This window comes from Spinacia oleracea, chromosome 5, assembly GCF_020520425.1.
Source record: "Spinacia oleracea cultivar Varoflay chromosome 5, BTI_SOV_V1, whole genome shotgun sequence".
Taxonomy (NCBI): Eukaryota; Viridiplantae; Streptophyta; class Magnoliopsida; order Caryophyllales; family Amaranthaceae; genus Spinacia; species Spinacia oleracea.
The window spans coordinates 45,474,184-45,546,272 of record NC_079491.1 but is presented as its reverse complement, the minus strand read 5'-3'; the positions used below and the strand labels follow the sequence as shown (position 1 = coordinate 45,546,272).

The 72,089-nt window shown below is 36.5% G+C and overlaps 1 protein-coding gene and 1 non-coding gene across 2 annotated transcripts; one reads left to right on the top strand and one right to left on the bottom strand.

Annotated features, from left to right (window-relative positions):
• Positions 1-15,278: 15,278 nt before the first annotated feature.
• LOC110804376 (glutathione reductase, chloroplastic-like) lies at positions 15,279-46,942 on the bottom strand. The gene is made up of 16 exons (NM_001426488.1): positions 46,557-46,942; positions 46,355-46,419; positions 43,627-43,696; positions 43,110-43,181; positions 38,068-38,271; positions 36,478-36,551; positions 36,248-36,331; positions 35,731-35,818; positions 35,462-35,543; positions 27,610-27,683; positions 25,056-25,163; positions 24,864-24,928; positions 19,263-19,376; positions 17,684-17,783; positions 17,059-17,112; positions 15,279-15,691 (listed from the first exon to the last, which is right to left on the bottom strand). The coding sequence occupies exons 1-16, from the start codon at positions 46,704-46,706 to the stop codon at positions 15,596-15,598; spliced, it is 1,500 nt and encodes a 499-aa protein (NP_001413417.1). The 5' UTR covers positions 46,707-46,942; the 3' UTR covers positions 15,279-15,595.
• A 14,383-nt stretch (positions 46,943-61,325) lies between these two features.
• Positions 61,326-61,432, top strand: LOC130462168 (small nucleolar RNA R71). The gene has a single exon (XR_008922304.1). It is a non-coding gene; the product is annotated as a small nucleolar RNA R71 (small nucleolar RNA).
• The last annotated feature ends 10,657 nt before the right edge of the window (positions 61,433-72,089 follow it).

Below are 72,089 nucleotides of genomic sequence, written 5' to 3'. Positions count from 1 at the left end.
TGATACTTTTTCAAAAAGGCAACCGGGAAAACTTCCAGGGCAATCTACTTCATCTCAAGATCACACTAGAGAGAGTGCTTGTGCCATAGTTCTTCGGAGTGGTACTACATATGATGCCCCCTTGGTACCTACTGATTTTATAGATATTGAAAAGGGGAGAGATGAGGCTAGAAGGACTAAGGAAAGAGTCAAGGAGAAGGTTATTGATGATTCTCGCCCTTTTGTTCCTCGATTGCCATTTCCACATCGACAATATAAGTCAAAGGGTGATCATCAGTCTGGTGAAGAGGCATATGTCAAAATTAAGACTGTGGATGTAGGGATTGAAACCCCGGGTGCTGAGAATGAAATAGAAAAGAAGGAAAGCGACAAGGAGAAGGTTACTGATTCTCCCCCTTTTGCACCTACACTACCATTTCCTCACCGAATGCAGAAAACAAAGGTTGATCAACAGTTCGGTAAGTTCTTGGCTATGGTCAAGAATCTCGAGGTAACGATTCCTTTCACTGATTTAATATCTCAGATTCCTATGTATGCAAAGTATTTAAAGGAATTAATCACTAAGAAAAGGGATCTTGGTGGTGTAGAGAGAGTGGCTTTAACTGAGGAGTGTAGTGCTATGTTACAAAACAAGTCTCCTCCTAAACTAAAGGACCCCGGTAGTTTCTCCATCCCTTGTCATATAGGTGCTCTATTCATTGATAAGGCCCTATGTGATTTAGGTGCCAGTGTGTCCGTCATTCCCCTCTCTATTTACAAAAAGTTAAATATGGGAGAATTAAAATGTACCACCATTACTCTTCAAATGGCCGACCATTCTATTAAATACCCCTTAGGTGTTTTAGAAGACGTCCCCGTGAGAGTAGGTAAATTCTATATACCCGTAGACTTTGTTGTGCTTGACATAGCAGAGGACAATCAGATTCCAATAATCTTAGGTAGGCCATTCCTTCATACTGCAGGGGCAGTTATTGATGTTAAGAAAGGGAAGCTAACCTTGACTGTAGGGGATGACAAGGTGACCTTTAGCTTGTCTCATGTGATGAAAAGTCCAATGCAAGAAGTGTCTTGTTCAGTGATTGTCTCTAATTCCAAGTTGCCTCATTCTTATTCTAGAAATTTTTCAAATAATGCACTTGGTTTGAAAAGGTTTGCAGGTGATGATGATCCTGGAGATGCAGTTGATGCTAGTCCAACAGTTGGAGCAAGATGTTCGGTGCCCGATGGCACCAAGTTCAAAGCGAACGACCAACATTTGAAGTTATACACTGAAGGAGCGTTTATCGGAAAATTGGAGACGATCTATCTCTCCGATCCACCCATCAACGCTTGATTTATAAGGTTTGGGGTCAAGCTAATGACTTAAAACGAGCGCTTATCGGGAGGCAACCCAATTTCTAACTCTTTTTCTTTTCAATTTTTTCATTTATTTCTATTCTTAATCTAATTTATTTTATTTATTTGGTTATTTTATTGGGAAAAAAAAAATTAGAAACAACAAAAGAACAAAAATATTTTATTTTGATTTCACTTGAATTCGTATTTTTATTTTATTTTTAGATTAGTTTTTCGTTCATCGTATTTATTCATTGTTTTTGCGTGTTCTAACCTTTACTAACGATCCTTATGTTTTATTTTAGTGGTGCTTGATTTTTTTTAAAGATGTGTAGGTGCAAGATCGAGTTAATTCCGGAAATTTTAATGCATCGACAAGCCGCAAGTGGATCAACAATCTCGCGGCAACCAGCTACACTATGCGCTGCACCCATGCTAGCGGGCCCAGCGAGCGCTCCCTCGATACAACGAGGGATCTCTCGCCATTCATGACTGCCCAGCGCTCGCCCAGCGAGCCCGCTTGTCTGTTTTACCCAAATCGCCTCGTTCTCTGCCTTGCCCGCTGGCGAACCAGCGACGCCGCTGGATTTCCCGCCTCCCTCTTGATTCAAAAAATACAAACGAAACCCATCTCCTCTCTTTCACAAACCCACGAGAAAACCCTGCCACCAGCCCGCGTCCCTCTCTCTCTCACCACCGTACCTTCTGACCGCCGTCGCACCATCACCTCACCGGCGTTCCGCCGGCATTGCATCACCAACGCACCACCGGCGTCTGCGCACCAGCTGCCCCTGTCCGCTCTCTTTCACCACCCACGCAAGAAACCTTCGAACTTCCCTCTCTCTCTCGCACCACCCTACGGCCGGCCATCACCCTACCGGCGTTACGCCTGCGCCGAGCCGCTGCTTGCAACCCGCCCAGCCTACATAACCCGTCGTACCTCCCTCCCTCGTGTGCGGTTCTCCTTGAAGCACGAAACAGCAACCAACTCCCTTCGCGAATCACCTTCTTTCCAGCCACACCAGACCACCACCGTCGGCCGCCTGCAATTCGGTGGTCGGCGCGCCGCACCACAAGCCCACATCCGCCACCTTCCCTCCCCCTGCAACCCCCAAATCTCCCACCTTCACCATCGTTTTGTACATGAATTACAAACCCTAATTTTTAAAATCAATTTGGGGGTTTTTGTTTTATTTTGGGCATTGGCAAATTGTAGTATTGGTGCTCGTTTGCGGAATTCATTGCATTTGCAACCAAATTTTGGTCTTTGTGGTGCACAAAAGATATTAAAATTTCAAAATTTCTAAAGTTTATTCACTCGAATCATATTTTGAAAAGAAAATTGGAATTTTAATGACAATATTGGTTGTTGAATTCAAATGGTTGTCGTTGTTGTGCATATTATATGAATTATTTATCGATATTGGTTAACGTTTGTTGATTGTTGAGTTCAAATTGGTAGCATTGGGAACTTATTGATTATTGCATGAACTATTCGTTGGGATTGATCGTTGAATCTTGAAGTATGCACCGTCTTGGTTGATTGGAGTATTTTAACTTGCGGTTGTTGTATCATGAAAACAACTAAACCAACTAGCTTTCACCCAAATCCACCACATCTATGGAGATTGGCTCTTTGCGTCGTCAGTTTGAAGCTTCTGGCCACACCGCTTCTACTGTCGACAGTCCTACCGAGTCCTACTCGGCCGACGAGGCTCATCACGAGTGAGCACTTTCCATCTCTCTCCCTTGCTTGAGTTATATTGTTGCTTTTTTCACAGTGAGGGCACTGTGTTTTGTTTAACTTGGGGGAGGGATATCTATCTTTATTGCTTTCTTGTATAGTTTTATTGCTTTTTTAGGTGTTGTACGCTTTGTACCATCCATTAGGGGTGGGAGTTTACGTGCAACGAAAAAAAATGTACTGCTTTCCTAGTGTTATTGTTCAATTTAGTTGCATTTTTTGCATTCATATGTCTTTATACCCTGCATTGTGCAATTGACTTTCAAACTATGTTCGGGCTTTATTTGACTCTCTTGAGCTTCTTTTGAACTTAGTTATGATTCTGAAATTCAGTCGGTCATGCTATACATTGATAACTGCTTGGCATTGTGTGAACCAATTGAATGGTATGCGGTAAGATGTTGGTCTCGTGTCAAGAATAGCTAGCCAATTATCTTGTAGGTCACCTTACTATGTGTTTGTGTGATTGATGTGACTTGTTATCGTATGATTTTGGCTTGAGATTCATTAGTAGTTTAGTTGCAACTCATGCATGCCGCGTATGACAGAGGCCATTCTCTTAGGAAGCCTTCAGACGAACTTAGAAACATCAGTTCCTGCCTTTCATACCCATGTTGTAGCCTTGTCCGTTTATTGTTTTAACTCCACAAAATTGAGCCCTATTAGCCCCGTTGGTTACTTATCCCGAGTCTAGCTTGGGGGAGCTTCGGTGTTCGTAATGGTTTCATTGATGTTGATTGATTGGCACACTAAGCCAATAGTTCGTGGTTCGAGGCTATGTTTGGATTTGTGGTTCGGAAATGGTGTATATTATTGTTGGCACCCAAGCTTGTAACAGTTAGCATTAGATTTATTTATGTACTTTCGATTTCATTATCTAGTTTCATTTTCATACCAGACGTCAAAAAAAAAAAAAACAAAAAAAAAAAAAAACAAAAAAGAAGAAAGAAAAAAAAAAAAAAAAATATGTTTTTCGTTTTTGTATGTAATTTGAAAGCAAGGAAAGGGGAATGAAGAAAGATCATTGACATTATATTATGTTTTCCCTTGGTTGTAACTTGGTTGATTGTTCGGGTTTCATGGTTCGATGGAGTTGGATTTGCGGCATTATCACGCCGACGCATATAGTTCACATTTGCTCCCCAAGTTGGACCTTACTCTCACTTTTTCCTAAATTATACCCTACCCTTCCTTTTCACCTAGCCCCATTACAAGCTTATTATAAAGACCTCTTGATCGGCATGTTTGTTTTGTGATTGAATGAAAATCGTTTCTTGCTATTGTCATCTTACCCTATGTTGCATCATATATTTATATTCTACAAGGTATGCGGCGACGACTAGCTTGATTGAGAATAGTTTGTGGCTAAGCTTGGTTGTTTCGATTGTGGATCACGATGCTTTGTGGTTCTATTTGTATCTGAGCTAGATTTCCGTCTCAATAACTCTGTTTGATTGTTTGCTCGAGAGTTAGGTTGGTCTTACCATGGTTTTATGAAAGTCAAGTGCGTCTTGCTTCTCTATCTTTGGTTTAGTGTTGCTTGGGGACAAGCAACAGTCTAGCTTGGGGGAATTTGATGAGTCATATTTGTATAGGGTATTTTAGGCGCATTTAGGTTGCATTATTAGGCATTTGTATCATTTTAGTTGCATTTAGGATCACATTTGCATAAGTTATCGTTGTCGTACTCTATTACGCCCCGTTTGTGTTTTCTTAATGTTTCAGGTGATTTTACGGTCATTTGGATGCTTTCGGAGTGTTATGAGTTGATTTGGATGATGAACGGATGGAATGTTGACTCGAGGATCATTGCATATCTCTAGGGATAATTTTGAGTCAATAACGAAGCTAAACGCTATTTTTCTAAGCATCAAAACGGACAAGCGTTCACTCTTTTGATGATATCTCAAGTTCTACATGTCGGAATGAGGCGATTTTTATTGGCCTAGAAAGTAGACTTCAAGAGCTTTCCAACGACAGGTCACACGTCCTTATAGGCATTGTAGAACAAGAGTTATGACATAAACAAGATGGCTCGACTATCCGATTCGCCCGAATCCCAAAACGATGGCCCAATCTTCCCCTTGGGCGCGAAAACCAGCGACCCACCAGCGGGCCCGCTGGTTTCTCCGCCCAACTACTTCCACACGCGGGTTCATGCTTTCATCTTGGTGATCGTCCAATTAAATCATAGCCTATGTAATTGTTATTTTCCTTTTTTGTTTAGAATTTAGGAAACACTAAAATACCTCAAGGGAATTAATGTATTCCCTTATGCTTTAATTTCTTTTCACGTTTTCAAAATCCCTGAGAACGCTTTTCACGTGAGTTTTGTTTTTCTTCCCTTTTCCATTGTTGAACCCTAGCTTTCAATTTTCAATTCATCAATCTAGAGGTAATTCAATAATTTCTTTTGCTTTTATTCTTTCTTATTATTTTCGTTTCTTAGATTAATTCGTCCTTTGATTATGAATCTCGTTTTCATTACGAATTTCATGCTTGTTAATTCAATTATGAGCGAGTAGTTATATTCTAGGGCTAAGTTAGGGAAGCCATGTTTATACCATGATTGTTATGCAATAAAGTTTGCTAATCTATAGATTATTGCTTGAGTAATTCCAATTGATTTGTTCTTAATCGTTGATTCATGTTATCGGCCAATTTCATGGATTAATTATCTAGCTAATAGGAATTAGAATCGAAAGATCGTGTTTTTAGAGGCTTAGTGCAATTGGCAATTCTGATTATGTTAGCGACCGTACTGCATATGTTGAATTGAAAGTGTTAAGACCCGACCGTAGGTTTAGCATGTACTTTAATTACTCGGCTTAGTTTATTCATTTCCGAATTGATTTGTGTTCTTGGATTGGTATAAGCATGGTGAACCGAACAGACGCCCTAGACCTTTAATTCATCGATAAATTCTCATTTACATTATTGCTTTAGTTTCTTTAGTTTATAAATCAAAATCAACTTTCGTTTACTGAAATAGTTTATTTAATTGGACAAAAACTAATAGAACTTGTCTCCCTGTGGAATCGACCCGTATTTGCTAAGTATCTGCTAACAACAGACACCGTGCACTTGCGGTATCACTTTTTAATCTATCACCTGCACGCATTGAAATTCCCACTGATAATAAGGCCATTGAAAACGAGTCTATGGCACGACGAAAACGTGGAAGACCATTTGGTTCAAAAGATTCTAAGCCAAGAAAAGTAAAGAGGCCTGATGGAGTAACAAATGAAATCAATATTGATCCTCCAAAAGAAGGTCATGAAAGACCAGATGAAGAGGAAAATAAAGATAAAGATGATCCTCCTAAAGAGGAGGAAGAAAATCATAAAGAAGTCGACAACGATGAAATTTCAATTAACTATGTTTCAACCAAGAAACATTATAACCGTAAAAATGTTATCGTTGATCAAATATTTGCTTACTCCATTGCAATTGATTTGATATCTGATAATGATGACCCTGAACCAAAAATAGTGGATGAATGTCGTCGCAGACATGATTGGCCAAAATGGAAAGAGGCAATTCAGGCAGAACTGAAATCCCTTGAAAAACGAGAAGTTTTTGGGAAAATATCCACTACACCAAAGGGTGTAAAACCTGTCGGACACAAATGGGTATTTGTGAGAAAAAGAAATGAGAACAGTAAGGTCACAAGATACAAGGCAAGGCTAGTTGCCCAAGGTTTTTCTCAAATACCAGGGATCGATTATGAGGAGACATATTCTCCAGTAGTTGATGCAACTACACTAAGATTTCTGGTAAGCTTGACAGTTTCGAAAGAACTGCAAATGCGATTAATGGACGTTGTGACCGCATATTTGTATGGGTCACTTGATGCAGAAATTTATATGAAAGTCCCTGAAGGACTAAAATTACCAGAAAACCACAAGCCTACAGAAATGCTTTCCATAAAGCTGAAAAGGTCACTTTATGGACTAAAACAATCTGGAAGGATGTGGTACAATCGTCTTAGTGAATACCTTGTGAAAGAAGGATTCAAAAACAACCAAATCAGTCCCTGCGTTTTCATTAAGCGATCCCAGTCAGGATTCGCTATCATTGCAGTATATGTGGATGATTTAAATATCATTGGAACTCCAAGAGAACTTGAACAAACTGCAAACTACTTGATGAAAGAATTTGAGATGAAAGATCTTGGAAAAACCAAATTTTGTCTTGGACTCCAAATTGAGCACTTGAAAGAGGGAATTTTTGTCCATCAATCAAATTACACAGAAAGGGTATTAAAACGCTTTTACATGGATAAATCACATCCAATGAATTCCCCTATGATCGTCCGATCCTTGAATATGAAAGATGATCCATTCAGACCTCGAGATGAAAATGAAGAAATTCTTGGTTCTGAAGTACCATATCTAGGTGCAATTGGCGCTTTAATGTATTTAGCTAACAATACTAGACCCGATATTGCCTTTTCTGTGAACTTGTTAGCCAGGTATAGCAATTCTCCAACAAAGAGACATTGGAATGGAATAAGGAATTTATTCCGTTATCTACGAGGAAAACCGGATCTTGGTCTACTCTATCAGCCAAGAAAGGATGCTACTCTTATTGGATATGCAGATGCCGGATACTTATCAGATCCACAAAAGGCCAAATCACAAACTGGGTATTTGTTCACTTATGGAGGTACTGCAATATCTTGGAAATCAAAGAAACAAACATTGACCGCTACATCATCAAACCATGCGGAATTGATTGCTCTTTATGAAGCTGGACGAGAATGTGTATGGCTCAGGTCAATGATCAGCAATATCCAAGAAGGATGTGGAATGAACTCAATCACGGAAAATCCTACCATCATCTACGAAGACAATACTGCATGCATCGCACAAGTAACTGAAGGGTACATCAAAGGTGATCGAACAAAACATATATCTCCAAAATTGTTCTTCACACACGACCTCCAGAAAGAAGGAACGATAAGCGTCCAACAGATTCAATCGTGCGACAATCTTGCAGATTTGTTTACCAAATCTCTTCCTTCAAAGAGGTTTGAACAGTTGGTACACAAACTTGGAACGCGTCGTCTTCGTGAGCTATACTAAATAGAGGGGGAGTACTATATGCACTGCACTCTTTTTCCCTTCGATCAGGTTTTTATCCCATTGGATTTTTCCTGACAAGGTTTTTAATGAGGCAGCATACAAAATCAATAATCACAAAACTTGTACTTCTTTTTCCTTAGCCATGGTCCTTATCCCAATGAGTTTTTACCAAGCATGTCTTTTGAGACAACTAGTACGTAGTTAAGGATGGACATTCAAGGGGGAGTGTTAAGAGTCAAGTATGGAAAATGTGAATGTCCAATTGTCCACAATGCATTAAATGTATAGCAATATTTTCTACCACCCTACTATACCTATCTAGTAGTAGGCTTGACAAAGAATAGTAATTTTACTACTATAAATAGGGTGGTAAATTGCTTGTATAGAACACAACTCATACGAGTAATACATTAGTTCTTCTTCTATCTGTTGTTAAAACTTTCAGTTTCTTCCTATTACCTTATATATATATATATATATATATATATATATATATATATATATATATATATATATATATATATATATATATATATATATATATATATATATATATATATATATATATATATATATATATACATGTTGCTCTCCAACTCAACTAGGTCAGTAAAACTAATACCAGTAGTAATTTGTTAATCAATCCCAAAGTATTGACATTAGTACAATACACTAATCCTTATTTTAGCCAAAATTCATTCTGTCTTGAACTAAGCTAACTAATCTACGTAAACTATAATATCAATAATAAGCCAAATAAAATCTCTAACAATTTTTTTTTGATGACGCACGTAGAGTTTAGCAACAACCAGGCCAACAACTCTAAAAATGTTGGATTACTATACACGCATACATATAAAGAAAACACAACAAATCAAATTGGTAAAACATGATTTCATATAATAATTACTCGAAGTACAATCAAACAGCAGTAGGAAAACAAACCGACTATACACGAGTTATTTGAAGAGCTTAGTGCGCGTGATTACAACTAATAATATACACGGACAATTAGAAGGGACTAAGTGTGATTACAATTAGCGGGTACAAATAACTCGAATAGGCTAAGTGCGCGTGATTAATTACCTTCCAATAATAATGAATAATTAGCACCAACGAATATTGTTAGTTGTTCGCCATTGGTCTTCGATCAGGAGTAATAGTCCGATGGGCACAAAAGTAGAATATGGGATTTTGTTTTCAAAGTGAAAAGGCATGAGCTTGCTTCTTTAATTCATGAGCGGTGGAGTTTTGATAAAGAACTTTTATGAAGAAATGGACTAACGAGATGAATCAGTAAAATTAACGGCAAAACAAAATTAAAGAATAAGAAAATATAATTAGGGCTGCCGCAATTAAATAGGGTTTAAGTAGTACTTAGTTGTTCACAATAAGAATCCTACTAGGTTTAAAATTGTTATTTTAACTTTCCGAAAATATTAAAGAGACTAATTAAATACGGAAAATAATTTAATAATACTTATAACTTCATTTTCGATATAAATATATTTTACGAAATCATAAAATATTGGGGTATCACATAGCAAGGGAAGTCAGGATCGAATCCACAGACTTATGTTGGTGGTTATAGTTTCCCCGTGGTTGATATTGTTGTTGTGGTGGTGGAGGATGTTGAATCTGATGTGGATTCTGAACATTGGTACTCCTAAAGGATAAAAGGGGGTTCTTTTTTGTATCCCTCATTATAGGAATTGGAGTACGGGTTGTTCTGCGTGTAGGCCTGAAATGCATTACATTGCTCGATGGAGCTTTTACACTCCTGTGCATAATGGCCAGACACCCCACTACTATCAAAGACATTCACAGTTGGGGCATTCATTGCAGCTACACTAACAGGTTGAGCAGATTGAGATGATGTAGCTTGCAAATTATCGAACTTATAATGTAAGGCAGTCATTTGAGCAGTAAGTTGTTCAATAGAATTTATCTCATGCTTACCACCTTTTTTGGGTAGGCCCCTAGGATTCCCATACTAGGCATTGTGGATGGCCATCTCCTCAATCACTTCATTAGATCTAGACACAAGAAGTTTCATGAGCGAAGGATTGAATGAAAAGCTTGAACTTTGAATTGAATGATTGAAGAGTGTTTGAAAAAAATTTAGAGAGAATAAAACTAAGTACTAAACTCAAATATGCTAAATAATAAGATGTTTACAAATAATTAGGGCCTAGTATTTCTAGTCTTGCCCAAAAACTTAATCAAAAGCGGATCATTAAAGCTAAAACGTGCGTCTAGGTTGTCGTCGCCCGATCGGGCAAAGGGACCGCCCGATCGGGTGAACAGCTCGATAGAAATTCAACAGCAGCAAGCAATAGCGCAGGCAACCGATGGGCGACGGGCGCCTAATCGTGCTCGTATAGAAACAATTCCTCCCCCAACAGGCGAATGGCGTCTGATCGGGCGTGTGTAGAAAGAGTAAATGCATCTTTTCTCCGCCCGATGGACCTCCCATCACCCGTAGCTCGCCGTGCGACCTTCAATATGTGCCTTGGGACGCCCTTCTTCCTTCCAATCACCGAGTCTAAATCTAAGGGCTCAAATATAGGCATCGTAGGCCGCCTTAGAGTTGACAGATGACCATCCCGAACATGCTTGAGATCGTGTAGTGGCCCATAATATCATGAAACAAGTCAAAAAAGGCTAATTTCTCATCAAACAACCTGAAAATTCGGAGTACGCTACACAACGCATATTAGTACTAAAAACGGCTCCTAAGAGCTCATTTAAGATAGAAATGTTCTAAGGGACAGGGGTAAAAACATTATAGAATATGCATATATTAAATATAATGAACCAAGTTTGAACGATTCAATCAAAGATTCAAGCAGCGCAAGATCGCCAAAAGAGCTATGCAGACTTGATACGTAGGGACGAAGAATTCCAAGTGGGTGAAAAAGTGTTGCTCAAAGTTTTGCCAATGAAGGGTGTGATGAGGTTTAGCAAGAAAGGAAAGCTAAGCCCAAAGTACATAGGTCCCTACGAGATCTTAGAAAGAATAGGAAAGGTAGCCTATAGAGTAGCCTTACCAATGGATTTGTATAGAGTTTAGCGTAAGGAGTGCTTACCATACAGATATGCAACGTTCCAAAGTAGGCTTAGGCTCTTCGAATATGGCTACGACCTTCCACATATGGAGGAAAATATGGAAGGCTGAGGTACCACAAAAGGTTAAACATGTAGTATGGTCGGGTGCTAGGGAGGGTTTACCATCCATAGAATTTCTTGCAAGGAGAGGTATGGAGGTGGACCGCATATGTTCTCGGTGTGGCGAAGAGGAAGAATCAACTATGCACTTGAGTGTGCCTTGTAAAGAGAGTCAATTGATGTGGCGCCTTTCCCCTTGAGAATGGAGAGGCGTGACTGGAAGACCTTGACCTTCATGGAGTGGGGTAGACGCCTACATTTGTCCCTAGGCCCGAAGCAGTGTGTTCGATGATGAAACCAAACACTACTTGACTAAGCTTTCCTAAGCATGCGACGAACAACCCGTGACTAACTGACAATCTCGAAACCATATTTTCCTTTTTAGAAACTGCTATTTATAGCAATTTCTATGCTTGCTGCCCAGAATGGTAACCGTACAAGATAAATATTCAAGTGATTAAGTTGCACTACAATTGATCCTTGGATAAAGAATAGGAGTTGCATCCCAACCAGTATTCTTAAGAGATAAAACCGTGAGTGAGATTCGGATAAAATCGGATAAGTCTGGAAAAGTGGAAGTAAAACACCAGCACTTGAAATTTCTAGCGCTAGTCACACATGCGCCACGATATTTCCAGCGCACCAATTTCAGCGCCATAATTTTCTGGCGCTACCATTTGGTTCTCACCCTATCACGCAAAGATAAAGTTTTTATCCAGCTGTTAAAATACATATTTGGCGCTTCCTTGCTGAGCGCTAGAAAATAACAGCGCTCCCGATCAGAGCGCTACAAATTTCTAGCGATGCAGGTTGATTTACAGAAAACACTCATTTCTTCGAACTTATCTTATTCTGGCCTGTTACACTACAAGTAGGGCCTCTGAAATCCGGAAAAGGACACAATCCCAACCTAAAACCCTAAGCTTGAGTGTTGACCGAAGCTTTTCTTTGTCCCGCATTCTCATCCGTCTGCCGTATTAACACACTGTTAAGCAGACGATGCTGGCACGATCGCCCAGTTTAGTCCAAACGTTGCCGAAGTTCTGACCCAATCTCTAGCCTAAACACACGAAACTCTGGAAGAATCCCGCCCCGCAGTCAGTCAGTTACCGGAAAGTTCGAAAGTTAAAAGGCTAGCAAAGTCAAGTGGTAGGTGTTCCTGAGAGCCGCAGTATAGCCTACGCTATAGTGTAACCTGAAATCTACATTTTAACAGCTTTCATCATCATATAAATATGCTCACTTAATCTGTTTATTTAATCACGCCTAATAAGATAATCTCTGGACAAATCTAATTATTGCTAAGCTCCTTAAATCAATCTAAATCATCATTTTGACGACTGTTTAGTAAATATATGTGCATTAAAGTCAACTCAGATTAGTAATGTAGCATAACGCATGTCCCTTTCGTCGTCGCATTGAACTAGTAAGGACCGCGACTAGTAAAAAGAGGCTAACGCCCACTTTAGTTCCTATTTAGTTAATATGATTGCCACATCCAGAGGGGAAAGTCGTGCGGGACGTATTCTTTAAAAGTCAGTCGTGTTTTTCGACCCCCGTCACAAGTGGCTGGAAAAGATGTCAAAGTATTGTAATGATGAACAAAGTTGGAATGTAGTAATGATGGTAGTATGGCAGATTTGGTGTATGCGCAACTCATGGGTCTTCGATAAAAAGAAGGTCGATCCTATGTTAAATTAGCAATCACAAGAACCATGAAGTTGCTAGGAGAGTATGAAGCAGCGAATAAACGTGAATGTGGCTAAAATATAGCAAATTCCAGTGAGGAGTTGAGGTGGAAACAACCTTCTGTTGGGCAATATAAATCAAACACATATGCAGCCTTGACTAAGGATGGAAAGATTGGTATGGGTATGGGTATGGGTATGGGTATGGGTATGGACCGTATGGTTGTACGTGATGCTGTTGGAGACGTGGTTATGTTTGTTGGACTATCATCTGCAAGATCAAGCACGGCTCTGGAAGCTGAAGCTAAGGCCATACACTTTGGTCTAAAGTACGCATTTGATGCAGGTTATAGGAACACAAAAGGTCTTGCATGCACAAGGTGTAAAATAAATTTACTGTACACCAACATAACTTTTATTCAGTTTTCCCTAACTTTTACCCACTATTCTCTAACTTTTATATTATTATAAAGAAAATAAATAGATAAACATCTTAAAGTGTTAAATGATTAATTTTATACATTATTAGTGATTTTGAAGAAATATTTTTTATTAAAATGAAAAATTTTATCACTAAAAGATAGATAACTTTTACATATATAAGGGTAACTTTAAGCATTTTACGTCAATTTTACCTTCGATGTACAATTACACCCCATGTAAATAAGAATATGTATAGCCAGATCGAGGTGGAGTCCGATTGTCTACATTTGATCGAGTTGATGCTGTCCAAAAGGAAGGAAAGGTCGTATGCCCAACTGATGGTTCACTACAAAAAATTGTATCTTTTACGACAACCTAATAACGACGGGTAAAAATCCCGTCGCAAAAGGGCTTTTGCGACGGAGATAACAACCCAACAAAGACGGGAACAACCGTCGTAAATATCTTTTACGACGGGTTAACGACGGGATTTTCCATTAACGACGGCCCCCTTTTATGACGGGTTCGCGATGGAAAATCCCGTCGTTAATCAACAATTATTGACCTTTAGCGACGGGATTTCCCGTCGTTAATAATACAATTTTTCGTAGTGGTTGTTGATATTCTCAAACTTGCTAGCTCTTTTGACTTTTATTGTTTTGGTTTTAATAGTATCTAGAAAGTGTAATATGGTGGCACACTCTTTGGCCAAGCGCGCTCTCTCTTTTTAAGGAGTGAGGGTGTGGATGGAGGATTGTCCTATAAATGTTGCTCCCTTTGTCCTTGCGGATAAGTTGGGTGTAGTAGAAATATAATGAAGCTAGCTTTCTCGTCAAAAAATAAATAAAATGATTAGGGTTTTCAATTAATTATTATGGTTGATTGATTAGCATAATTAGACATTAATTTTAATTATGATAATTAATTATAAATTTAAGAATATTTATGAACTTAAAATTATCGATTTTTAATGGTTTTAAGCATGAAATTAATTCATTTTCACGCTAGGATTGTAAGTAATTAATTAGGATTATTATTTACGTTAAAAACGATCAATTTCTAATTAATTAAAGTAATTTCAATTCTAAATATGTTGCTGGAAATTTAATGAGCATGGTGATTAATTAAGAATATTTATTTTATGATTGGAGGATGTTTCTAATTAAGTTCAATTGAATCACAAAATGGTCCCACTACTTAGGTACTCAAGGTACGTACAAGTTTAGGGCAACCAAATTATTCATGTGAATACATGTTATGTTTATGATGTTGTGATTCATGTTTACTTGGGTTATTTATTCATCTTTGATTATGTAAATAAAGATGTTAATATAATTTATCTAAGGTTTATGCGCATGCAAAGAGTTTATGCTTTGTACGTAGGTTAATCATGTTGAGAAGTTTATTTATGCTAAATACGTAATGTCTAGCATTCAACGAGCTTAAGTTATCCATGCCTTGTTGCATAATCCCATGTACCTTTGGTCATGTAGGGGACACAAGTAGAATTAGGTAAGGAAAAGAAAATAATTAGGATTTATTCATGCCCAGTACATAACCCTCATATTAACAGGCATGTTATAGACTCACATGCAGATTCATATTGAGAAGGAACAAAGTAGTAATTAATCGATAGTTGTGTTTTGAAAAAAGTTATGCTTGTCATCCTGAGGATACATGTATTATGGCCAGTTACATACTGTCACAAAATAAATGCATATCTTTACCCAAGTATTATGGCCGTAACATAATGTCATAAAACACATGCATATTATCAATAGTTCCTCACCCTTGTGCAAACATGGTACGTAGTATAAAGAGAACATAAAACATAATACTACGTAGTACGGGGTATGTTTTAAAGAAAAACATCAATAGTATGTACAAGCCTACTGTATTTATTGGGCAGTATCTATGATTCCTATGAGATTAGGTAGCTCTCCTGTGTAATTGCATATTTCCCAAGATGACAAAATTTCCAAACATAATCCTTAGGTCGAACAGAAAAAATAGCGAGTAAAAAAGGTTTGCAAAGGTTGACCTACCAGGCGTCACAGTATACAATATACAATATACAATATAGGTTTTCTCAATGGTCTATTTATTCGTATAACACTCTTGAGATATGGTCGTGAGTATATAATTCAAGCTCAAAGATTGGTCTTGGGCTTGCCAGCACCAGGGACACGTCTTGATGGTTCCCTCATTGTCACAAACTCTTCGGCTGCAGAAGGATGTATTCCCACCTGAGAAACATAACCATTGATGAACTTGTTAGGTAGGATAAATAGCATAGAATTGAAGGTGAATAGAAGCACATCTTTTTATATTTTGCACGAATATTTTGGAGATAGTAAATTAAATGAATCATGCACATCCACACAACCAATTTGCAGCAAAGAGAATGGGAACACTTGAGTCATTAGGATTTAGGACTAAGAACATCTTAATTAACGTAACATATGTGATCCTTGACTGGGGCTAAGTAGAATTCCACCTTTCTAAATTTTGCACTAACTTGCTATTTATCCTCCATTTCTTCTAAAATAAATAAATAAAAGTCCATTTCAAAGTAAAATGGGGTTGCTCCTCCAGCAACACTGGGATAAAGTTGAGCCAAAAAGATTGGGCCAGAAATAAAAGAAAGAATTCCAAAACAGCGACCTCTTCAAAACATCACTGCACCCAAGCTAAGCTGCAGCAACTATAGAATCGAACAATGGATGGGAAAACAGTCTCTATCAAACTGAGCCAAGTTCTAACATTCATCTGATTCTGTAATAATAATAGCTATAGTTACATCAGGAGAAACTTATGACAGGCTATTGCCCTTTTCTGCTGCTTGTAACATTATTCTGAATTTTTCTTTCTTAATTCTGCAGGTGTTGTTTCTTGTGTGTATCGCTTTCACATCTGATTAGATGCCTTTTCCATGAAAATCTTCGACTTAGCCATCGTGCACTCAATGAGAGTAAATCTAAGGGAGGAGAGATTTTCTAACAGGGCGGATTCCAAGAATTCTTAATTAACTAGTTGTGAATAGCCAGATACTATGAGTATGGACCAAAAACTGTCCCAGAATTTTTGTTTTTTTCAGTTCTTTATTTAAAAACAATGTGGACCCTTTTCTGTTTATGTGACTATAAAAAGAGAAGTTATAATAAGATGTCTTAACCTGCTCCCTTCCATGATTTATCTTTCACTAAATTTCAAGAAAAAAATCATATCAATAAGTTTCTATTCTTTCGTTTTGGATTGTTTCTTTTCCGGTTGAAATGGTATGGATCCATGTTTTCTGCCTCTACTAAATTTGAAAACCAAAGTACCCTAGAAATTGGAACCACAGTTTGAGATAGATTGGTTAACATAGAACCATTAACTAAGAAAGGGAGAATCAAAATGGATCATCCCCATCCAACAATAATTTGTAAAAAGAGAATTGGAAACTTGAGTCACTAGAACAAATCTGTATCCAGGAAAGTTGAATACAATAACCAGGAGTTATAAGGGCGTCAAGGACATCAACAAGCAAGTTCACATTGGGTGAGAATACACAATATTACAATTTTCAGCAGTAAACTCTAACCCCATGTAGAAAGAAATGAAGTCTTACCGTACTATCAAATTGTGCCTTTGTTGCTCCAAATTTCAGTGCTATAGCAATTCCCTGTACAGAAAATTGAACAAACCAGCAATTTAATATCTGCGATAATGTTGTTGCTTAAATGAATTGTGATGAGCACAGACTGTAATAGTATGACATCAAGAGGGACATTACAACAGTCAATGAACCACTCATCAAGGAATTAAGTTGTCTGTCACAGAACCATCAAATGGTAACGGGTTTCAGAGTTTCTGTTTAGAAAAACATTGCTACATAACACAATGATAAAAGTTCTCTCTTCGCAGCATCATAATTTATGTAATAGCAAAATGCCACATTAGATTGTTTTTTTGGTTTCCTGTTACATGTCTTTTTTGGTCAGAACTGCCCCTTCCGCTTGAAGGGAGTGGAAAAGGGCTACAAATAGAAGGGAGGAAATTCATAAATTGCAGCAGAAAAGTAGCAGTAACACAAGAAGTGAAGAGCCCATAGTGAGGACATTCATGTTGGGTAATTGTATATCGAATTGGGTAATTATATACAAATGGGCTTTGTACACAATAATATATAATGTACACCAGGTGCACAACTGCACAATATGTTTTGCGTTCCACAACATACAGCATATGTTTACCTGCATAATTTCAGCTGCATCTGGGCCACACATGGATGCTCCAAGCACTTTATCTGTCTCAGCATCAACAACAAGCTTCATAATAGTCTTTTCTTGTCGTCTGTAATCATGGAATATTGAAATATTAGGCATTTTATTTTATTTTAAATATCACAAAGCTGTAAGCCTGTAATTGTCACATATATACTCTCTCACCCTTTTGCTCTCCATGGCTGCATTTTTTATACAGTATCCAAAGCAGATTTTACTCGCATTCGTAATGATAAGGAAAAGGTTCACAACTTGAAAAACTACATTGAACCGAATCTAACAAGATCCCACAAGATTATGATATCCCTTATATTTTTAAATTGCATTTGGAAATTACAAAAAGTTGACATCTTGAAAATACTACATTGAACCGAATCTAACAAGATCCAACAAGATCATAGTATTTGTTATATATATATATATTGAAGTCAAATCCCCAAAAATTATGAAAAGTTGGTATCTTAAAACAACACAATGAACCAACCTAACAAAATCCCACAAGATTATATTTATCTTATATATTGGTGATAATATTTAACAATATGGTCATGGTTTGGCCTTGCAAGACCATTGCATCAAAAAAAGAACAAACATATGAACAGCGGGACTGTATAGCAACATAGCTAATGATGACAGATTACCAGCTAATATATAACGCCATCCATGGAACAGAGAATATGCGATAAAATACGATAAATTAACAAAGTACCCTGCCCAATTCATAAGACTAAATAAAGACACTAATGCAACTTGCTAATCACTTTGACGGTTATTTCTACATTAACGTAGATATCATGACAACGAAGGTTGTCCAGTAAAATAAGGCAGCCTCACTAACCAGCGTGTGCTTAAAATAGTGCATTAGATGAAATGTGTACACAAGAAAAGTGTTTAAATAGATCCTTTTTCCTTCCAATGCTTGATAATATGTGAGATCTAAAGAATTTTTTGCTTCTACACATGACTTGCTTTCTGTTCTTTTTATTAACACATGTTTATCAGATTCGAACATGCCAGGCTGGAAATCTAACAGTAAAAGTTAGAAATTAGGCTACACACACAAGAACCAAACGGTATTTCATTTATTCTAAAATCTACCGTGGCAAGAACGAAAAAAGATACTACATAACAGACATACATGTCAACACATAATTAAAACGTGCAACCAATCAATATCATACTCCCTCCTGAATAAGTGCAACACTTGCAAAAGCACCAAGTTTTAAGCAATTGAATAAAGTTGGGTATTTTAATGTGCAAGTGGGTAAAGTGGTAGTGGGGTAACTGGGAGGGGAGACAAATAATAAAAAGAATAGGAAGTGGGGTAAGTGGAAAGAGAGAAAACATAATAGAGGAAGTTGCCAATAATAGAAGAGTCGCACTTATTCAGATACAGTCATTTAAGGCAAGCGCTGCACTTGTTCAGAAACGTAGGGGGTAATACAGAAGCATGAGAAGGGCACATAACTCGCAGAAATAATAATGTTCAGATATTAAATCAAAAACTTTAGGCCACGGAGAGAGACAGAGAGGGAGAAGCTCTAGATACCCAGAAATAGTATTTTTCATTGGGTTGAATGATGACGTGAAGACCAAAATATCACCACTTGCTTGCTCTATAGCTTGTTCTTCACTTAGGCCCACCACGGCTAGAGGAGGTATGCTGCATGGAAATCCAAATGAGTAATCAGATTATGCAATTAACCAAGGCAAACACAGATGGCATACTAAGCCACAATCATAAGTAGAATTAGAATAAACATGAAGAAAACAAATGAAAATTTTCTACCATCTACAATCATCTCATTAGTGCAAGTTTTTTCTTTCCTTTTGTAACAAGGCAAGAGAGTTCTTTTCATTTTTCAATAATATAAATAGTAAAAGTATACACCACATTTTTATGGAGAAATTTCATCATATGTAACAAAATGTATCATAAAACAAGAATTGAAGTATAACCATTGAGGAGATAACGTTATCTATCAGAAACTCAATACATCAAATAGTGTATCATAAACCATTGAGAAACTCCCATTGAGTGGCTCCATACAACAAACAATAAAACCATAGCCTTATTCATTAATTCCCAGAGGATGGGGTCGGCTGCATGAACCACGGGTCATATCTCTCGTGCTAATCAACAAAGATCTTCTTCCTCCATTTTCACTTCTATCCAGGCAAACCCATTTTACTCATGTCATTCTTAACTCCCTCTATCCAATCCATCTTTGACCTCCCTGGACTATTTTTGAAAAATCTCCATTTTCACAACTCGCAGCCTTTTTACCCTTCACCTTCCTTATTAAAGGTGCATCATGTGCTCGACCTCTCACATGATCAATCCAACGTGGCCAACTCTCCCTTATTCCGCCAGCAATATCTGCAATTCCAACTTTCCTTCGAATATCTACATTTCTAAGTTTATCCCTCCTTGAGTAGCTCCATAATATTAAAAAGACCATTCTATGTCTATCTCACACGTAAAACAACCTAGAAGAATACTTTATCATTTGGTTCTATCCATAAAAGTACCTATAGAGCATAGATAAAAAATGCGGTATCGGTCACGGTCGCGGAGTCTCGGTCGCGAAAATGATGCGTTAGTCGCGGACCGTGTCGCGGTTGTAGCGTAGGAATTTGAAATTTGAAATAGAAGCCCCATGTCAGCCCCACTCACTACCTACCCTAGTCACCTCCCCTAAAACGTACACATGACCTAAAATGAATTCCTTTGTCTACCTTCTCTTTTCTCTCTTGTTTTAGATTTGAAAATGGAGTTCTCTACTATATTTCAGTGGAGTTTCTCCATTTCTTTCCTTTTTCCCTTTCTTTTTGTCGAAAGCATGGGGAATTCGGCTGAAAACCGAGACGTTTAACGCGGACAAGATTCGTTCGAATCGGTTGAACCGGCCGAGATCTCGCCGTTTTTAAAAACACCTTTACAACTCGGGATATCTCGTATCGCCAGCCTCCAAAACCTTGTTAACTCGGGCGATACGAGTTAACTCGGGCTAGTTTTTACACCATAGAGTGGCTAATTAAGCATGGTCACCTTGAAAGAGAATATTTCACTAATTCCTCCCAATTCCCACATGTATCTACCACATAGCTGGCGAAATGACACCCAAGATCCCAAACAAAGGGTTCAAAAGATGTGCACTCAAACAGATGCAAGAAAGAGGGGAAGCTTGTCCTAGAACTCCATTAGAAAAAGTACATAAACATGGGGTAAAACACATTTTCTAGGGTGCTAAAAGAAGATTGCCATTAATATAAAGTCAAAAACTCTAGCCAAACCTGTTATACTAGCGAAAGCTTGAACCTTTTAAGGACTAAATTTCAAATTGCGCATCATGTGCGGTAGACTTGCTTGCTAATCTCAGAGTGACTCAACTCTCCAGGACTGAACTCTTGGAAGATCCACCTTTAAAACTTAGCAGAATTATAGATGAAGACATTAGGAGTGTGGCTTTGCCACGCACGTATCATTCGTCTATGTGTTTGCATTGTTGTTTGGTGGGTGATTCTAGAAGGTTACGGATTGATTCCAAATGAGCAAAAAAACAATTGAGCAAAAAATAAATCAAATGAGCAAAAATAAAGTCAAATGAGCAAAAAATTTAAATGAGCAAAAAGAAAAAATTAAATGAGAAAAAAAAAATTTAATGAACAAATTTGCACTTTACCGTACACGTGAATGGTCCAAATTTCTTTCTCATTCTTGTCATTATAACAATATAACTTATAAGGATCTTCTCATTTGATCGTAAATCCATATATATATATGTATACATAATTTGCTCTTTATTGTACAAGTGAATGGTCTAAATCTCATTCTTCTCATTGTAAGGATCTTCTCACTTGATATATATAATCTGCTCTTTACCGTACAAGTGAGTGGTTCCAATCTCATTCTTCTCATTATAAAAATCTTCTCATTTGATCGTAAATCTATATATATATGGCCACTGTTCTATTGAATAAAAGAGAGGAAACCGCACAGCGGCACAGCTAAGGCAGCGACGGGTAAGCGAAGATTGTTTTGTTTGATCCTACTTTATGTGTCGACTAAAGCCACCCTTCGAAAATAATACACGATGTTAAATGGGGGGAGAGCACTAACGAACAAGTAAAAGATAAATTATCGGGATGAGTGACGTGCCAGCGCTCAAGATTTTTTGCCACCCTAAATGTTGAAGTAGATCGTAGCTTGAGAGGGAGGAGAGCAGTAAAGACTAGCACATATATAGTATATATAGATTAGGCTCAAATGAGAAGGGGGGTTTAAAAGGAGAAGAATGAGAAAGAATCCCGGTCGTTGAGTCTTATGAGATCAGACGGTCAACAATAATTTACATCTAATAAACAACGCGTGCTGAATTCATTTCATCAATGGCACTTTAGTAATTTATTAGTAAATCGTCTCCAACTCTCTCATTTATGTCCAGTTGTACAGTAGTTGTCACTCCCACGTGGTTGAACTAGGCCGCGCCAAAAGGCTTCACATTTTTTCTCTCTCCTCTATTTATCCAATGTTAACCTGATTCTACTGATTCAAATTTGATGTTGATCGAAATTCAAAACCCATTTCTTCTTCCTCTGATTTAATTCTATTTTTCTATGGATTGTATAGATGGGTGAGGAGATGAATATTAATCAAACAAAAACAAAAACATCAGACACTAGCACATGATCAGTAATTAGTTCCATTGATTTCAATATAATGCACCTCCCTCATCCTCCTCCTTTTCTCTCTCCTCCACGCAACCACCCACCATACCACCATCGTATTCTCACTGCTATAACCAAATTAATCAAGCATAATATTCCCCCCAAAAAAAAAAGTACTCGTTTTTTCAAATGAGCAAAAAACGTTACTCGTTTTTTCAAACAAGCAAAAAACGTTACTCATTTGTTCAAATGAGCAAAACAAAAATACTCATTTGTCCAAATGAGCGGAAAAAAAATACTCATTTGTCCAAATGAGAAAAAAAAAATTGAACATAATGTTGATAAAAAAAAAACAAATTGGGCGAATGAATTGAAACCAACCAAGCATAATAAATTAGTTCTCTGTTTTACTTCTTCCAAACTTCAAATAACAACCATAAATTAATCACTAGAATAATATTTACGCATGCTATAAACTTCAATTTTGCAGATACAAGGTTCTTCTTCAAGCTTAGTTGAAAATGGAGGAGAGAGAAAGAATGGGTGAGGTACTGATGTTTATTTGGAAGGAATATGGATGAGAGAGTAAAGGAGCGTGGGGTTTTGTTAGGGGTTTTTTTTTTTTTTGTTGGTAAAAATTATTTGGGCGGTTCATCTTACGGTGATTGCTATGAACAAGTGCCTATACTATTATTCTCAGTATCACATATATTATCTTAGCTGTAAATATTAATTAGGCCCCAGCTGGCCCCCACTTATTATAATACTATTGGGTGAAGCAATACCCCTAAAATAGTAAATAGAATAAAATGTTAAATATATCAAGCTCTACTAGTTCATTTAAGTGAACCCAACAAACTAGCCCTACCAACCTCTCTCCTCCCCAAAAACTTTACTTTCCTTCCTATCTTCCCGCATTACTTCAGATGAAATACCGGTGGCGCTTAAAAAAATTCAGCTAATACAAGCAATTATATTTGGGATGTTCCAATTTTGGGAAGGTAACATTTAACATGGGTCGATTTTCGCGTGGAACAAGTCAAACGGGGTGAACAATCTCTTTTAAACAAAACACCGATATAAAACAACATATCTCGTATCGGTAGCCTCCAAATCCGGTACAATCCGGCCCATACGAATTGACTTGGCCGAGATTATACACCTTGGTTACACCCAGATAAAATATTAACTTTAAAACAGAAAAAGGTGGAGTTTACATTACCTCTCGCGGAAAGAGACGAAAAAATATGGAGAAATTTGGGGTTTTCTCTCCCCTCTTTCAGTATAGTAAATTCTAACTTTTAGGGAGCCATTAAAATCACGTGGTTTTTGCCTTTTCTTTTTTTAAAAAAATTATTACTTGTCAGCAATTGAAGCCTTACACCATTAGGCGCTGCGCCTTGAGCCTTGGGAAAAAGACAAATTAGGCACGCGTCTTTTGTAGGGTGCCTTGGCCTGTCATGCTAGGTACGCCATAAACAAAGAGTAGGCTTGCACGCATCTTTTGTAGGGTGCTTGAGCCTGTCATGCTAGGCACGTCTTAAAACAAAGACTAGGCTTTACGACTCCATTATTAATTCTACCCTAATTTGACAAATTTACGAAATTATCCCTTTTCCCACCCAATAATAAGACAAAAATTCATGTTTGTACTAACATTAGGTCAGGTGAAGTGTAAATGTCGAAAAATTGCCAAAGCCATTATTGAAAAAGAACGAAGCATCATTACTGATAGGATTTATTTTTAATTCATAAACTGAAAAGTTGAATTTATTTTTGCTCAGTTATTATCATGTCAACTCACAAATAACAACATTATTGATAGGATTGTTTTTTAGGGGACGTCGAGAAATAAAGATAATATATATGATACTGAGAATAATAGTATAGGCACTTATTCATGGTCTACCACTCTTCCTTAAAGAGAAGCTGATGTTCAAGTGAATAAAATATTCCTCATGTGCAGAAGAAAACCATATGTACTAACGTAAATTACAAACCAAGTATTCTTAAGATTAACCAATGAATGGGCAGGGAGCCAGAAAATAAAGTTTTGACATTTGGAAATGATAACTAGAGGGACAGATACCTTGGAATAATATTAAAAAATCTGACTGAAACCAAATAAAGCTAATATTACAGAAACAAGTTCCTACACAAAACTACACAAAGTTATATACTCCCTCCGTTCCACAATGATGTTCCAATTTCTTTTTTCACATTTGCCAACGCACGTTTTGTATCGTATTTATCTATAGTTACACAATATTAAAAATTATAATTTTTTGATATTCTTAAAGTGTTCATGGAGACGAATCAAACAAGATCCCACATGAATATGTTATTTCTTATATATTGTAAATAATATAGAAGATTCTCTTCTATTATGAATAGTGTCAAAAACCTCAATTGGAACATCATTGTGGAACGGGGGGAGTAGTATACTGCATAGTGCATAGACTATCAAAATAAAGGATACCTGAAGACGGCACATGCTATATTGCTGTAATCCGGTTTGCTATTCTGGCCCCCAAATACAGTTTTCTGGAAGCAAGAAACAGCTTATCAATACTTAGAAATTTAGAAAATTTAATACGAAGTATTTTATTTTCCATGGAGAAATAGAGTCAATTGGGAGCAGCATATGCTACTAATTAACAATAAACCATACAGCGAAACAAGTTCCTTCCATCAAAGCCACAGGAGTAAGGTTCATTCGATTAGTAACATCACCAATAGCCCATATGCTAGGTACACTCGTTCTTGAATACTCGTCAACCTACAATATGAGAAGTATTATTTAGCAATATGAATATCATAGCAAAGTCATGGATAAAGTTCATTTAAACTTAAATCAATTGAAAGATCTGAAATAATAATAAATTACATGATTAGGGTTCCAGGGGTTTCTCAGTTGTTTAACCAGCTACAACTTATCATATCATAATGGTTAAGGTCGCATAATCTGCGAAAATTATTGAAGTGCATCCAACTAAAACAAAATTTTGATTTGGCAACGTATAACAGGAACGGTATTGGTTATAACCTAAATACGGCTCCTTCACCAAACATATACTTCCCATCTCTATAAACGACCAGTTTGACAACCCTAGTCCTCTCTCTATCCAACACCAACAAACAACTACCAACACTACTTTGAGTTTGTCTCTAATCTCGAACATACTTTGCCATTTCCCTTCCCCTCAGTGGAAATTTTCTTCTTTGATCACCAAAACCCTTACTAATAAGATTCCATAAATGTTGAGGCTCATGTTCGGTTTCAACCAAATACACGACTCATGCCTCAAAATATATGTTTCTGTAGCTTTTAGCGAAAGAGTCTTGTATTTACGTTTGCCTTTTTGCCAACAACTCTCACCTAGAAAAGTGGTATTCATGTTTGACTCTCTTAGTAGAGATCCTTTAGACTAAACTTAATGAGATTTTGAGTTTCATGAATTCATGCCCCAAATCTTAATTCTCGGGCTATTGAGTAGATAAAAGGCATAGAAAAGTGAAAACCAATAGGCAGAAAAAAGGAGAAGTTGACTGAGAAGAGGGATGAGCCACATAACATAGAGAGGAATCAGGAAGCTGAAAAGGGTTAAAACCCTGACTTTTCTATGACGATCAACAATCAATAACACAAATAGGGTAAAAGAAGAACAATTAAAAAAATAAATGAATCAGAGATTGATGAGAGATAAAGACCAAGAGACTAAAAAATGGTATATATCTTTTGGAATTGTGGTTGATGGAAGGAGGGAGGGGATGTGATGGTGGAGGTGATTATGGTATTAAGGGGGGGGGGGGGGGGGGGGGGGGGGGGGAGTGGACGAAGGGTGAAAATGTGAGTAGAGTGGAAGCTGGCGTAAACGTTACGGACAGAAGAGAGAAGCAGACCAATCAGTTGAGTTCTTCTATTGCGATTTTTTTCGTTTTGAAGGGAAGGGTATTTGAAGGTATTCTAATACTCCACATATGCAGATATGCACTTGCCCAAAAAAATAACGGAAATAACAGAATGGTATGGGCTAAAACAAAATTAGAAGGAATAAAATCAAAATAGTTAAAGCATGGAATGGTTATTAAAAGCTTGGAATGTTACTTATTCAAGACATCCAAATTCCAAATGATTGGGAAGAAGATATGGTCTCAAGAACTTTTGATTGATGGAAAATTAATAGAATGGTATTGTGTGAAAAAAAAGAAGGAATAATATAAAAAAATTAAATCAAGGAATGGTTATTAAAAGCATGGGAATGTTACTTTTTCACGACTTCCAAATGATTGGGAAGAAGTTTCGGTCTCGAGCATTTTGGAATGTTTCTCAGCTGAAGATATTGTTCTTCTCCTTTGACGGGTGTGAAACAGAATATCCCAATTCCCAACTGATGATATTACTTAAGAAAGAAACTTTCACATAGCAAGCCATTGTACTTTGTGCTTTACGGAAGAATCTACGTTAAGTCATCTTTTACTGTTTTCTCCTTGGTTTCTTTCCATTTAGAACTAATCATTACCCTTGTTAGTGATGAGCTGGGTTTGGCTTTATTTGTGATGAGCTGAGTTCAGCCTTGTTTTGAGACAGATGTTCTTATAACCTTGGGAAAGAGGGACGCAGAAAAGATGGCTTGCTGAAGAGTGGAAGAAATTTTTGTTGGCAATCTGGGGTGCACTTGAAAGCAAGAAACCAACAAGAAATTTAGGGTATTAGTTTCCCTTGTCAAGGTTTCATGTTATTTTGTAGACTAAAATCATCTTTCAGACTTGAGCTATAGTTGACGTTTCTTGACTTTGCACATTATGTGCTTCATGATAGCTTGAGGTCATTTGCTTCTTTTCCCTTAGCCTTCCCTTCGCATAAGGGTTAAGACCCCTTTGAAGTCGTTCTAATAAAATTCTATAATACTTGTCAAAAACTGTATGCACAATTTCTTTCTTGAATATGGCATCTCTCTCCATGATATGCTAAAGCTCTTCTAAAAGAAATAGCGCTCCAACTGGTTTTTCGCAGTATTAGAAGATACGATCCACGCTGTTATTCTTGTAAAATTGTTCGAAAGTCACTAGAAAAACAAAACATTGTAGGTCTAGTTCAGAATTTAAGGATAAACAAGTTCTACCGGCCTAATGGATTCCAAAAATCATTAGTAGACTACAAGTTAACATTCACAGAGTATAAATCTTGTTAATGTTGCGGGCAAGTAGAAGCAAAGCAATACCTTGACAGCTCCTGTTCGGTCAAGTTCTACACCTAAAGCTTCCAGATTCAGCCTTTTTGTGTTAGGAGAACGCCCTGCACAACGAAACATGAAATAACTAAGATAAGACATCATTAGCTGATCGGAATGCTGAAATCTATCTAGCAGCATCAATATGATCAAAGGAAATATGTTTTTCGAAAGAATCATGCACTTATGTGTGAAAACAAATGAAATTCCTAATCCTTAGGATAAGACTAGAACAAAGCATTGTCGATGCAACTGCCAAATTTGCAATTGCCATCATATCAGGAGTTCAGAACCGACAAAAACTATTAGCAAGGTCATTTTCTTTTCAACTTATTACTGTTACATTGAACTTCAAATTTTTCTACGGGGAACACCATTTAATTTTATTAAAAAAAAAATCAGATATTACAAGACGTTGAATTTTAAGCAGAACCATCTCAATACACACCCTTTCAACCCCATAATTGATACTACCCTTTGCAAGGGAATGCGCTACTCTATTCCCTCCCTCCTAAAAAAAGAGAAATTACATGAAACAAACTGAGGCCAGACGTAGGATGTCCCTACGTTTTATAAGAAAAAATAATATATTAATCAACCAAGTAAAAGTTTACAGCAACCATGAGACGAATTACAGATAAATACAGTTCCTTTGAATCTTCCCAATTGAATAATCCTAAAAACGACCTGCTGCCTTGGCCCAGCTATAAAATTCACTTTGTCCCACAAATCACATGGGATAAAAAGCACCAGAACGTGCTTTCCAACTATATATTTCACAAGATCGGCATCACAGCATTTCACCACATCTTCTACTCCTTAGACTTCCCAACCTCACATCCTGAATTTGCAACTAATATATCAATGACACTCACAAGAACAAACCCAAGCGTCATTTTGCAACTGAAAGAGCCTGCTCCAAAGAAAAGAAGCCACCTTACAGTGAAGGAAAAGATGCGAGAAGAGTCACTTTTGCCCGGGGAAACATGCATAGGTCTTTCGAAATTGCCACTCTGTCCTCTTCTGAAGTATATCATACATATTAATCCTCCAAAGCCCACATATGAAATTAGCGAATGGAAAGGTTCTATACTGGGGGGGTTTAGTCAAGCAAGTAAGGATAATGATAAATATTGGCTTGCAAGTTGCAACCCCAAAACAACAATGTTCACTTTTAACCTCAAAACAACAATGTTTACTATCACTAGCTTCCAACCCCAAAACAAGAATATTCTCTTTCGCAGTGACAAATATTCAAAGGTTTCTAGAAAGTTGGTTTGTGATTTTTAGAAAAGGTAGATAAAAATATTGATAATGACAAATACTGACAGGTTTTCCAGGTGTAGGGTTTATAAAAAAAAATTAAAAATAATGATAATGATAATAGTTAGAATAAAAATATTAATAATAGCAATATTAATAAAATACCACCCTTAGTTTTCAAAAGCGCGCCTAGGCACAAGACGCGGCTATCGGGCTATGCGCGGATGATGGGGCGTTACCTTCCAGGCGCGAAGGCCTACAAAAGGCGTCCGCGCCTCTACACTTTTTATTGTTATGTGTACTTAGCTGACGTGTAATATTATTTTAAATAAAATAAATAACTTAAATTAAAAAAAAAAAAAAAAAACACCATGTGATGCCAACAGGCAGATTTCTTTGTTACTAGAGAAGCGAGAAACCCCATTCATATCCCCAATCCAATTCAAAGAACCCTAGCTTCGAAGAGCAGAGAGGAAACCTCCATCTTGCGTCGGACGTCGGTAGCTGGATCTGAAGCCCCCTCGCCAGTCACCAGTTATGTTCTTTCTTCTTCTCTTCTAGGATGCTCGGACTCGGGTACGGGTGTCCGACTCGGGTACGGGTCCAAGGGTCGGACCTGAACTTTTCTAAAATCAAGGACTCGGGGACACGTTTTAGAAGTGTCCAAATTTCAGATACGGACTCGGGAAAACGGCAAGCATTTAAATATTTATATTAATGACCGTATAAATATAATAAATGGAAGTATTTTTAGTGATTATAAAAAACAAATTAAAAGTAAATATTTTGAAACTGGAAACTACGGAGTAGTAAATTAAAAAAAATCATTGTCATCTCTTTTCAAAAAATAAGAGAGTGTGTTCAGAAGTCAAAAAGAATATCAAAAGTTAATAAAAAAATAAAAATTTACCAAAAAGGAATACTGACAGTTGTACAGTACTAGTTACCACACATGTTTACCCTTTCTTTTTACGGGACCAGTGGATCACTACTGTTCACTTATCCCATGTTAGTATAGACAGTTGTTCCTCACCTGTCCCACACCTACTTTTACTTATTTTTTAAAAAAAATAAGAAAACCTAAAGTTGTTTTTTTTTTCACAAAGAACTTATCGACTTCCATGGAGGTTGCTTCCATGGAGTCTGTCTGCAGCATCCAAAAGCATCAAATCCGGCCGGAGAATATTCCTAGTGAGCTCGCGTTTCTCAGGCGACCAAAAGCCCTAAATTCTCGGTCTCCATATCCGTGAATTGATGCCTCTATTTTTAGATATGGGTTTTCAAAACCCTAAAAGACGAGTCCATCTTTTACATGGCGAGTCCGGTCCGGATTCCGTGTCCGCATCCGCGTCGTGTCGTGTCGACACCGGTACGACGGGGTGGTGGCGCGAGTCCGAGCATCCTAGCTTCTCTTCTTCTTTCTTTGTTCTTTTTCTTTCTTCTTCTTCTTCTTCTTCTTTCTTTCTGCTTCTTCCTTTTTCTACTCTTTTTTTCTTTCTTCTTCAGAATTGGTCTTTTCTTTCCTCATTTTTCCATCTTTCTTTTTTCTCTTTCTCTATTCTTATGCGACATTTTTGCCTTTTCTTTCACAGTCAGTATATGCTGGCAGTAGCTTCCCAGTAGCATAATTTTTTTTTAATTCACATTTTCAGCTATAAATACTTCTGATTCGGCTACTCTTTCAACGGGATCAACTGACCCTAATTATCTGGCATGAAAATATGGAAAGCCTAAACTTGTTAACAAGAACAACTGGCAATGTAATTTTTTTGCTAAAGTGACTAAGGGTGGAATTTATCGCTTAAAAACAACATTTGGTGGGAGGTTTTAGAAATGCAACTAAATGCCCCTCTTGTCCAGAGTATATAAGGGAGGAAGTTAAATCTTTATGTTAAAAAAGGCACAAGCAAAAACAATTACTCAATGATGCCTCAATATAATTTTGGTGGTGACGATGATAATGATGTGGAAGAAGAGGTGGATTGTGAAACTTGAGTTCAAAAGGTGGAAAATGTAGTAACACACCTAAAAACAAAGCCACAAAGGCCACATGGACATGTTTGTCACTTCTACTCCTAAAGAGTTATTGCAAGGAAGAAAGGAAAGAAAAGGCATATTTGAAGTTTGTGATAAAGAATCAAGGGATAAATGTGGTGCGGATGTTACAAGGTAGTTTTATGATGTGGGAATTGCATTTAACGCGGTCAGTTATGGTAGCTTCAAAGTGATGGTTGAATCAATTGGACAATACGGTCCCGGTTTTAAGCCACGTAGTATGCATGAGCTAAGAGTCCCTCTCCTCGAGAAGGAAGTAGAGAACACTAATAATCAAATGTAGGAGCACTAGAAAGAGTGGGCAATAAAAGGTTGTTCAATCTTATCCGATGGACGGCGTAATTCGGTTGACCACAAGGATATTTGTGAAATTTCTTATCAACTCTCCTAAGGGTTTCGTGTTCATAAAATCCATTGGATGTTTCAGAAATTGTGAAATATTCTACTTTGTTGTTTAAAATTCTTGATGGACATGGTTGAGGAAATTGGAGAAAAAAATGCAATTCAAGTGGTGACGCACAATACATCTAATTATGTGGCGTCGGGTAAAAGAATTAGTTCTTTAAGTAATGAATTTCATTCCTAACAAATCTTATTTGTATGTAATGTCTTCTTATTTGTTTTATAATTTTCTAGGAAGATTACTTGGGCCAAAAGAAAACATCTTTATTGGACCTCGTGTCCGGAAAATTGTTTGGATTTGATGTTAGGGGATATCGAAAGATTCCAGAAGTTCATGAATGGTTGTATACAACAACAACCAAGCCTCAATCCCAAAATGATTGGGCCGGCTAACATGAACCGTCATAAGGAATCGTCTGCAAAACGTGAAAAAAGAGAAATAAAAGGTTATGTTAAAGAGAGTCTACACGAGGCAAGAAAAAGAGGGAACACGAAAACAAGATAACCCGGTTTAAAGAAGTGGCAACAAAATGTTGTGAAAAAGAAGAATAAATAAATAAAAGGAAAAATAGAGAAGTTTGCAAAGAATATAGGGAAAAGAGAAAGCGATGGAAAAGAAGTCATGTTGACTTGTCGGCATGTTTATCTCCCTCCACTCCGCCCTATCTAAAGCACTATTCCTCAATCCCCAATAAACTCATATCACTCTCGATCACCCTCTTACATAGTTGAATGGTTATATACATAACCATATTCTCTTGTGAACATGATGAGTAGATTCAACAACAAAAGGAATTTACATAGGCCCGCCATCACAATTCCATAAACAAAAGAACAATTTGAGGAAGATGGTCACTTCATAAGATTGGAATTCTTCAAACTGGCGAAAGCAAGCGGTGGGAAAGAAAGTAGCACCTTCATTTTGCAAGCAGGAATGTCTTATATGCCTTGAAGTTAAACGGGGACGCTTGTTAAAGCTCTTAGGATATTTGATGGAGAGAAAGCCACCTATAGAGAATATTTATGCAGCTATGGACATGGCTAAGGAGGCTATTCAAAAGAATTTTCATTATAATGAGGAAAACAACAAGCAAGCTTTTGAGTTTTGAGTACGTTGATAAAAGGTAGGATTGTCAACTTCATCGACCTTTGTATGCTGCTGGATTTTTTCTAAATCCGGAAATTCATTATGATCAACCAGGAAATGTTGGTGTACAGAAATTGAGAAAGGTTTGTGTGATTGCATTGGAAGGCTGATTCCGGATATCGCAACTCAAGAAAAGGTTATGATGGATTTAAATGCATTCAAAATGCCACCGGACTCTTTGGTCATCAAATGGCAAAAAGGCAAAGGAAAATCAAATACTTCCTCTGTTCTTTTTTAAATGACACAATTATTTAGGCACGTTTGCCAATGCATGATTTCAAACGTTAATATCTCCAATTATGGATAAGAAAAATTTATAAAAAAATTGATATTTAAAAAATATTTATCGAGACGAATCTAATAAGACCCACACGACTATGTTTTTTCTTAAGTATAAATCACAAAATAAAGTCAAAAGAGCTTGTGTGAATAGTGTCATGAACCCAATTGTGTCATATAAATAAGAACGGAGGAAGTATAACTTAAAGATTATCAATATTTCATGATTTCGAAAATTACGTTATCTCTAACTATATTTTATGTTTTATTTAATAGCGGAGTGGTGGCCAATTTATGGATCTTCAAGTCCTAGCCTCAAAACCTTTGACATAAGGGTTAGCCTCTGAGAAGAGTTGTGAGAGAAAATGGAGTGTCTTTTAACAACTACATACCAAGAAAAGGAATTGGTTGGCACAAGATCGACTAAATTCTATGGTTTATGTGAAATATAATCGAACTTTGGATCTCCGATACAAGAGGGGAGACACCATTGATCCCATTCTTTTGGAAGATATTGATGAAAGTAAAGAGTGACTACTAGGAGAATGGATGAGCACTCTAGTGAAGAAGATGATATTTTGTTTGATGGTGATGACTTGACATGGAGTGCGGTTAGTGGAGCCACCGGGGCCCATGATCCTACCTATCCAACTAGAGGAGCATCAAGGGTAATAAGGGATGCTTCCGCCTCATCATCTAGAGTTGATAAAGGGAAGAGACCCATGGTGATTGAAGTTGGTGATGATTAGACAAAAGAGGATATTGGGAAAGATGAAGATTATGTTGAAGATGATGAGTATGGTGATGGTGATGGTGATGGTGATGGTGATGGTGATGATGATGATGATGGTGAAGGTGATGGTGAAGGTGATGGTGATGATGGTGATGATGATTTGGAGATGCACTAGACTTTTGGGGCAACATCCAGCAAGCTTGAAAAGCTACTTTGTTTGCTTTTCTTTTTACCTTCTTATTTTTTGTATTGATAGTGTTTTACTTAAAGTTTTTTCTAAGTACTTTTTCCTTTTAGCAATTTCTGATAACGAATTATGCTTCCTTGTGCCAATTTATGCATTTATAGTATAAGTATATATTGTGTTGTTTTGAGTACAAAATGTGTTCTAGAAATGATTTCTAAGGTTTTTACACTTTTGGTGCACCTGACCTACGAAAGGCATGCGTCTGTGCCTTGCGCCTGGGCTCCAAAGAATTTTGCGCTTTTAAAACTAAGATACACCTAGATCTACAACCAAATTAACATAAAAATAAGGTGTTAAAATGTTTGTTCACTGTACTGACTATTGAGTTGACTACCACTCTATCTTTACAATAAACTATTGGTCATAGGTGGTGGATAAGAGAGCGAGAAAACAACTCACTACTGGAGTGTTTCAAGCCACAGATAATAGAAAAGGATGGTAAAATAGTATGGATTTAAGATAAAAATCGGGGACTTCAAAGCACAATTAACTAATTAAGCTACATTCCAAAGATACAGAAAAGTATACTTCGTATATAATAATAATGGTCCAGTAATTTCTCCTACTTGTTTCTTGTCTCTTCATACGCTATTAGTTTTACTAGCCTAAAAATTCAAAAGGTCTAACTTACAAAACGAATGCCAAGACACATTAATAAGAAAATACAAAATTACTCAAAAAAAAATTGTTGATGCTTCTTTGTTTTAATATCTGGCTTTTCCATGTCCATATCCCTATCCTCCTCTGTAATATTAAGGTATAATGATGCCACATTACAGAACCTTTGTACATTGTTACTATTCTTTTTATGAGTACTGATGGGATACAGTATTATAAAATATAACTATAAAGCCCAAAGAAAAAGGCTTAAGTGATCACTTCAAATCCGGAATTATGCTGCTGGGCCCTGATGGTGGAACTGCCATTTTTGGGGGAAAGCAGTCAAGTCTCGAGAGCCTAATATTTGAATCCAGCTATACAAAACCCTCGAAAATGGAGCTTAAAACCTTGATGAGGGGAGGTTATACCCTCCACAGTTCACACTTCTTCCACTCTCCTTAAGCATAAAGCATAATTATTTTTTAAGAGCTTGTGAGAATTAAATTTTAAATAGATCTTGGTTCAATAAGAAAAACAACAGTACTCCATAACACTAGTGCAAAAGATTATGAAATGATGCAATATGCGTCCAACTTTAGCTCCTAGTAATATATAATTGGAGAGAATCACCTACTACAATAGTACGACCATCCAATTTCTGAACTTATGCATGAGAGGAATATAATTAAATTACTTTAACTAACTTAGCATCATTCAAAACATTCCTAATAAATGGAATAAATACTAGGGTCGAAATACAACAGTTGTCTCTGGGGTATTCAACAGTAACTATGATAACTTTGACTATTTCATAGAACTTCAGCCACAAACCCCGTTCCTAATATTGCACCATGGTTGACTTTATGTTCTCCAACACATGACTTTGACTCTTAATATCTTGAATATTCGAATTATGTATAAGTAAAAATTATAAAAAGTTAATTGTTAGAAAATATACATCCATACGAATCAAACAAGATACCACATGACTATATTTTTTCTTACGTATGAATCACAAATAATGACCAAAGATCTAGTGTGGATAGTGTAAAAATCCAAATGGTAGGAACGAAGCAAGTACATAAACTCATACAAGTGAGAGGGTTTGAAAACTTACCAGTAGCAAAGAGTACAACATCTGCTTCAATCTCTTCCCCATGATCGGTACGAGCTACAACACCGCCATCAGTTTTTACCAGCTGCACAGACCCAACAATAAAAGATGAAGAAAGTGTTAGAGCATTTTTGTCAGAGTGATTAGATTCATTAGACCAATGTTTGATAGAATTACAATTTACAAGATCACACAATTAACTGAGAAGATGCAGCATGATAGCTCACACTAAAAAAATAAATTATCATAAAACTACTGATAAGTAAACCAACCTCTGTCAGCGTTGTCCTTGGATGCACATTAACTCCCCGACCTTCCAGATTTCTAGCGACTGCAGCCCTCATTTCATCATCAAAGCCTCTGCATATCCATCAAACAAAATACTACCATATTCAAGAAAAAATTATAATTAAGGCTCAACGAAAAAGAAAAAAAAGGTGCTAGTCTTTTGTTGAGCATGTATAACTAATTTATATAAATTTGAAATAAAAGAGAGCAAAATACAGTAATTCTCCCGTTTAGAGATTTCACCCACAAACTCTCCTCCTAATCGACACCCTTTTTCTCACTAAAAAAAATATAAATGGGAAAGGTCAAAGGTGTTTTAAGCACATTTTGCTTGCACTTAAGTGACCAATTTCCGACACGCTACCTTCCATTGTGTGCTACATAGGCTTTTATACAAGATAGCCTCCCTTTTACTTTGGTAAGACACAATAGGAAGCTTTAGCTTTAACATCAAACATTTCAACCTCAAGAATAAAACCAGAATATAAGTCTTTCAAGTACCTCAAAGGAAGTTCCTTTCTGAAGCAAAGATTCACATCGGCACCCATCCCACGCCATATAGAAGCAAATTCAACAGATATGTACCTATAGCAAATAATGAAAACGTAAAAGCATATTATCATTAAGTCTAACATATATGAGAAAAATAAGTCATAAAGAAACAGGAGGATGAGACCGTTGTACCACCCATAGGACGTAAGAGTATTAGACCATTAAGAAATTTTACTTACCCTCCTCCAAGTATGACAACGCGTTTGGGAAATTCCTCCAAACTTAAAGCCTCGTCAGAAGTTATGGCCAATTCCTAGGAGGTCATAATAGATCGTGTAAGCAGCAAATTATACAGCTCAAAATCAGTAGATCAACAAAACATCTCATTCAAGCTAAGATGCCGCTACAAATGACTTGTTACCTTTACATAAACTATAATTTTAAAAGGCACTGCCCACTGTACAACCTCACCATGTGGTATCTACCTACGCATGTCAATCCCCAAGCGTAAAAAAGTCACGACGACACGGAAAGGGATACCAAGCTAAGCCCTGAAGCTTCATGGTTTGAAAGTTCAAGTTTTAACCATCAATTTAATGGAAATTGGTACAGTTCATAGAGAAATAGTCAAAATGCCCGTAACATCAAACTGGTTATCTTACCCCAGTCTTCCTTGGCTACTACAAAATCTTCCCACGGATGAATGGGGTAAGATAACAAATTTGATCTAGATAAGAAGCATCAAAGTAGGACCTACGACAATGTGGCAAGCTTCTGGATTTGATTGTTGCTATGTTGTACACAGTGTATTAACAAAAAATAAAAAAAAAAGGAGTCCTAGGGCCTAAGAGCACTTTTTAAAAATTAAAGATTTCGTTACTATTATGCATATATGTCCGACTAAAATAGAGTATTTAAACCGTAAAAAATATATGAACATCAGATTTGGTTCCTTATTAGCCTTTATTTTAACAAACATAAAAAATATAACAGTGTTTTTCATGCACTATCCACTAGGGATAAAAAATAAAAAATAAAACATCACCGGTGCTGTCTTCTTTTCAGCTTTTTCCTTTTCTTTTGAACTCTTGGCCCACTTTCTATTGTTAAGAATTAATAGGATGTGGTTCATAACACAGTAACAACATAAAATAAAAACAAGATTTCAACATAAAATAAAAACAGAAAAAATAATTTCAATGAAGCGCAAAAAAGCACATTTCACACGCTTCGATGCGCTTCTTCCAAAACGCTTAATCTAGGACTATGAAGCGCTTCAGTGTGCTTTAAGCACGCTTTACCATACCTCATTGTACATTGTTAAGTTACAATTAAATTATATTTTAATACTCTAGAATATGTAGGCCACTTTGAATATTTTACAAACAAAAAACAGAACAAATAATGGGTCAAACATGGTAGAAGTGTTTCTATTTCTGACAAGACACTTCTTGAAATTGGTGGCGTAAGTCTTAACACCCTCGTAGTTCCTTTAAAAACATTTTCTAGAAAATAACTTATAGGAAACAGAACAGACCCTTGGTGTGAATCTCAATTCTAAGGAGTATGTTTCACATAGTATAGCACTAACAAGTTCATCAACGATGAGTAATAATACAACAACTAAAAAGCCAGACCCTTTGGTCCAAAGAACAAAGCCAAGTTGATCCTCGGTGAAGTTTATATTCATGCAACTTATAATTAGTTTGTAACCGATAACTGAGCACTCAACTAAACCAATAATAGAGACAAAGCTGGCTGGTTCATACCATAAAAAAGGGCACAGGATAAGTTAAATACAGTTTGAAACAGAGAGAAAATGAGACAACCTGCCCAGGAATATTGGGACGTTGCGCCCGGCTTCCTGTTGCAATCAATATATGTTTTGCTGAGTATGACAACTTTGTACCATCTAGCTGCGTCACTTGGACCTCATTAGGACCAACTATCTTTCCCTCGCCTTCGTATAGTTTGACCCCAGCATTTGACAGCAACCGTTTGTAAATGTTATTGAGTCTGATAATCTCATCTGTCTGCATATAAGGAAAAAAAAATGGAACTTAAATTAGTAGCAAAGAAGATTTTTATTATACAAATTAATGTCAGGATTAGGAGAGGATTAACAACAAAATATAGACCTAAGGCCCACGCAAACTATGACAAGTTTTGTCCAACAAAGAACAATGCCATTTGATAACTAAGCAAATCCGACCTAATATACCTCCAGTCAACCTGGCCTAAAAAACACGGAATTTCGAAACTTCATGTTGAAAACAGGCTACCATCTATACACCACAGCCATACAATGTGAAATCCACTATCATATCAGGAATCATAACAACATGAATGATGGACATACAAAAAAGGAGAATACGTCACTAGATCAGTCCTGTTGCCAAATCTCTTAATATAATGGCCATGTAGGACTAGGAGTGATGAGAATTAAGCGAACTGCTATCGTCGTAAAATTTTAAAACGCAACTTGTCTAATACTCCCTGCGTCCTAGATTCAAGTTAACATTTCTTGGGGCAATGCAATTAAGGAGGGAGAAATGGTACAAAGAAAAAGGTGGGTGTAGGTCCCAACTTTAAGGAAAACTAGATTATTATTTTACCATATTTTTTATAAAATGTTTCTCCCCTAAAGCTAATGCATAATTAATAAATCTTGAACATTTCATTTAATCATCTAATATGAAATTTTCGTCCTAATACGATTACATATTTTATATGCATAATATGCTAATTTGATCAAAATATTGAGTAAATTATTTTCTATTTATTGATATTCGATTTGACAAAAATATTTCGAAAATAATTTTGAACAAGTTATTATATGGTATTTATTGTCATATTCTGTAATCCAATATTTTTTTTCATATACGAAGTATACCATTTATAAAAACTGATAGAAAATAAATAAAGTAGATACTTCCTCCGTTTCAAAAAAATTGCAACACTTTCAATTTTACCACTATTTATTTACTAACTTTGACCATAAGTTTTTACTAAATTACTAAAACCAAATACCATAAGTAAAATGTTGGTGGATTGATTTCATTGTATATTTTCATAATATTAAATTTTAAGATTAAATCAAAGAAGTATGATTAGAGATATTTACGGTCAAAATTGTGTCTCGACAAACGGGCTAATTAAAGTGTTGCAATTTTTTTGAAACGGAGGAAGTATATTTTAGGAAATAGGCTATTGGCGGGAAAAAAATTGCACCTAGAAGTGACATGTGTCATTCCTGGTGTGTGTTTTAGTATAAAGTTAATAGATGTAGAAAAAAAAAAGTATTAATTTAGAAAGTTAACTTACAGTTGGGATAACCTTTTATGGTACATTAACATGGAGTTGGGGCAAAGAAGGTATATATTTGAATTACTAAAAATATCTCAGTTTGTTATTGAGGAAAAAAAATCACTAGCCATCATTTTTTAGTAGACTTTGAATGTATCCGTATTCAAGTTTAATAAAACAGTAACTTCTAATATAGTCTAATGATAAAACCTTTATCAAAACAGACTTTCTCAAGATAGTGACAACCAACATGGACAAACAGTTGCTGAAGCAAAGAAGAAGAGGCGTGACCAAAACAATGTGTGAAATTAGGTAATTAACCCACTTGTTAAAAACATATAAGCATTATACTTTGCAAGGGAAAAAAAGAATAAATATACAAGAATCCATATGCAATCTTAACAACAACAGATAAAATTGTGCATAAGATATGCATAACACTAGTTATGAGCCTGTGCAATGCATAGCCTGCCATTTTCCAGGCCCGTTGACAAGGGTGTGCAAGGAGCCCACCAACACAAGGCCCCCTCATTTTGGAGGGCCCTAAATGCTTAAAAGCCGTTCTATTTTCTTTGTTGTCATCATTATACTCTGAATTCAATGCAAACAAATGAAGTATCTCACAATCATTGACCATTATCCTCTTGGGAATTGGAATTAATGACACTTCTTCTCTTTCTCTTTTCAACCCATTTCTATTTTTTTAACTCTCGGGCTCCCAGCTTCCATTAAAACTTTGTATTTTCTCTTTCAACCTTGCCAATTTTCTTTTTGTAGTAATACAAAATTTGGTAATGTTAATCCAACCTTTGGGCGATTTTTTTTATTAAGCTCACCTACGACATATTTTTTAATAATCCCACCTTTACTACCCTAACAACTTTTATTAGGCTTAAGTGACCGATAACCGGTGAAAAAGTCAACGAGATGGTGATGAATTGATGATGATGACTGAATACATCGAGGGAGAAGAGAGAGAGTATTGCCACGTAGGGACATATTACCGCCTACAACAGGTATGACCTGTTGGGCCCAATAAAAGTCGTTGGGTAGTAAAGGTGTGATTATTAAAAAAATATGTCGTAGGTGGGCTTAATCAAAGAAAATCGGCCTAAGGTTTGATTAATATTACCAAATTTTCCAAAAAAACATAGTTAATGCTTTTTTTGAAGAAATAAAATACTCCAAATAAAGAAGGGGAGTCTGGAATATGTATTAACTTGTTATATTTTTGGTGAATGAAGGATTGATCACATATAATTATAACTATAATTATTTTTTTATTATAATAAATATAATATACATTTCTTTAATTGTTCTAACATTCATATTTTGGGGCCTAATTTTACAATCGGCACAGGGGCCCCAAAAATATTAAGACGGCACTGCCATTTTCAATTGACATAGTAATAAAATTTAGTTATTGGGCAAACAGAAGAGATACGAAATTTGATCATTTATGGCTATGTTTAGTTTGATGGAAAATATTTTTCCTAGTTTTCATTTGTTTGGTTCTTTACAAGAAAAATCATAGACAAAAGTAAAATGGGAATGGAAAGGTGAGGGTTGATGGTAAGAGAGAGGAGGGAGATAAGGAGGAAAAGTGTTTTCCTTCCTTTCAAATGAAAAATGTTTTCCACCCTTAGAGTGTTTCTTCTATCATCGGAAAATTGTTTTCCAACCCTTTTCAAAACAAACAATGTAAAAATGATAGAAAAAGGGGAAATCAATTTCCAACACAACATTTACGCCAAACGCAACCCTGGTGAAATGAGAATTTTGTTTTGAGCAAGATTTCTTGATGCAAGAGAATACAAGCAACCTTTTTCAATTTCGAACGATATGTTATACGAAGTATTAGCTTACTGAACAAATCATTTCATCATAAAAGTTAATTAAATCACAAATATCACCATATAATAACTCATGGGTTAAGGGAAGGGGAAGAGAGAAAGGTGCATAATATTGCTAATATCTTCATATATTATATTTTTCGGTTCAAAAGATAATTAGAGTAGGGGGCTCAAGAGTGTAATAGATGGCATTTAAGGTTCTGTTTAAAATATTATTAAAATATTACTCGGTAAATAGTAATATTAGTGTAAAAGTCTCGAATAAAAATGAGAGAAAGATTAAAAACATTACTCCAGCCATATTTGTTTTTGAATTTACATATAACATTTACGGCCGTATATTTTTATGAGCTATATTTCCATTTTTGGTAACTTCTACATTAAAATATTACACCCAAGTTTCCCACTCCCCCCATTGATTATTATTTATCTCTCTACCATGGCCCCTCACATACTCACATCATCATTTCTCACAATAAATTATTCACTCACTATTAAATAATTATAATAAAGAACTCACACATCCACCACTTGCATCATTATTATAAGAAAATCAATTTACCTTCCTTATTTGTGTCAGTCAACATGTGAGTCCTAAAAAATACAGAGGGAGTAGGTCGCTTTCAGTATTAAACATATTTCAATTATTGCATGGTGTTTAAGAAAAAACAACTTTCATGCTAGTTCTTACTCCAAACCAGCATGACAAGATAATTGGTGTTAAAATACTTAAAAGTATAGATTTTCTTTTGACAGCAGCTTGGGGTAAAAAATGTTTAAATCACCAAACATTAAGTAGATGCCTCCGACTTGGAATTTTGTTTTTCCCATATATCCAAGTTTCTAAAAAGTATGATATTTGGAGGTTGTTTTCATATAATTATTACTATTAATTATTCTATTCTTTATACTACTATATATTAAAAAAGTTAATTTCTAATATGTACTCCCTCTATATCTTACATGTTTTCCTTATTAGGATAGGATATAATTTTATAACTTACCTACTTTAAATCTTTCTTACTAGGGTTTATTTTATATTTTTGTCCCTACATTTTCCATTAGTCACCCCTTGTAACTTTTTTCAAGGATGAGATCTCCCACTCTTATAATAAATAAACCCACCCATCACTTTGGTCCTCTCTTTCCCTTGTTGGCCCAAATCGTACCCCCCAATGAATGGTTGATCTATTCTCTCAGTCACCTACTTTGCGTTTACTATATTTTGTGCAATATACCAAGTATATAAGATTAGAACAAAAACAATACTGAGGGTAGAGAAAGTGTATAACTTCTTCATGCTCATATCAAAAAAAAATTGTATACATGACGTCATAATTCTTGATATAAAAGGAAGGTTGTACTCTCTTAGGCATACCCATCAAAGGCGAACATTTATATTTACACAAAGGGCTACATAAAATTAAATTAGGTTCGGAACTTAAACTTATTAAATCTGATCAACAATACATCCAAAAATGACAAATACTTATTGGGTTTTAAAAATAAATGTGAAATTTCATTCTTTACATACACTTATCTTTCAAACATTTCATACCTTAGCACGGGCATCGACTCATAAGTAAATAAGCATTTAATACAATTGTAGCAAAGATTAGCTTCAAGGAGACACATATGTTGCGACAATGTAAAAACTTAAATAACAGAAAGGAATTAAAATCCCATTAGAAAAGACTTCAAGACCTACTGACCTTCTTTTGCAACAGCTTTTTCCAGTTGAAATCAATCTTCTCATTCAACTCCCAACCATAATTTTTTGCATCCTATAAACCCAAAATCACAACGGTAATGAATATGTACAGAAGCTTGGGAGGCCATACATCCAAAAGTAAAGAACTACTCGCACTTATAAGACACTATTGAAGCTAGCAAAAAGAACCCACAAACAATTAAGGGAAAGAAAAGAGGTTGAGAAAATGTCATTGGATAATATCAAAATATTCAAAGGGCCATATGTAGCCTAACATCTCTTGCAAGTTGCAGCCTCAAAAAAAAATTGAAAGCGAATCAGATACATATATATCACTTTTAAAATAGGCTCAAAACATTTAGAAACATTAACTTAAAATTACCCCTAACTTAAACTATCCACTAATAGATGATTACTACTCCTGACATCTTTTGGAACTGTTAATTTGTGATTTATTTCCAGAATTACAAACTCATCAACCATCAAAACAGATTAAATAACTTGAGACACAAACTCACCTCAAGTTCACCACCAAAAGAGGCTCCATACACCAAAATCTTTTTGGGAACACACCCGCGAATTACACATCTGGAGATAACAAAAGATGCAAGAAATAAAACCCATATTTAGATTGAAAAAGAACACAACAACAACAATAATAACAATAACAAGTCAAATTGGGCAATAACCTAGTAATCTAGTATCCATCTAGCCATCAATATTTTTAGTATCCATCAAAATACATGCACAGCAGCCATAGCAAGGCTACAAGTATCAAAGCAAAGTGGTCCAGCATTTTGAAACTTTAAAGTAAAAAAGATACAAGGCCCACTATGATGATAAGCCTCCTAATACTAAGCATAAGGTAAGAGAGAAAGACACTCGGCTAGGCCAAGTGAGACACATGTTTGCCAATGAAAATGAAATTTCACACAGATTATATTACACTAGTCTTATATAAATGCGATGCGTGCAAAGATAAATTGAAATGTCAAATTGTATCGAATAACCTAAAATTTTAAGTAAGAAAAATTAATCAAAAAGTTCTACTAAACAAAATTTCACATCATCTATCTTTAGCAAACATATAAATAGTGCAACAATGTAATACCAACGTTAAGAAAATAAACATATAAAATACTGCATAGTGTTCACTCAGACACTTATTTATTTTGATCGAGATGTGCTTGCTTAACCACATGCACTCCTCCGCCGAATCGGTATGCAACACATAACCAACATTGTAAGAATTAAACTCTTCAACCGTGGAGGTAATACCCATGAAAGTACTACGTTTATTATCACACAATTGTCTCCTCCCAAAGACCCCCCCCATTTCCCCTCCTCTCTTCTTCCTCCTTCATCACAGAAAACAGAGAGAGTAGGGGGTGGCTGGGGGGGGGGGGGGGGGGGGGGTTGGTTTCAGGTTACTAAAATGTAGAAACTCACATGTTTCGGCACGATAAGCTTTGTTTTTGGCGGCAGCAGCATAATTTTCAACGCAATAACGGGGTTGATTTGTTAGATTAAAACGGTAATTCGTATGTAATTAACTCATTTTGGGTCTAAATTTTGTTTTATTCTTTTAAAGCAACTTTTTGCACTGACCCCAATTTTCTTGATTAACTTCATTGATTGGAATTCCTTTAAAATTCACTACAGTGATTAGAACTTTTCCTCAATTTATTATCCGTGAATATGCCGTATATAATCCCCCAGTCAATACATGTATAGTCTCTTACAATCACAATCCATGATTTGATTATAGTTGCCAAAATTGTACGAAAACCTAAAATGCAACTAATAAGTAATGTTTGAATAGACTTTTAACTAATCAAATTTAATTTAATTATACAAAAAGAGGGTATTTTAATAATTACTTGGACACCAAGTCCCCACCCCCCTCTTCCTTTATATAATAGAGATAATACAATGATTTACAGAACATAAGAGAAAACTACCAAAGTGACTATAATTTTCACAAAAATGCAGCTTTGGACAAATTCATATATAACAATAAGGCCTTGTTTGACTTAAGACTTATTTCAAGAAAAAAAATAAGTTACGTTTAGACAAGTACAGACAAAGTAAGTTTTTCTCAAGGTTAAAATAAGAGAGAAGTTCCAATAAAATAAGGTAAGTTCAAGTATTATAAGTTAAGAAAAATAAGACGATCGGAACATAGCTTAATAACAAGGCTTGAAAAACTTCTCCTTTTTCCATATCAAGCTCAAAGGCAAGAGTACGTTAAAAAGGCTATCACAGAAAAAAAGACTCAACTCTCAAGGGCTAGGGACACTTTACTAAAGTTGACTTCCTAATATTCATATCTTGCACTTAGAATCTCAAAATGTTCCATACATTTAGGCGAAAACAGGTCAATCAAGTGGCAAAGGTGTAATAAACAAGAAAATATGGGCAGAAGGGAAATCAATTTTGGAGGAGTTAACGTGGTTTTATCAAATTGTCTATCTCTCCCATCTATATTTCATCCATGGCTTCTACTTTTGAGTTTCTTTCACCTCTCTCGTTTATTTCATCAATGGCTTCTAATTTTCTCTCACCTCTCTCGTCTATTTCATCCATGGCTCTCTCATCTCTCTCGTTTGTTTCTCTCTCACCTCTCTTACTTTTTCTTCTCTCATTTACGAACTAACAACATATTGTGTATTGTCACAACTTTGTTTTATACAGTTTCTCTCTATAATAATATAATATATCCCAACTTGTATACAATTTCCCACAATTGTTATTTCAGATTGCCGCAATATGCTACTCCAACAATTACTTGAATCGCCACAGTCTTCAACCACCTCATTTATCTACTTTTTTGTTGGAGGAAGATAGACGATCTACTCACCAACATCGTCTTCAACCTACCGACTCTTTCCAGAACTCCCACCATTGTTCTCCATCTTTTGTACTTTGTACCTTACGGCATCTTCACCGTCATTTTCTTAACTTTTTCTATTTTGCCTTTTGTTTTAATTTAGTTTCATTTTCTTGTGCTTCTATTTACGATTTTGCCACTTGATATGCTTAACTTGCCGATCAAGGGGATTGACTGGGCAACCCTCAAATTTAACCTTTGATTAGTACTTAAAAATATCCCATTACAAACACATTGGTACGGCTCGAATGAGCACTTCACCAAAAGTAGAACAATTTGGACAAATGCAGGCCATAATCCTACATAATTCAAATGTAAATGACGTAACAAAAAAAAGTCACTTAAAAAACACTTACGTTCCACCAACTCCTCCTATAACCTCCGAACTTATGGGATGAAATGGAAGCTCGCAAATTCCAACCTTCAAACATCAGTCATTCAAGTTACTTAATAAAAAATCTAATCATAATAACAATTATCAAACAGCAAAAATCCAATAAAAGGTAACTGTTATATGATTAATCTCAAATTGAAATTAAAGGAGCAATAATTATTAACCTTAGCACCCAAATTTGCAGAAAATCGAGCAGCACGAACACCGCCGCTTCCGGCACCGATAACGAACAAATCGAAATCGTAATTCGCGGCGTCATCTTCGACAGTAGAATGGTTATCTTCCCCGCCAATTAGCATCTTTCTCGACGCCATCGTTGATCCTTCTAGTTTGATTATCGAGTACGGAAAGTAGGTTAGAAAATGAAGATTCAAACTGAAGATTTTAGGAGGAAGAGAGACGATGAAGATGATGGGATGCTATTAATAGTGAACACTTCAGAATCAGATGCGGTGTTTGATTTTGGTTCTTGGACTCGTTCTCATGTGAAATGTTCTATTCACATCAAACAAAAATAAGTTACAGGTTCAATAAGTTTCAAATAATTTCACATAAATTTTAGAGGCGTTTGTGTAATAGTCCTATATTTTATAATTTTATAAAATATATTTTTGTAGTCAAAATATAATTATTTTCGTTTTAATTAGCGTCTTTAATATTTTTTGGTAAGTTTAAACCCCTATTTTACTGGTTATGGGATTCTATTATATAAGTACCTATAAATACCATAAACCCTAATATTAGTTTAAGAATTATATACTCAGCCGTTTCTTTTCCCTTTCTTCCTCTTGCATCTGTTACTTTGTGCAATTAGGGAGATTGTAAGCAAACACCATTATTTTCCTTTGATGATTATTAATGTAACACCCCGACAATTCTCCTTTTCTAAAATAACCTTTTTATAAATATAATCATAGAGAATTATCAAAGTATTATCGCCCGTGTGAAAACGTAACGGCTTATTCAAAATTTGCAGCGGAAAACATAATAAATAACTTTAATAATTTAAATAAGTCAACTACCAAAACCAACAAACCGAAGTCGACCTAATTAGTTCAAATCGAATTCAAGTCCATTAAAACAAGTTCAACAAAACCAAATTCAAATGAAATAAAATAACGACTACACAAATCTCTCCAGATCTCGAACCCCAGTGATGCATCATCTTCAAACCTGCAGTGTACAATGCTTATTGATCCCTAGAGACTGCTCACCAAAGATTGGGTCATCACAAGATCAATAAGGCATAGCCATGATCAACATGCACAAGCAAAAGCACGTAATCAGCAAAGCTGAGTACTACATACTAAATCAATAATAATCCTAACATGATTCTATTAAACGAACAATCCTAACATGATACTAATAACGTACTTAAGGACAACCAAAACATAATAATTTGAAACCACACTTAACTAGACTAGACTAGACTTGTAACACCCTAATATTTCCTTGCTTTTATAATGTTAGGTTATGATACATATGATATTACATAAATCATGCGGAAACAACCATTAACCCAGGATTACATATTATTTACACATAATCATATAGCATAATTTAGATGCATACTCTTTGTTGCGTGCCCTCCCTAGCTGCGCCCGAACCGAGCAAGAACAAGTCTTTAGGACTCCAAGTGTCGTCCCTCCGTAGATAGTCCACAGCACGTCCGGATCCGCCTTAAGATTGACCAACTAGAATCGCCCTTAAGGTACTAGAATTTTCGGCACTTTTGAGCAAGATGTGTGGCTGAATTTTTCTCTCAAAAACTCACTTTGAATACTTTGAAACTCGTTATAAATTGTGAACCCAGGCCACATATTTATAGGGTTATGGAAAGGGAATTGGAATCCTATTCAGATACAAATTAATTAAACCTAAAATCCTACAAGAACTCTAATTTAATTAATTTATCAAATAGAATTAGGAATTTAATCATTAACCGAACTCTGCACGTTTTAGGAAACGTGCACGAACACAAACACTTACGCACACACACACGGCAGCCACGATGGGCCGCCCATGCGTGCGTGCGAGTAGCAGCCCACGCAGCGAGGCCTGCGCGAGCCACAAGCCCACGCAAGCACCCGCGCGCGCTGCGCGCGCTGTGCGCGCTGCCACGGCCTGCTGGGCCTGGCCTTGCGCTGGGCCTGGCGTGGCTGTTTGTGTGGCGCGCTTGGCTTGCTGGGCGATGGCCTGGCTTCGTGCTGGGTTCTCGTCCGGCAGGCCTCGTCCGATGCTTATTCGTACGATACGCTTCCGATTAAATTTCCGATTCCGGAATTCATTTCCGATACGAACAATATTTAACATTTCCGATTCCGGAATTAATTTCCGTTTCGAACAAATATTTAATATTTTCGTTTCCGGAATTATTTTCCGATTCCGGTAATATTTCCGATTCTGACAATATTTCCGTTTCCGGCAATATTTCCGATTCTGGTAATATTTCCATTTCCGATAATATTTTCCGATACGTACCATGTTTCCGTTTCCGGCAACATCTACGACTTGGATAATATTTATATTTCCGATACGATCCATATTTCCGTTTCCGGTAATATCATCGTTTCCGGAGTATTCATTTCTTGCCTGTGACGATCTCAGCTCCCACTGAAACCAAGATCCGTCGATTCCGAATATCCATAGATAGAGTATTTAATGCCATTAAATACTTGATCCGTTTACGTACTATTTGTGTGACCCTACGGGTTCAGTCAAGAGTAAGCTGTGGATTAATATCATTAATTCCACTTGAACTGAAGCGGCCTCTAGCTAGGCATTCAGCTCACTTGATCTCACTGAATTATTAACTTGTTAATTAATACTGAACCGCATTTATTAGACTTAACATAGAATGCATACTTGGACCAAGGGCATTATTTCCTTCAGTCTCCCACTTGTCCTTAGGGACAAGTGTGCATTTCCTAATTCCTTTGTCGCTCGATGCTTGCTCTTGAACATAAGGTAAGAGTCGTCATCCTTATTATGTCCAGAGGTGTTTCTCGGTTTCAGAGTTCAACTGATCAAATAAACAGATAATCATAGCCTATGATTCATCCGAGCACGGCCATGCATTTCACAGTTTCTAGCTCTCCGAGTGGCCTTGTACAACTTTTAAGCATCTCATCCCGATTTATGGGAGGACAATCCCAATCTTGCGATCTTGAGATTAGACTTCGTTTGATAGGTGATTACCTGAGCGTTGCCTTTATAGCCTCCTTTTACGGTGCGACGGTTGGTCAACGTCAAAGCAACCAGTTCTCAAACAAGTAATCTCAAATCACTCAGGTATTGAGTATTTAGTGTCTAATAATTTAATGAAATTTACTTATGACAGACTTTCATCTCTTACAGTAAAGTTTCATAGGTCTTGTCCGATACTAGTCTTCCCAAAGTAAGTATCTATGCAAATGATTATAACATTGCCATGTCCACATAGTTCAAGAAACAGAACTACTAGTCATCTTGCATTCTAATCGTCTAACGTTTTCTATGCGTCCAATTTTATAGAAAACTCCGACTAGGGACCATTTTCAACCTTTGACATTCAAGTTCACTTGATAGACATTTCTTAGTCACAGGACTGGTCCTGACAGTCTATCTTGAATATATCGTCAAATTGAAGGGACTCATCATTTAATAAACCACAAATTAAATGGAAAAATGAATTCTTTTCATTTATTGTGAATGATTAACCAAAAATGTTTTACAAAGATTTAAACTCTAAAACTTTAAAACATTAAACAGAGACATCAAAGCCATTCTCCAATATGCTTGATTCCAATAGCTGCAGTGTGCGAGTTGTGCTTCGCCTGCGGCAGAGGTTTAGTTAATGGATCTGATATGTTGTCATCAGTTCCAATTTTGCTTATCTCGACTTCTTTTCTTTCAACGAACTCTCGTAGAAGGTGAAATCTACGAAGTACATGCTTGACTCTCTGGTGGTGTCTAGGCTCTTTTGCCTGTGCAATAGCTCCGTTATTGTCACAATACAGGGCTATTGGTCCTTTAATGGAGGGGACTACACCAAGTTCACCTATGAACTTCCTTAGCCATATAGCTTCCTTTGCTGCTTCATGTGCAGCAATGTACTCCGCTTCAGTTGTAGAATCCGCAATGGTGCTTTGCTTAGCACTTTTCCAGCTTACTGCTCCTCCGTTGAGGCAGAAGACAAACCCAGACTGTGATCTGAAATCATCTTTGTCGGTTTGGAAACTTGCGTCCGTATAGCCTTTAACAATTAATTCATCATCTCCACCATAGACCAGGAAGTCATCTTTGTGCCTTTTCAGGTACTTCAGAATATTCTTGGCAGCAGTCCAATGCGCCTCTCCTGGGTCTGACTAGTATCTGCTCGTAGCACTGAGTGCATACGCAACATCCGGGCGTGTACATATCATAGCATACATTATTGAACCAATCAATGATGCATATGGAATCCCATTCATTCGTCTACGCTCATCAAGTGTTTTTGGGCACTGAGTCTTGCTTAGAGTCATTCCATGAGACATGGGTAGGTAGCCTCGCTTGGAGTCCGCCATCTTGAACCTATCAAGCACCTTATTGATATAAGTGCTTTGACTAAGTCCAATCATCTTTTTAGATCTATCTCTGTAAATCTTGATGCCCAATATGTACTGTGCTTCTCCTAGATCCTTCATCGAAAAACATTTCCCAAGCCAAATCTTGACAGAGTTCAACATAGGAATGTCATTTCCGATAAGTAATATGTCGTCGACATATAATACTAGGAAAGCAATTTTGCTCCCACTGACCTTCTTGTATACACAAGATTCGTCTGCGTTCTTGATGAAACCAAAGTCACTGACTGCTTCATCAAAACGTATATTCCAGCTCCTGGATGCCTGCTTCAATCCGTAGATTGACTTCTTTATCTTGCATACCTTTTTAGCATTCTTTGGATCCTCAAAACCTTCAGGCTGTGTCATAAACACAGTTTCTGTTAAAACGCCGTTTAAGAAAGCAGTTTTGACATCCATCTGCCATATTTCGTAATCGTAATATGCAGCGATTGCTAACATTATCCGAATAGACTTTAGCATTGCAACTGGTGAAAAGGTTTCATCGTAATCCACACCGTGGACTTGCCTGTAACCTTTTGCAACCAATCTAGCTTTGAAAACTTCAAGTTTCCCATCCTTGTCCTTTTTCAGTTTGAAAACCCATTTGCTTCCAATGGCTTGGTAGCCATCTGGCAAATCGACTAAATCCCATACTTGGTTTTCAGACATGGAGTCTAATTCAGATTGCATGGCTTCTTGCCATTGCTTGGAGCTAGGGCTCGTCATAGCTTGTTTGTAAGTCGCAGGTTCATCACTTTCAAGTAATAGAACGTCATAGCTCTCGTTTGTCAAAATACCTAAGTACCTTTCCGGTTGAGATCTATATCTTTGCGATCTACGCGGGGTAACATTTCTAGATTGACCATGATTCTCACCAGATTCTTCTAAAGATCTCTGAGTTTCATCCTGAATGTCATCTTGAGCATTCTCTAGAGTTTGTTGTTCGACTCGAATTTCTTCGAGGTCTACTTTTCTCCCACTTGTCATTTTGGAAATGTGATCCTTCTCCAAAAAGACACCATCTCGAGCAACAAACACCTTGTTCTCAGATGTATTGTAGAAGTAATACCCCTTTGTTTCCTTTGGATAGCCCACAAGGATACATTTGTCAGATTTTGGATGAAGTTTGTCTGAAATTAATCGTTTGACGTATACTTCACATCCCCAAATCTTAAGAAAAGACACATTTGGAGGCTTTCCAAACCATAATTCGTATGGAGTCTTTTCGACAGCTTTAGACGGAGCTCTATTTATAGTGAGTGAAGCTGTATTTAGTGCATGTCCCCAAAATTCTAATGGAAGTTCGGCCTGACCCATCATTGACCTGACCATGTCTAGCAAGGTTCTGTTCCTCCGTTCCGACACACCGTTCCATTGTGGTGTTCCAGGAGGAGTCAACTCTGATAGAATTCCACATTCTTTCAGATGGTCATCAAATTCATAGCTCAGATATTCACCGCCTCTATCAGACCGCAGTGCCTTAATCTTCTTGCCTAATTGATTCTCTACTTCACTCTGAAATTCCTTGAATTTGTCAAAGGATTCAGACTTATGCTTCATTAGGTAGACATAACCATACCTACTGAAGTCATCAGTGAAAGTGATAAAGTAGCTGAAACCACCTCTAGCATTTGTACTCATTGGTCCACATACATCTGTATGGATTAAACCCAATAGTTCATTTGCTCTTTCTCCAACTTTAGAGAAAGGTTGCTTTGTCATTTTGCCAAGTAAACATGATTCGCATTTACCATAATCCTCTAAGTCAAATGGTTCTAGAATTCCTTCCTTTTGAAGACTTTCCAAGCGTTTCAAGTTTATATGGCCTAATCGACAATGCCACAGATAGGTGAGATCTGAATCATTCTTTTTGGCCTTTTTGGTATTTATGTTATATACTTGTTTGTCGTGATCTAATAAATAAAGTCCATTGACTAATCTAGCAGATCCATAAAACATCTCTTTAAAATAAAACGAACAACTATTGTCTTTTATTAAAAAGGAAAATCCCTTAGCATCTAAGCAAGAAACTGAAATGATGTTTTTAGTAAGACTTGGAACATGGAAACATTCTTCCAGTTCCAAAACTAGCCCGGAGGGCAACGACAAATAGTAAGTTCCTACAGCTAATGCAGCAATCCGTGCTCCGTTTCCCACTCGTAGGTCGACTTCACCCTTGCTTAACTTTCTACTTCTTCTTAGTCCCTGTGGATTGGAACATAAGTGTGAGCCACAACCTGTATCTAATACCCAAGAAGTTGAATTAGCAAGTATACAGTCTATAACGAAAATACCTGAAGATGGAACGACTGTTCCGTTCTTCTGATCTTCCTTTAGCTTCAAGCAATCTCTCTTCCAATGCCCCTTCTTCTTGCAGTAGAAGCATTCGGATTCAGAAGTGGGTTGACTGACCTTCCTCTTTGCAGATTTGGCGCCAGTTTGCTTAGTTGGGCTGGCCTTGTTGCCACCTTTCTTAGCATTCCTCTTCTTTCCAGATTTCTTGAACTTGCCCCCACGCACCATAAGCACATCCTGCTTATCACTTTTGAGCGTCTTTTCAGCGGTCTTCAGCATACCGTGAAGCTCAGTGAGCGTTTTGTCCAGACTATTCATACTGTAGTTCAGTTTGAACTGATCATACCCGCTATGAAGAGAATGGAGGATGGTGTCTATAGCCATTTCCTGAGAAAATTGCTGATCTAGCCGACTCATATTCTCAATGAGTCCAATCATTTTGAGAACATGTGGACTTACGGGCTCGCCTTTCTTAAGTTTGGTCTCAAGAATTTGCCTATGAGTCTCGAATCTTTCGACTCGAGCCAGATCTTGGAACATGTTCTTCAACTCACTGATGATTGTGAAAGCATCTGAGTTGATGAACGTTTTCTGCAGATCCGCACTCATGGTGGCGAGCATTAGACATTTCACATCCTTGTTGGCATCAATCCAACGATTGAGGGCTGCCTGAGTGACCCCGTCGCCTGCAGCTTCGGGCATCGCCTCATCTAGGACATACTCCTTTTCTTCCTGCATAAGAACTATTTGCAAGTTCCTTTGCCAGTCAAGGAAGTTTTTCCCGTTCAACTTCTCCTTTTCGAGAATTGATCGAATGTTGAATGAATTGTTGTTTGCCATATTAAAAACTACAATTGAAAAGAATAAACAAATAAATAACCATTCACAGTTTCTCTTAATAAACTTAAATTCTAGCATACATGCATAATTCAATGTTTATTAAGCATTTTATTCAAGTTATGTGTTCCGGCAGGTGTGAATAAAATGATTCCAAGATCCTAAAATCATTGAAGAACTAAGCACAGTTTGTCGACTTAATCCTAGAACATCTTAGGTAAGCAAAAGCCTTTTGCTAATAGTCTAGAAACTACTCTTGGTTGATAGGTACGTCTAAGAACTTATTAGGTAAACCTATCGATTTTGCCACGACATAAAAGGACTCCTTACTTATATCGTTGAGTTTCACCAAAACTAACATGTACTCACAATTATTTGTGTACCTTGCCCCTTTAGGACCAATAAGTAACACCTCGCTGAGCGAAAACTATTACTAGATTGATGTAAAGGATATCCAAGCAAGTGTATATTTTGGCATGGCACCTTTTAACTCAATTTTTAAGTTTGGAACTTAAGGCTCTTACTATGTTGGTTAGATTTTAAGTGAACTAAAATCCTTAATCATGCAACATAATCAAGCTTTTGATCTCATGCATTTTAAGACATATTTAAAAGCAATAAATAACTTAAAACATGCATAAGATAAATGTGATCTAGTATGGCCCGACTTCATCTTGAAGCTTTGACTTCAAAGTCCGTCTTGAAAATCTCCGTGGGAGGCACCATTTTCTTCAAATAGGATAAGCTATAACTAATTACAACTATTTGATGGTTCGCAGACCATATTTGAATTGAAAAATAACTTTGGTACTTTAGACCAATTACATTCAAATTAATGGTACGCATACCATATTTTCTATCCTATTTGGGCCATACTAGTCACTTCATAACCTGCAAAACAGTACATATACAATATATACCATTCACCCATTCATTATCATGAATGGCCCACATAGCTGGTTAGTAAAACACATTATGCATCACGTAAACATTTGCAGCAATTAATCAAGGGCACCAATAATCTACCAATTATTCAGTCCTTATTAATTCTAATCAAGTTGTTTTAACCTTAAGGATTTGTAGACCCAATCAAGAGTTTATGACTAAAATACGCTCCCACTTAAACCAATAAATTCATATGCTTTACTAATTTTAAACATAAAAATGTATTTCTAGTCTAACCGGAAACATACAAATTTAATTAAAATTTAAAGCTCATATAAATTTATAATTGAATCCAAAAGTTTAATTTAATTTCAGTCGTGTTTAAATTAATTCATGATTTTAATTTTAGTAAAATAAATAAATAAAATTTATTATAATTACAATATTCAAAATTAAAATCCAAGAAAATAATTTAAATTATTAATTTTAAAATTAATTAAAATTACGTGAACTGAAATTTTCAAATTAAACATTCAAAACGATCTAATCGTAACGCAAACACTCTACGCATTGCACGCCCATGGGCCGCACGCACACAGCCATCGCTGGCCATGTACGCGCAGCCCATGCGCTCGTCGCATAGCTGCTGCATCTCCATCGCAAGCCATCGCACGCTGTGGTGCTTGCTGCGCGCGCGCCAGCGCTCGTCGCACGCGAGCCATCGCTCGCAGTGCGCGCGAGCCATCGCTCGCTGGGCGCGCGACATCGCTCGCTGTGCGCGCGAGCCATCGCTCGCTGTGCGCGCGAGCAACGCTGGGCGCAGCGCTCGTGGCACGCGAGCTTGCGCTCGCTGCGCGCGAGGCTGCGCGCTCTTGCGCGAGGCAGTGCGCGTTGTGGCGCAGCTCGCTTGCTGCCCACACGCGACTGCCTTGGCTCGCCCTTCGCCCATGCCCATTCGTCCATTGCTCGTGGCCCACGACACAAGGCAGGGCTGCTGCCTTGTGCTCGTGCACTACGCCCTTGCTCATTGCATTCGTGCCGCACGGGCGACGAGCTCCCTTGCTCGTCGTCGCATGCCCGCATTATACAACACCCCTTAAGGGTAACACAAAGCGTCCATTGCTTTGTGCGTGCAAGTTATATGAACGAATCGCATAAAAATTTAAAATTTATAAAATTAATGACAAATTAATAAATATTATTAATTTCATAATTTTAGGGCGAAAAATCGAAAATTTATTATCCAATTGATTTCCGATTGTTATGGATTCAAGTCTAGGTCATAAAAATTTAAAATTTATCATAAATTTACAATTTTTATGGTGGTTTTTAATCATAGGTTTCTAATTAAATTACAATTAATTATGAAAATCAAATTAATTCTAAATTATTCTAATTTTCAACAAATTAATCATAATTACAAATTAGATTGCATAATTAACAAGACTAGGCATTCAAACTTGTTAAACATATGCAGTAGGTCAATCAAAAATTCAAGATTTATCAACAAGAATCGCAGATATTTAATTTAACATCTTAAATTTACGAAATTTTGCATTCGAAAAACTAAAACCTTCGAAAAGTCATAGTTAGGCTTCGAATTTGAGAATTCTGGGTTCGGCAGAAAATTACTATTTTTGTCAAAATTTTAGAATGCCTTTTACATGCGGAATTGACACAAAAATCACTCGATTTGGATGAGTAACGAAGAAACTGCCGAAAAACTGCGTACGTATAATTAAATAAACGCAATTTGCAATTAATTAACAATTACGAAAATTAATCACCCCTTTTAATTCTTGCAAATTTGTAATATTTAACCATGTTTATGCAATTTAGATTATGAAAATAATAAGGGGCTCGTGATACCACTGTTAGGTTATGATACATATGATATTACATAAATCATGCGGAAACAACCATTAACCCAGGATAACATATTATTTACACATAATCATATAGCATAATTTAGATGCATACTCTTTGTTGCGTGCCCTCCCTAGCTGCGCCCGAACCGAGCAAGAACAAGTCTTTAGGACTCCAAGTGTCGTCCCTCCGTAGATAGTCCACAGCACGTCCGGATCCGCCTTAAGATTGACCAACTAGAATCGCCCTTAAGGTACTAGAATTTTCGGCACTTTTGAGCAAGATGTGTGGCTGAATTTTTCTCTCAAAAACTCACTTTGAATACTTTGAAACTCGTTATAAATTGTGAACCCAGGCCACATATTTATAGGGTTATGGAAAGGGAATTGGAATCCTATTCAGATACAAATTAATTAAACCTAGAATCCTACAAGAACTCTAATTTAATTAATTTATCAAATAGAATTAGGAATTTAATCATTAACCGAACTCTGCACGTTTTAGGAAACGTGCACGAACACAAACACTTACGCACACACACACAGCAGCCACGATGGGCCGCCCATGCGTGCGTGCGAGTAGCAGCCCACGCAGCGAGGCCTGGGCGAGCCACAAGCCCACGCAAGCACCCGCGCGCGCTGCGCGCGCTGTGCGCGCTGCCACGGCCTGCTGGGCCTGGCCTTGCGCTGGGCCTGGCGTGGCTGTTTGTGTGGCGCGCTTGGCTTGCTGGGCGATGGCCTGGCTTCGTGCTGGGTTCTCGTCCGGCAGGCCTCGTCCGATGCTTATTCGTATGATACGCTTCCGATTAAATTTCCGATTCCGGAATTCATTTCCGATACGAACAATATTTAACATTTCCGATTCCGGAATTAATTTCCGTTTCGAACAAATATTTAATATTTCCGTTTCCGGAATTATTTTCCGATTCCGGTAATATTTCCGATTCTGACAATATTTCCGTTTCCGGCAATATTTCCGATTCTGGTAATATTTCCATTTCCGATAATATTTTCCGATACGTACCATGTTTCCGTTTCCGGCAACATCTACGACTTGGATAATATTTATATTTCCGATACGATCCATATTTCCGTTTCCGGTAATATCATCGTTTCCGGAGTATTCATTTCTTGCCTGTGACGATCTCAGCTCCCACTGAAACCAAGATCCGTCGATTCCGAATATCCATAGATAGAGTATTTAATGCCATTAAATACTTGATCCGTTTACGTACTATTTGTGTGACCCTACGGGTTCAGTCAAGAGTAAGCTGTGGATTAATATCATTAATTCCACTTGAACTGAAGCGGCTTCTAGCTAGGCATTCAGCTCACTTGATCTCACTGAATTATTAACTTGTTAATTAATACTGAACCGCATTTATTAGACTTAACATAGAATGCATACTTGGACCAAGGGCATTATTTCCTTCATATAAAACCATTTTCCAACTTAAAATAAAGGAATTACTAAAGCATTACCGCCACCGTGATAACGGTTAAGGCTATTACCAGAATTACGCAGCGGAATTTAATGTCAACTAACTTTTGAAAACATAATTAATAAATACCGAGGCCTCCTACAATTTGGAACCATAATGGCCCAAAACCAAAGTATAAAAAGTTCAACAATTTCAAACGTAATTAAAGTATTAAATAAAATAGTTTCAAAGAATAAAAGCATGCAACTCTCTCAATCATCCCAAGCCACATGATTTCGATCGTACTTGATCTACCAACCTGCTATATTATTCTACTCCCCAACAATGCAAATGCAAATGATGGATCATCATAGGGTCATTAAGGCAAAGGCCATGACTAGAAACACACAAAGCACGTAGTCAGCAAAAGCTGAGTACTTACAAGCATAGAGTAAATGAAACTAAAACATGCATCACTCACTAAGTACTAATCAACATGCAAAAGCCATATAATAATTAACAACCAATCATGAGATACAAGACTCGACTCTTGACTCGACTCTTGACTCACAATTTAATTAGAATAAGCTTCGAACGCGCCAAAAGAATATCCCATAAAGGAAAGGTGATGGGAGCCAACCATACACCAAAGAATAAATAATAAAATCGGGCCATACCGAGTGTCGGGCCATACCGACGGAATTCCTACGCATAATATAAATGAAACAATGTCTTGTATCATTAGTAGGAGTACGAGCTTTCCGCCAAGACTCCCCCATTGTTCATACTCAAGGTATATACGTTCCAAGAGTTTTGAAGCTTGTTCTGGTTGCACTTTACGTTTATTAATATTTTATTAAAGGTTAACACAAGACTCGACAAGGTACACACATACAATTAATAAACGACAACCAAACAATCTTATTTTAATGCTTTAGGACTTGTGATCAACCAAGCAAGACTCTTGTGAAATTACTACCATGTTCCTCCTCACCAAAGTGAGATTCCACATCATGCCCATTAACATGAGGGTTGTTCCCTTGCACGACATATCCTAATTCATTTCATATAAAATATTCCCAACTTAACCCTACATTTGCGGTGGCTTACGTGAGCTAACCCTTCACATGTGGTAAAATAAATAGTACAACGTGGTACGAATAATTGGCTCAAAAGTATGCTAGACATCCCGTACAATAGCATAAGAATAAATAATTCATCCCTTGCATGTGAAACAAACCATACATGCATAAATATTGAACAACATGATTGACAATGAAATCCATACTCACAATAGTCCCAACATGCTTGTTCAACCAATAAATCAATAATTCCAATATAATAATCCACATGATCGTTCACCAAAACAAATATGAATCCACGAAGTTCACATAATATAATTCACATCAATAACAATCATGTAATGTCCCTTGATAAATAGTGTGGTCGCCCTAGACTTGTACGTACCTTGAATATCTAAGCGTAGGGGCCACTTTGCAAAACGATCGCTTACATAGAAATCACCTCCTATCATCAAAATAATGAAACTTTAATTATTTCCATGTTCATTAAATTTCTAGCAACTTTATAAAATATAAAACCTTGTTAAATAATTAGAATTCAATCGTTCTTTAATGAAATAATCGTCTCAATTTGCAAAACTAATCCCTAGTACGAAAACATACTTTTTCCACCCTTAAAATCAATAAAAATTGACACTTTGGACCTTTTTATAAATCTGAAAATATAATTGATTATCATAATTAAATTAGTCACCTACTTTTGCTAATCAATTGACCCATTAGGTCTAGGTTAAAACCCTAACTTGAATTTCTCAATAAAACCAAAATAACATCACAAAAATAAATTCTTTATTACATAAACAAATCTGAAAATTCATGCTTTAATAATTAAAATACGCCTCATGAATCAAAACATATAAATCCTCCAAATACGGTGTTCATAACCGATTCCCAGCATTTTAATTATTCAAAACAATAATAATAATGTAATTTAAAATACGAAATTGAAATAGAATAGGTAAGGAAGAAGAGAATTATACCAATCCGGCCTATATCACGGAACAATCACGACTTAATGTGATTGGGCGAAAGAAGTGAACAAACGGAACAAAGCAACACACACACACGCCTTGTGCGTGTGCGCGCGCGAGGGGTAACGAAGAGCAGGGCAGCAGCGCGCTGGCGCGCGGGACGAGAGGGCGCGAGGGCGCTGGGCGCGCAAGAGACGAGAGCGAGAGGGTGAGGGACGTGTGTGGGCGCTGGGCATGAGCACGCACACAGCAGCAGCAACAGAACAGCAGCGCAGGGCACTCGAGTGCGCGTTGCGGCTGCGAGCAAGAGAGGGAGTGGGCGAGAGTGTGGGCGAGCAGCGAGGGCACGGCAGCACACGAGGCACGACGAGTGCTCGTGCTGTGCGTGCGGGTGAGCCGGACAAGAGAGGAGAGAGAAAGAGTGTGGGGCAAGCAAGAGAGGAAAGGCTTAATGAAAAATAAGGGGGATCATTAATGAGGAGATTCCTATTTATAGGCTCTCATATTTCTAGTGGGCTAGGCTTGGAAATTTGACATTGGGCTTAGCATTTAAATGATTGGGCTAGCCTTAAGCTTAGAATTAAATTATTTTGATTGTGCTCGATTAATAAAACGAGTTGGACTTTTCATTTAAAACCCAAACCTTTAAAATTACTTGCGACCCATTAAATTTCCCGACTCGAAAATTAAATTCGTTTTGTAATTAATTAAAATAATAAATATTCTAATTAATTAAAATACATTTAAATAACATTTAAATGCGAAATAAATTTTAAAAATCATAAAATGCTTTATAAATATAATAATAATATATATATATATATACATATATATATAATTATTATAAAAATACGAGGTATTACACTCGATCACCTCCATAGCTCTAGTCACGACAAGTTGCATGAATCTCCCACTAGAAGCAGAATCCAAAATAAGCTTAGAATCATTACCCAGACCATTATAGAATTGTTGAATCAAGAACCACGGTTGCAGACCATGGTGTGGGCACTCTCTCTGTAAATCCTTGAACCTTTCCCAGACCTCGAACAAACTCTCATCTGCCTGTTGAGTAATAGAAATAATCTGGCTCCTAAGACGAGCTGTCTTCTCAGGTATGCAGTATTTTACATAGAACGCAAGGGCTAAAGATTTCCAGTTAGTAATTTTCATAGCCGCTCGATTGATCCCATTGATCCATAACTTTTCTTTTCCACTCAGAGAAAATGGGAAAAGCATCTCCATAGTATGTTATGGGATCACATTCTTCTTCTTGATAGTAGATCAATATTGAATGAAAGACTATATATGGAGATTAGGGTCTTCACCCTTTTCCCCGCCAAACTGATGCCTTTCTTGAAACTGTCAGCATCAATGGTAGGCATGATTGCCTTAGGTAGCACATATAGACTTGGCTTAGAGTAGTCCGTAAGCCTCGGTTCTAGCACGTCCTCATCACCCATATCTGAATCTCTATGAAATAGATCACCAACAATATGTTCAGATTCAGGATCAAAATAGTCTCCCAACTGTTCAATAGATCTGCGTCGTCTACTAAAAGTTTGTTCGGGTTCATGATCAAATGGAAAAATATCACTAGTATCTACGGTCCTAGGCATAGACAATCAAAACTAATAAACAGTTGTGAGATCCGATCTCAAGGAATGGGAGTCCCTTGAGATATAACAATAATCTAGAACAAACAATTATAACAGAAAATAAAACCGTTTCCCCGGCAACGGCGCCAAAATTTGGTAAGTATAGTGGTAAGTATTCCCGCCTGTCACGCGGCTGACCCCGGGTTCGTTCCCCGGCAACGGCGCAAAAATTTGACAGGCGAAAGTCGTATCATCTAATCAAAGATAAAACTAATTCCACTAACCAGGTAGCAAGGGAAGTCAGGATTGAATCCACAGGGAAATGACGTTCTTTCTATTACTAAAATAAGGTCTAGACTATCGGGAAACAAGAGAATGATATGGTAAGGATAATAAAACTACAACGATATAAGTTAGATAATAAAAGGTCTAGGGCATAGGTTCACCAATGAACAACAATCCAGGATGATAAACAATATTAAAATATCAATAAAACAATTAATTAGACTAGCATGCTCTCTCGAATCGATACTAGTCATAGGCTCAAAATTAACAGGCTCTCGCTATGTATTAATCCCAATTCTACCTATTGAAACAAGCCTAAATATCAAATTGCATCTCTCGAATCTTAATTTGATATTGCTAGACTAATACAATTAGACCTGCGCAAATCTAATCGCATAGTAAATGAAACCAATCAATAGGAATTAACCAATAATACCAACAATCAACAACATTTAATCATCCCTTCATATTAGTTCATGGATTCCCAAACCCTGGAATAAAACTACTCACACATATTTGAAATAAGCAAAACAATGTTAATCAATGGAAACATAGTTAGGGACAATTAATAAAGCAAGTTAATGGATTGAAATTGAATAAACAAGCAAAGAATTGAATTATTACCTAAACGAAGAACGAACGAAGAACTAAAAGGTTGAAACTTTAATTGAGAATAAAATGAAAGTGTTTGATAATTTGAGAGTAAAATAACTAAGTGCATAATAAACTAAGTCCTTAAAAAGTAGAGAATAAGATGTCTACAATAAACTAAGGGTTTTGTTTATATAGTCTTGCCCAAAGAAAACGATTAAAACGATAAAAGAAGTCGCTCCGCACGCCCAGAGGTTGTCGTCGCCCGATCGGGCGGATGGAAAATGCTCAATAGCTGTTGCAAACTGTAGACACCTACTTTTGTCCCCATTCCCGAAAGGGAAGGTTCGATGATGAAAGCATAAATCTCCACTTGACAACGCATCTCCTATAAAATAACGAATCTCAATTCCCCTTTTCATTTCACCCGAAACCTGCTATTTATAGAAACCTGCTATTTATGGAAACCTGCTAAAAATAGTAACTGCCGTAATGGGTAGTTGTTAAAAGTGGCAAGTCATAAAAGATAGAAACCTGTCAGAATTAGGTGTTGCACTCCAACATAAATCCTAAATGAGATAGAAATTGCGAGAGAATCCTATTCCTAATATGATTCGAAAGTAAGAGTCACGTATTAATTAAAATCCTAACGAGCCTAGAGTTCGTAACGGGCCCAGACGCATCCCGTCACAAGGTTAATACGCACTAAAGGACTCAATTAAATCTCAAATACTCCGGATTCTAGGAATCCGAATCTGACTAAGAAAAACAGCCCAGACCCTATTTTCAACGCCTGGCTCTGGGCGCCGAAAATACCTGGTACGTGTTTTTTCCTAATTCCTCGTGGATTAGAGTTCTGCAATTCTATCTTTCCACGAACTCTTTTCTATAAATAGGGCCTTAAGTTCGACGTGAAAAGGACAACAACACACAATTATATTCTGAGTATTGACTCTAAACCCCTAAGCCTAAGCCTCACGCTGCAAAACTGATCACGCGTTCTGTCGCAATCGATCCATAAATCGAACAGAACGTATCCCGTCCCATAATTTGAGATTCGTTAAATAAAAGGAGAAATAGCAAAGTCAAAGTGGTTAGTTTTCTGAGAACCGTGACGCACCTCTCAAGGGTGCGTCGTAATGTGTCCCTTTTCCATGGTTTAATTGCTTTCCTCGCCCTTTTATGAACTGTTAAACTAACTAAAATCTGATTGTTCAATCACGCTTAATAAATATGATATTTTTGGGAAATTGGATTATCATGCTAGGTCCCTTAAAACAATCTAAATCAGATAATCGCGTTCGATCTAGTACTATATGTTGCATATTGATAAAATCAACTCAGATTAGTTTAATAGTTAACGCATGTCCCTTCAATTATTTATGCTGAGCTAGTAAGGATATCCTGCCTCTGGAGTTATCGAAGAGCGAGTACTCCTCTCGGTAGTTACAGTCCCCCGAACCCTCAATCTCTACCCTGCGGGTGTACGTTGAGCGATCCCCACCACCAGGGATCACAAGGGAACCTACGGCCGTCGTGGTCAAACATAATTGCACTCCCTTTATGTCACGATAACCAGGTTTTGTCAGTTTTTCTCATTGTCGTTAAAAACTGAATGGCGACTCCTATATTACTAGTCAATTGGGTGTAAACTCACAGGAAATCCAATTACACTTGATTTGACAAAAAGAAGCGTCACACCCACGAGGGACGAGGTCACGCAATAGCCTCGTTCTTTTTCGACCCCCTCACACAAACTGATCGCCCGATGGGCACCGGGAGACTGGCACGCGCCCGATCGGGCGCGTGCTGAATTCATAATTCTAGCCCGACGGGCGAGTGGCTGCCCTTGGAAACACTGTCGAGTCAAGGGCCCGATGGGCACCGGGCGACGGGCGCCCGATCGAGCGCGTGTTGAAGGTGATAAATCTCCTCTCGCTCGCCCGAGTTGGATTCCTTCGCCCTCCATTCGTAGGGTGTAACACCCCTAAAATTTGGACCTTTTATATAATAAAAAAAAAACCCTATTTTTATTTCATAAAATCATCGTCCAAACCTTGGGAGTGTCACTGCTACATTTATTCTCCATAGAAAATAAATGCAAAGCAACAAAATAATTTAAAACTATTAAAGTCAAAATTAACTAAGTGGTCTAAAAGGTGGCCCATAAATTATTACAACCATTTCCCATAAAATAAATAACAAAATCCAACTTAAACTGAAATATAAATTGTCTCTTGACTAGGTGGTTATTCTAAGCGTCTCCTCACTCATAGCCAAATACCTTTGCCAACCTGCAAAAATAGATAGAAAAGAGACAAGAGAGACGACTCCCAAAAATCAGAAAAAACTGAGTAATTCCAACTCCATCCCGTAAAATAAAATAATTTTATTATAAACAATATGTTAGCAAGTAAAATAAATATACACGAACGAGAATAATTTAATAATTTAAATTATTTAAATTATCACATATACAAGATAGTAAAACAAATAGACAAACGGTCACTTATTAAAGTACCACACAAGTCCGATCCATCTATTAACTAAGGCATGGATAACGAACTTTAGTAGGCCAGGACTAGTCCCTGCAACCACCCACTTCACTCACATGTAGGTCGGGGCTGGCCCCTGGAACCACCTACGATATTAAACAGCTTATGTAGGTCGGGGCTTGCCCCTATAACCACCTACGATACCCAGAATGTTTGTAGGCTGGGGCTTGCCCCTATAACCACCCACTGCAACAACGGTTCCCTAACATCACCTACTCTACGGTCAACAGTGTACGATTCTCACACGACCATCACTATCTCAATCAATCAAACAATTATTTCCATAAAATAACAATAGTAATAGCTTTCATAATTACACATTATCACATAACTATCACATAGTGAGCACATAAACAAGTCCAAAATCATTTTCTTAAGGGAAGCTAGATTGATGGACATTGAAAATTACCTTGTGTGCACTAATTCAAATTAATAGCCTCCTTGCGTAAGACCTAGGTATCCTTTGCCCACTAAAACAGATAACATAACCCTAAGTTAGTATACTAAATAGGAGAAGTAACTAGTACTTACTAACATATAGGATTGATACTCTGTTAGAATAGTTCTACTCTCTATGATAGCCTTAGTAACCATACAGTATGGGAGTACATATTCATTCGAAAAACACAAGAAATTAAGACGCGTTACTCACAAATACCAATATGCGAAAACGAGAACATACGTGGAAACAACGAAACATTAAAAATATACACCAAACTACTAGTTTTTCTTTTAATACTTTACTTCGTATAAATATATATATATATATAATGTTCCAAAAATTGTGATGTAAAACAAGAAACAAGTCCAAGGTAAGACTATGTTTTATTTTAAAAAAATAAAAATAAAAATATATAATATACATATTTGAGTAATTTATGTAAAACTTGTGTCGCCCATATGAATCTCATGCGAGAAGAATGAAGAGGAGGAAGAAAATAGTCCAAAGTGAAGTATCGTCAGAACTATCGAAATGGAGCACTAATAGGGCGGCGCTATCGTGAGATAAGGCGCTTCAATGGTGGTCGAGCAATAAGGAAGCAAGGTTATATTAATAATAATTAATTTTCCTTTTTAATTTACTCAACATACATGTAGCAAAGTAAGGAATGATATTGTCATAGTTATTATTTGAAGAATTTATGATACAGTAATCTATGGATAAAGAGTTTGTGATAGGAACTTACCCAATGCTATTGTTGGCTGATGGAGATGGTGGTGACGGCTAAAAAACAATGAGGGCTTCTTTGAAATTAGTGTTTTTCAAGGCATTTTTGGGTTTCTGGAATATTTATAGGTGGGATACTTGGGCTAATTAGGGTACTATTTATTCTAATAATTTAGACTTTAATTCCAGAAAAACAATAAAATTTGAATATCATTATTCCTCCCTTTTTTTAAAAAAATTAATAAAATCTTTGTTTTAAACCATTAAATAAATTTAAATTACTAAAATTATTTATCAGAAAATACTCTAAAATTTGGGGTATTACATCTACTCCCCCTAAAAATAAAGTTTGTCCTCGAACTTTAAAGTTAGTTATGAAGAAAATAACTAATTTAGCGAATCAATATGTAGGTATATATTCTACCCCCCTTAAAAAGAGTTTTGCCCCCAAAACTCTAGCGTTCCTTTTCATGTTGTTTGTCATTCTTAGCTTCAAAAGTGTTAAAACCGCATTTGTTCCATTCTGCCCATCTTTCTTTCTTGGACACTCATAAGACTTATGTCCAATTTCTTGACATTCGTAACATATAATTTGGTTACCCTTGCAGTCGTAACCCGGATGCTTCTTGTCACACTTCCTACAATTGCGTTCTCTCTTAATATAAGGTTGTTGGTGTGTTTTCTCTTGACTATGATAGTAGTTGTTGTTTTTCTTGTAGCCATCATCTTGCTTGAAGTATTCACCACTACCACTACCATTAACATTTCCTTCATAGCGAGGTTTCTTATCATACCCCTACTGATTGGAGGTTTCAGCATTGCCCCTCTTCTTGTGCTTATTCTTTACCTCCTCTTCACGTTTCAGGACCCTTTCAGTGTTGCAAGTCCTATCATATGCTTCCTGGAATGTTGCAATTGAGCCAGCTGCTATCACTTTTTTCTGGATCCTGAAAATCAACCCATCTTCAAATTTTGAGGCCTTAGCTGTCTCATCAGGCACCACATTGCGACAGAATCTAGCATATTCATTAAACTTGTCAGCATATTCTTGCACGCTCATGCCACTTATTTGGTTGAACCTACTGAACTCATTGTATTTCATTCTCCTTATATGTTCAGGAAAGAAACGTTCCTTAATTTCCAACTTGAAGGCATTCCACTCAAAGTTCTCTTGATTTCTTAGTGTAGGACCTTGTCTTTCCCACCATAAGTCAACATTTTCGCGTAAGCAGAAAGTTGTTTGATCCATCTTTTGAGCATCAGGAGTACCAGCAGCGGTGAAGATCTTGTCAAAATCACGCACCCAGTTCTCAACCAACAATGGATCTTCCTTCCCCATGAATAGTGGGGGTTTTAGTGCGGCTAGCTTCTTAGCCATGGTAGCTTGCGGGTCATTGTCAACATAGTTGGTGTTATTATTTTGCACTTGTTGTTGCAGCAACAACCCCATAGCCTGGTTCATTTGTTCAAGGTTCTTTAACCTAGCAACAAGTTGTTCTGAAGTCTCAACCATTTATTCGTTTCTCCTTCGAGATCTAGTGTATACGTAATCAATCATACGAATTCCTACAAAATACATTGGTGTTACCACCATTCACATTTACACGAATTTCCATGCATGTCACCAACAACTATAATCACGTTTTTATACACTAGCATCACTATTACACGTATTTGCTCCGAGCACCTCATAACAACATAAGTATATAACTTACGTTAACCATTTATTCTCATAGAATTGCATTATGGGTAGCATGTTATAACCATGTCAACCTCACATCATCATAGCAGCTATATATGATACAATAATCGTGGATGAACGTTGTATATAACATCCGTTTCAATTTTTAATTCGCGTAGTCTCCTCCAATATACATAAGGGTTGGGATGGTTGGGCTCATTCTTCAGTTGAGAAATTACCTTTCTCAAGGTCACATACATAACCAGAGAAAAAAAAAGGAAATGACACATAGTAGTACTTGCATCAAGTACTTCACATATTTTCACATATTCGTGTGCTACTCTCACGGCTTAATTATAACTTACTTAATTACTCTAATAATCCTATTTCCATTCACCTTAATCCACCCAATTCTATTTATTAATCCTAAATCTTGGTTATTCAATTTAATCTTAATATAAAACTCGACACTAGGATATGAAGATCCTAGCATCAACAAAACCGAAACCTAAGCTCTGATACCAATTTGTAACACCCCTAAAATTTGGACCTTTTATATAATAAAAAAAACCCTGTTTTTATTTCATAAAATCATCGTCCAAACCTTGGGAGTGTCACTGCTACATTTATTCTCCATAGAAAATAAATGCAAAGCAACAAAACAATTTAAAACTATTAAAGTCAAAATTAACTAAGTGGTCTAAAAGGTGGCCCATGTTATGAAATTAGGGAGAAAGGGGGGAGAGAGGAAGAGAGAAACAGACGGTTATCATCTTATTCCAATCAATATAATATGTACATACACACACTATATAGGATAAGGATGTCAGGGGTATAATGGGCATCCACAATACAATATATTTATAACACTCCCCCTTGGATGTCCATTATCTAAAATAATACAATGACTCTGTAATGTACATGAGATGATGCCTCATTAAAAACCTATTCTAGGAAAACCCTGTGGGATAAAAAATCTAGTGAAGGAAAAGAGTACAACACTCATCATAATACGCTTGGGATGTTGCCTCGTTAAAAACCTTACCAGGAAAACCTAATGGGACAAAACCATGGTTAAGGGAAAAAGAGTGCAACGCGTATTTTCTCCCCCTGATGAATACATCACTTGAGATCTTCCAATTCAATGAATCTAATATTGTTGATAACTTTTCAAATGTATCAACATGTAGCTCCTTGAAATTTGATTCTCCACCATTTGACTTGAATTTTCAAATCTTCACTTGTATGCACTATGTGAGTATTTATATCACCAAACTTTTGAAAATAATACCTGAAATAATAATATACTTTCTTCTACATAATATTACAAAATGTATCCTTTCACATTGGACATATATATAACCTTCTTCCAAAGGTTAGAAATAGTAGTAATCATCAATGTTGATCAAAATTTCTCTAGTCATACTTTCATGACAATACATGATAAATAATAATATCATTGTCCAACTTAGGGTATAATGTAATTTATGGTTCTTCTGGACCATAAAATAAAACTCAATGTAAGGACATTACATACTTTTATCTTAAAATTTTGAATCAACTCATATTCGTACAAGAATTTTTCCGTGAATAAATTAATATGTATATTTCGTAATTTTAAAGTACTCAAACTACTGGTTGAGAACTTGAGATGACATTTCAAAACACTCTTCAAGAGTTTTGATTATATCTCATCAATGTTGTGACATTCATATGCAAAACTTAAAGGGCTAGATGTTTAAGAACATCATGTATAAGTTTTTCAGGAACTCTTCTTATTTGCATGATTCATAACATGCTATTAAATCAATGATACATATTTCTTTCGCAATTATTAGCCCAATGGAGTAAGAATCCCCTCTTATAAATTTCCATAAAGTTGCAAATCCATCTTACCATTCTTTGGATGCATATTCATATACAACATCATAATAGTTTTGAAACATGTAATATGAAATTATAGCTAGGTAAATCAATATCATACCATGATAAAACATAAAACAAAATAAATGTATGATGAATGATGCATTTACATATTAACTACACATGTGTATGAGTGTAAGACTCAAATGCAAAACATTATACAATGTAGATATTTCAAATTCATAACTTGTTAGACTTCAGGTCCATGAGCTCATTTGATCATTATAATGATGTCTACATCGAAATAGACATAGATTTACGATCCCTTATTCAAAATCCATTATTTATCGCATATGCATTATATTTCGGTTCCATCCTCTACCGGTATCATCAATATTCTTCAACATATATTTTGCATGCTACTCATCAATGATATCTGAATACTTATTCAATAGGTGCCATTCATCTCTTCTCATGGGCCATCTATTATAGTTCAGATATCTATACCACTTCAAGGGTATTTCATACACTATATAATAGTATTTTCTTTCTTTTCAAAAATATTATCAACTGCATTATCTTGCCTTTTCATATAAATAATTTTGTAACTCATCAGTATGTTGGAACCGTATATATAATCTACACTTCAGGTGTAGAGATTTAAATAAATATTGGCAAGATATATTTCTCAACACTTACTATGTGTAACATCGAGCACTATGACTAACATATACCTTTATGTCTCTAGACATGTAAAACTTAACATAATTAAGTCATAGATATTTATGTCCAAACATACTTTCAGGACATACAATTGGCATTTACACTTACTCATATGGGGATCAATATATTATCTTTCAATTTTGCCAACTTATTCTAGCTCGTCTCCCCCTAAGTTGGAAAAATATTTTCAATATATTATGGGGCATAAAATCTTTCACCAACTAATATTACACTTTTCAACGTGTATTTTAATAAATGTTTCATATTTTCATTCTCTTCTGGAGATCAACATTAATCACGGGGAGTAGATGCACTGTGCAGTTTTTTTTTTTCCTTCATATTTTCTCATTTCGTGCTGACGTATGATTGCCCCAATCAAGAGATTTATGATATTTAAATCAATCACAAAACACTTGTAAACTTCTTGGTGATCTTCAAGTCACTTACTATCATTTTTGGTGAACTTCAGGTCACTTGCTATCATGGTGAATTTCAAGTCACCTATCATATAACTATACAAGTTTTCAAAGTCATTAATATCTCTTGTATTTATTTTCTCAATCGACATTTGATTGAAATACAACTCAACCTCATCAATATGTCTTGCCTTTGAATATATATACAACATATGAGGGAATGTCAGCACATAAATTTTTATTTAACAAGATTTTTCAAATTCTCATGACGGGCGTTCTTAAACCCGGATGGCCTGAATTATCACATCATACGTATATAATATCATATAAAATATTTCACTAGATAATTACTGGTTATCTTCCCAAAGTGATCACTGTAATTATGAAATACTATAATTTGAACATATTGTGATGTGATATAACGACACAAACTGGTGTCTCATTTGTAATAGCAAGACAATCTAACAAAACTTATGGAAAGATAGCTTATACTCTTCTGGAGTATTCGTTTCAATTGTGGTACATATCAATTTCAATAAACATATTCATCTTTATTCATCTTCAGGATGATATCAATATCATAAACTCATACTCGTGTTCATAATTTATGAACAAAAATCTGTACCACATTTATCATCCATGTACCATTTTAATCCATATATCACTATTTTGTAAAGTTAAAAGCTATCTCCCCCTGATTTTTGCATATATTCTGTTCTTAACTATTGTGGGAACTATTTTACCTACCCACTAAACATATCTCTTCATAATCTATTGTCATATATATGAGAGAAATTTGTTAGACTTTTATAACATAATGACTAGTTATTTCCTCCATGAGAGGTGATCAAACAATCAACCATGTTCAAATGATTGTT

Coding starts and splice junctions, on each gene's coding strand:
- LOC110804376 (NM_001426488.1), bottom strand. CDS start 46,706: ATGGCGTCGAGAAAGATGCTAATTGGCGGGGAAGATAACCATTCTACT. Junction 27,684..35,461: donor TGTTGTACTCTTTGCTACTG/GTAAGTTTTCAA, acceptor TTCGTTGTGCAG/GGCGTTCTCCTAACACAAAA. Junction 19,377..24,863: donor ATAGCATGTGCCGTCTTCAG/GTATCCTTTATT, acceptor ATTTCCATGCAG/CATACCTCCTCTAGCCGTGG.